General features: G+C 38.1%; 1 protein-coding gene across 1 annotated transcript; it reads left to right on the top strand.

Annotated features, from left to right (window-relative positions):
* Positions 1-13,933: 13,933 nt before the first annotated feature.
* Positions 13,934-47,120, top strand: LOC112721154 (uncharacterized). Its single transcript, XM_029289910.1, has 7 exons — positions 13,934-14,380; positions 14,628-14,772; positions 14,854-15,434; positions 15,630-16,126; positions 46,076-46,155; positions 46,841-46,966; positions 47,080-47,120. Exons 1-7 carry the CDS (start codon positions 13,934-13,936, stop codon positions 47,118-47,120), a joined length of 1,917 nt encoding a protein of 638 aa, XP_029145743.1.
* The last annotated feature ends 24,969 nt before the right edge of the window (positions 47,121-72,089 follow it).

Raw genomic sequence — 72,089 nt, 5'->3', positions numbered from 1 at the left:
GACTGTGGGGGCTTTGGTTGACTCTGCAGTGAGAGAAGCTTTTTATGCTTCCTCTCCATGGTTACAGGAGGAGAACCTTGTGTCTTATAGTTTGTAATGTCTGCAAACCACAGAGCTTCCTGAATATCAAATAATTGCTCATCCGGAAAGGTTTCAGAGATCTCAGTAGGAGGGAGGGATGCTCCTGCTACTGGTTCTATTCGGGACAGGTGATCAGCTACTTGATTCTCTGTCCCTTTTCTGTCTCTTATTTCTATATCAAACTCTTGCAGAAGCAACACCCATCTTATGAGCCTGGGCTTTGAATCCTGCTTTATGAGTAGATATTTAAGAGCAGCATGGTCAGTGTACACAATCACTTTTGATCCTACTAAGTAGGATCTAAACTTGTCAATGGCATAAACCACTGCAAGTAATTCTTTTTCTGTGGTTGTGTAATTTTTCTGGGCATCATTTAAAACACTGCTAGCATAATAAATGACATGCAGAAGCTTGTTATGCCTCTGTCCCAATACTGCACCAATGGTATGGTCACTGGCATCACACATTAGTTCGAATGGTAATGTCCAGTCTGGTGCAGAAATAACTGGTGCTGTGACCAGCTTAGCTTTCAGGGTCTCAAACGCCTGCAGACACTTTATGTCAAACACAAATGGCGTGTCAGCAGCTAGCAGATTGCTTAGAGGTTTTGCAATTTTTGAAAAATCCTTTATAAACCTCCTATAGAATCCTGCATGCCTCAGAAAGCTTCTGATTGCCTTAACATTGGCAGGTGGTGATAATTTTTCAATTACTTCAACTTTAGCTTGATCCACCTCTATTCCCTTGTTTGAAAATTTATGCCCAAGGACAATCCCTTCAGTCACCATAAAGTGACATTTTTTCCAGTTTAAAACTAGGTTGGTCTCTTGGCATCTTTTCAGAACAAGTGCTAAATGGTTAAGGCAGGAGCTGAATGAGTCTCCAAATACTGAAAAGTCATCCATGAAGACTTCCAGAAACATCTCTACCATATCAGAGAAGATAGAGAGCATGCACCTCTGAAAGGTTGCAGGTGCATTACACAGACCAAAAGGCATCCTTCTGTAGGCAAACACTCCAGAAGGACATGTGAATGCTGTTTTCTCTTGGTTCTGAGGATCTACTGCAATTTGGTTGTAACCTGAATAGCCATCCAAAAAGCAGTAATATTCATGACCTGCTAGTCTCTCTAGCATCTGGTCTATAAATGGTAAAGGAAAATGATCCTTCCTGGTGGCTGTATTGAGCCTTCTGTAGTCAATACACATACGCCACCCTGTAACTGTTCTTGTAGGAACCAGTTCATTCTTTTCATTATGAACCACTGTCATTCCTCCCTTCTTAGGGACAATATGGACAGGGCTCACCCAGGGGCTATCAGAAATAGGATAGATAATCCCAGCCTCTAGTAACTTAGTGACCTCTTTCTGCACCACCTCCTTCATGGCGGGATTTAGCCGCCTCTGTCGTTGAACCACTAGCTTAGCATCATCCTCCAATAGGATCTTGTGCATGCATCTGGCTGGGCTAATGCCCTTAAGATCACTTATGGACCACCCAAGAGCTATCTTGTGTGTCCTTAGCACCTGAATTAGTGCTTTCTCTTCCTGTGGCCCTAAAGCAGAGCTTATTATTACAGGAAAAGTGTCACCTTCTCCTAGAAATGCATATTTCAGGGATGGTGGTAGTGGTTTGAGCTCGGGTTTAGGAGGTTTCTCCTCTTCCTGAGGAGTTTTCAGAGGTTCTTTTATTTCCTCTGGTTCCTCCAGATCAGGCTGAACATCTTTAAAAATGTCCTCTAGCTCTGATTCGAGACTCTCAGTCATATGGACCTCTTCCACCAGGGAGTCAATAATATTAACGCCCAGGCAGTCGTCTGATGTGTCTGGATGTTGCATAGCTTGGACAACATTCAACTTAAACTCATCCTCATTGACTCTCAGGGTTATCTCCCCTTTTTGGACGTCAATGAGGGTTCGTCCAGTTGCTAGGAATGGTCTTCCTAGAATGAGAGTTGCACTCTTGTGCTCCTCCATTTCCAGCACTACAAAGTTAGTAGGGAAGGCAAATGGCCCAACCTTGACAATCATGTCCTCAATTATGCCTGATGGGTATTTAATGGAGCCATCAGCAAGTTGAAGACAGATCCAGGTTGGTTTGACCTCTTCAGTCAAGCCAAGCTTTCTGATAGTGGATGCAGGGATTAGGTTGATGCTTGCCCCAAGATCACATAGAGCTGTCTTGGTGCAGTTACCCTCTAATATGCATGGTATCATAAAGCTCCCGGGATCTTTAAGCTTTTCTGGGAAGCTTTTCAGAATGACTGCACTGCATTCTTCAGTGAGGAGAACTCTTTCAGTTTCTCTCCAATCCTTCTTATGACTCAAGATATCTTTCATGAACTTGGCATAAGAGGGTATTTGCTCAAGTGCCTCTGCAAACGAAATCTTTATTTTAAGAGTTCTGAGATAGTCTGCAAAGCGGGCAAACTGCTTATCCTGCTCCTCTTTGCGGAGTTTTTGAGGATAAGGCGTCTTGGCTTTGTATTCCTCAACCTTAGTTGCTGCAGGTTTATTTCCTACAGAGGTAGGTTGAGAAGCCTTCTTGAGGGATTTATTATCAGCACTTGCAGGTGTCTGATCCCTCACTGGCATTTGAAAGCCAAGGTTGGAAGCTGGAGTGGCGTTAGACGCCAACTCCTCATCTGTTCCTGGCGTCTGAACGCCAGAACTGTGCTTCCTTTGGGCGTTCAACGCCAGTTCCTTGCTTGTTTCTGGCGTTGAACGCCAGTCCTGAGCATGGTTTGGGCGTTCAGCGCCAGCCTTCCACCCAATTTCCGGCGTTTTAGCGCCAGAATTATTTTTCCCCGGGCTCTTACTGTCTTCAGATGGAATTTGGGTAATTTGCTCATTTCTTGGCTTCCTGCTGCCTTGAGGTGGGGTATTTAATATTTTCCCACTTCTTAATTGAACTGCTTGGCATTCTTCTGTTATTTGTTTTGACAGCTGCTGCTTTGTTTGCTTTAATTGTTCTTCCATATTTATATTAGCCATCCTTGTCTCTTGTAGTCTCTCCTTGAATTCGGCTAACTGTTTTGTTAGAAAATCCAATTGCTGATTGAATTCAGTAGCTTGTTCAGCAGGACTGAGTTCAGTAGTCACTATTTTAGCCTCTTCTTTCATGGAAGGTTCGCTGCTTAAGTACAGATGCTGATTTCTGGCAACTATATCAATGAGCTCTTGAGCTTCTTCAATTGTCTTCCTCATGTGGATAGATCCACCAGCTGAGTAGTCTAGAGACATCTGAGCTCCTTCTGTAAGCCCATAATAGAAGATGTCTAGCTGAACCCACTCTGAAAATATCTCAGAGGGACATTTTCTTAGCATCTCTCTATATCTCTCCCAGGCATCATAAAGAGGTTCATTATCTCCTTGTTAAAAGCCTTGGATGTCCAGCCTTAGCTGTGTCATCCGTTTTGGAGGAAAGTATTGATTCAGGAATTTCTCTGTCAGCTGTTTCCATGTCTTTATGCTAGCCTTAGATTGGTTATTTAACCACCTCTTGGCTTGGTCTTTTACAGCAAATGAAAATAGTAATAATCTGTAGACATCCTGATCTACTTCTTTATCATGTACTGTGTCAGCAATTTGTAAAAAATGTGTCAGAAACTCTGTAGGTTCTTCTTGTGGAAGACCGGAATACTGGCAATTTTGTTGCACCATGATAATGAGCTGAGGATTCAACTCAAAGCTACTGACTCCAATGGGGGGCATACTGATACTACTCCCATATGAAGCAGTAGAGGGGTTAACATATGACCCCAGAGTCCTTCTGGACTGTTCATTTCCACTTAGATCCATGATGGAGACAGGGAGATGATGTAAAATAGAGAAGAAATATTTTTATTTATTTAATTATTTATTTATTTCGAAAATAAAATAAATTAAAATAAAATAAATAAAAATGGGTGAAGATTTTCGAAAAAATGAGGAGAGAGAAAGTGGTTAGGAAGTTTTGAAAAAGATATGATTTTTTTTTAAAAAAAATTTTAAATTTTGAAATAAATAAATAAAAAAATCTGAATTTTAAAATTGATTTTCGAAAAATTGCTTTAAAATAGAGGGAAAAGATATTTTTTGAATTTAATGAGGAAAGAGAAAAACAATAAAATAACACAAGATCTAAAATTTTTAGATTTAATGCTCCTTGTTTTCGAAAATTTTGGAGGGAAAACACCAAGGAACACCAAACTTAAAAATTTTAAGATCAAGACACAAGAAAAACTCAAGAACGCCTTGAAGACTCACAAGAACAACAAGAACATGAAGAAGGAACACCAAACTTAAAATTTTTAGAAAACCAAACTAAAATTTTCGAAAAATAAAGAAAAATCAACAAGAAAACACCAAACTTAAAGTTTGGTACAAGATTTAATAGAAAAAAATTATTTTTGAAAAAGAAAATTTTGAAAAGGATATAAAAGATTCTGACCCAATTACCAAGAACACAGACTAACGCTCTAGCCAACTGAGTTATGAATGTAACACTTGTTTTGAAAAAGTATTTTTAAATAACTAAGAATGAGAATATATATATATATATATATATATATATATATATATATATATATATATATATATATATATATATTTTTTTTTTTGAAAACTAGTGTTTTGAAAAGGCACAAGAAAAACAAGAAAAATCACAAAACAAGAAAAACTAAAGATCAAACAAGAAAAATAAACAAGAACAACTTGAAGATGGAGAAGAAACAAAGAACACAATTTTCGAAAATTTTTAAAAGACAAAGAAAGGCATGTAATTGACATCAAACTTAGAATATGACACTAAACTCACAGAAAAACTAAAAACTAATAAAGAAAAATAATATTTTTGAAAATTTTTTGCAAGGAATATAAAAGACTCTGACCCAAAAGACAAAATTTTCCTAATCTAAGCAACAAGATAAACCGTCAGTTGTCCAAACTCGAACAATCCCCGGCAACGGCGCCAAAAACTTGGTGCACGAATTGTGAATCACACGTTTCACAACTCGTACCACTAACCAGCAAGTGCACTGGGTCGTCCAAGTAATACCTTACGTGAGTAAGGGTCGAATCCCACGGAGATTGTTGGTTTGAAGCAAGCTATGGTTATCTTGTAACTCTTAGTCAGGATATAATATCAATAATAATTCTTATTTTTAATTGTAAAAAGTCAAAGGGCATAAAACAAATACTTGTTACTCAATAATGGAGAATATGTTGGGGTTTTGGAGATGCTTTGTCTTCTTTATTTCAGTTTTTCTCTTGTACTCCTCTTCACACACGCAAGGCTCCTTCCATGGCAAGCTGTATGTAAGGTGTCACCGTTGTCAATGGCTACTTCCCGTCCTCTCAGTGAAAATGGTCCAAATGCTCTGTCACAGCACGGCTAATCATCTGTTGGTTCTCGATCATGTCAGAATAGAATCCCTTGATTCTTTTGCGTCTGTCACTATGCCCAACAATCGCGAGTTTGAATCTTTTCACAGCCATTCAATCCTTGAATCCTACTCGGAATACCACAGACAAGGTTTAGACTTTCCGGATTCTCATGAATGCCGCCATCAATTCTAGCTTATACCACGAAGATTCTGATTAAGAAATCTAAGAGATACTCATTCAATCTGATGTAGAACGGAGGTGGTTATCAGGCACACGTTCATGGATTGAGGAGGGTGATGAGTGTCACGGATCATCACCTTCTTCATAGTGAAGCGCGAATGAACATCTTAGATAGGAACAAGCGTGTTTGAATGGAAAACAGAGATAATTGCATTAATTCATCAAGACGCTGCAGAGCTCCTCACCCCCAACAATGGAGTTTAGAGACTCATGCCGTCAAAGAGTACAAAGTTTAGATCTAAAAATGTCATGAGGTACAAAATAAATCTCTAAAAGTCGTTTAAATACTAAACTAGTAACCTAGGTTTACAGAAAATGAGTAAACTATGATAGATAGCGTAGAAATCCACTTCTGGGGCCCACTTGGTGTGTGCTGGGGCTGAGATTTAAGCTTCTCACGTGCCTGGGCTGTTTTGGGCGTTCAACGCCAGGTTGTAACCTGTTTCTGGCATTGAACTCTAACTTGTAACTTGTTTCTGGCGCTGGACGCCAGACTGCAACATGGAACTGGCGTTGAACGCCAGTTTACGTCATCTATCCTTGATCAAAGTATGGACTATTATATATTGCTGGAAAGCCCTGGATGTCTACTTTCTAACGCAATTGAGAGCGCACCATTTGGAGTTCTATAGCTCTAGAAAATCCACTTTGCGTGTAGGGAGGTCAGAATCCAACAGCATCAGCAGTTCTTTTTCAGCCTGAATCAGATTTTTGCTCAGCTCCCTCAATTTCAGCCAGAAAATACCTGAAATTACCGAAAAATACACAAACTCATAGTAAAGTCCAGAAATGTGATTTTTAATTAAAAACTAATAAAAATATACTAAAAACCAACTAAATCATACTAAAAACTAAGTAAAAACAATGCCAAAAAGCGTATAAATTATCCGTTCATCAACAACATATATTTAAGAACATCAAACTTAGAAATTACATAAATATTCCTAGGAATTAAATAGTACTTAAGTTTTAAACAAGAAAAATATAAAGCTAAATAAAGTTTCTCAATTGGAGAATAACGGCTCTCAACATCATTTAGCACACGACTTATGTAATAAATCACTCTTTCGTTGCCATTCTCATCTTCTTGAGCCAGCATTCCACCAATTATTACTTCAGAAGCTGACACGTAAAGTTTTAGAGGTGCTTCGTACCTTGGAGGTGTCATAATAGGAGAATTAGTCAAATACTGCTTGATGTTGTCAAAAGCTTCTTGGTGCTCTGTTTTCCATTGGAACTCTTTCTCTTTTTTAGCATTTGATTTGACAACCACATCGTCAACATAAATTTTCATAAAATTTCTAATAAAGTCATGAAAAATTTTATTCATCGCCCTTTGATAAGTTGTACCAGCATTTTTGAGCACAAATGGCATCAAACCCATTCAAAAGTTCCTAAAGCACCTGGACACCTAAATGCAGTTTTTGACACATCTTCTTCAGCTATGTATATTTGATTATAACCTAAATATCCATCCATAAAAATTAACATTTCATGACCAGCAATAGAATCTATCAACATATCAACTATAGGCATTGGATATTCATCTTTTGGTGTTGCAGAATTTAAATCTCTAAAATCAATGCAAACTCTTAATTTTCCATTCTTTTTCATGACAGGAACAATATTAGAAATCCAGTTGACATACCTTACTGTTCTTATAAACTTAGCCTTAAGAAGTTTTTCAATCTCTTCTTTAATCTTCTGCACGACTTCAGGAGCAAATCTCCTTGGTGGCTGCTTGACAGGTTCGACATTGGCTTTTAATGGCAATTGATTTTCTACTAATTCACGACTCAAGCCTGGCATCTCTACATAATCCCATGCAAAATAGTTGCAATATTCCTTCAAAATCTCCACCATTTCTTTTTTGAAATCATCAGTCAATATTTTGCTCACATATGTTAGTCTAGGATAATCACCGTTACCAATATCTACTTCCTCCAAAGAATCCTGCACCTCAACCTTTTTTACAGTGTCAGTGTTATTTTTTTTAAAACCTAAAGGGCCATCATCATGTATACAATCATAAGGTACACTGTCAATGCACCCTTCTCTGTCTGCCATATAAGCTAATAGCCAAGCCAGTTGGCTCGTTAAACTCATCATCTAAGTTTCTCCTGAGGCCGTATCCGTCCCGCCTTAGGGACCACAATAAAACCATGCATATCTATTTTGCACATCTCAATACTTTCAGGATTAAATGCCTTGGTGTCATCCGTCAGTGGCTTGACTCCAGGATTATACATCATGAACTCCACAGGCATCTCATCATAGTAACATGTACTATTATCAGCAGGAACTTCTTCCACTCCTCCATCTTTATTCCAGAAATCAACTTTTGATGTAGAGTGGATGGAATAGCACCCATTCCATGAATCCAATCACGACCCAAAAGCAAGTTAAAACTAGCCTTAGAAGGAACAACAACAAATAGAGTTGGCCTATTGACAGAACCAACCTCAATTGATAGCAGAACCACACCTCTAACAGAAGAAGTCCTTCCATTAAAATCTGTTACCCCAATGCTACTTTTAATTAGATCTTTTTTAGTCTCTCCAAGCCTTCCCATCATTCTTTCAGGAATGAGATTGATAGCAGCTCCCTCGTCGACCAAAATCTTATTGACTATCCTTCCATCAACACGAGCCTTGATATGCAGTGGACGCAAGTGTTCCTTGTCATTTTTAGTAGGCTTCTCAAACAATCCTCCACCACACATATTGTTATCTAGCAATAAGCATTTGCTTCTAGGAAAGACATCATAACAATCATCTTCTAATGACTCTATTTCCCGGACTTGACTATACTCCCCAGGCAGTATTGACACCACAGCTATAGGTTGCTTAACACCAATTATTGCTTCTAAGCTGTCATCAAAACCCGTGTCAAAATTATCAGTAATTAAATCTTCATTCTTTTCTCCCTTGTTTTCAACCATTACCTTCTTTCCAGCAAGATTCTTCTTTATATTTTTATTGCATTTAGGGTGATTAGAAGAATTGCCTGTTTCTGCAGACTTGGCCATGGTTGGCAAAGGAGAAAAATCTACACCGTGTCCCTTGTATGGATCTAAAGGAACATACTCAGGTATATACTCTTTAGCTCGTTAGTTTTATTTTCTTTTTCAGCAATCTTCTTTCTCAACTCCGCCTTTTCCTTCTCTTTAACTTTGTACTTTTCAAATTCTTTTGCAGCTTCCTTGTCAAAAACAGCACTGCACTTTGGGCACTTAGCGATGGTGCTGTCAGATTCTTTAATTATCAACAAAAAATCTAAAAGATCCTCACCAGGACGAGGATAAACTGGCTTCTTGTCTCGCTAAAAATTCTCAGGTCTTTATTTTCATCTTGAGCACTAACCATTGTGGCGTCAATTTCTACCATGTTGACTGACAAATTGAATGGCTCAATATAATTTGAATCAACAGCAAATGGTTCATTGTCTATCTTCATAGTAGTTTTATCCTCAAACTTCAACCTTCCTTCTTCAATGGCTTTTTTTTTTTATCAAATCCCTAAAATGGATGCAATTATTAGTGCTGTGTGAAAATACCTTATGAAACTTACAAAATTTCTTATTCTTTATTTCATCAGCTGAAGGCATCTTTTTTCCTTCTGGTAAAATAAGCTGCTTATCTTTTAATAAAACCTCAAATATTTGATCTGCCTTGGAAATATCAAAAGAATAAGTCTTATTTTTAATTTTGGAATGAAAAAACTTTTTCTTTTCCTTTAACAGGCTTTAAAGATTTGCATACATAAGGAGGACCTCCACGTAATTCAGCAATATGAACTTCCTTCTCATCTGAATCACTACTATCAAAAAACCAATCAACATATGCAACCTTTTTAGAACCTTTTTAAAAATTTTCTTTTTCTTTCTTAATTTTCTCTATCTGTCTTACTCTCTCAGCTAATTGGAAAAGATCTAAAGTATGTTGATTAACAAGTTTCTTCCTAACTCCAAATTTTAACCCATTAGTAGCCATTTTTACAACTTCAAATTCTGAAATCGGAGTAAAACATTTATTTCTCATGTTTCTAAACTGTGCCAAATAAGTGTCAATAGATTCTCCCTCTGCACATCTGATAGAGAATAAATTCGTAAGACTAACTTTCAATTCACCTTGAAAAAACTGATCATGAAAATTTATTTCAAACTGCGCTCAAGAATGAACAGAATTTTGTAAGAACAACAACTAATCAACCGATTAATTAAGTAATTAATTTCCCAAGTTAGATTCCAAAAATTTAGAGTGAGAATTAGAGGATTTAAAGGTGATTTTTGGACTCAGTGGGTTTTTCTGAGTCAGAAAATGTGCTTTCTGTGAAAAACCGCAAAAAAACCGCGAACCTGCAGTTGAACCAGTTGAACCAGTTCAAGTCTACCTAGTACCGCACGAGAAAAAGAGAAAACCATCAAAAACCTTAGAAAAATATTAGAAATAGAAAATTGGGCGTTAATTTTAAAGGTTTGGCCCGAAGTTGGGCCAAACGGGCTAAAACCGCTAACGGGTTGGACCGGGCCCAAGTTGGGCCCAAGCCCAACATATAAAAGGTTCATTAATGAACCCATTTCCAGTACACACACACATAAACACCACACACCATGCTGAAATAGAAAGGGGAGAAGAGGAAGAAGAAGAAGATGATACTATTCACTTCAATATTCTTTTTGCGATATCTTGAGCTACAGAGCTCTGATCGCCGCACCGTTTGTGGATACGCGTTCCTTGTGAAGAGCTCTACAAAATCATATAAGAAACTGGAGAGATAAACACAAAATCCTTTCTATCTTCTCTCCAAAATTTCGGTTCTTAAGATTTGTGATTAAGTGAGTTTTTGTGATTTTGGATGTTTAGGTTTGCTCTAATCCTTGCTTAGCCTTGGATTTTTGCTATCAAATCTATTGGAAAAGGTAAGAGCCATTAAACCCTTGTGAAATTTCAAGTTTGATAAACCCTAGGTTGAATTATGGTGAATTATGTGTGTTATAGCTTGAAGTGGTGAGTAATTGAACTTGTTGGAGCTTATTGGTGATTGTTGGTGGCTTGGATTGTGATGGAAAAGCGTAGCTTGTACTCAACTTTGGTTTAAAGGCATATTGAGAATCAGCCAAGGTATGGTTTCGATTTTTTCTATGTAGTATATAATATTCATGGACACATAGGCTAGTGACCCATAGGATAGGTTTGAATTATAATGGTTGATGAATTGTTTGAATGTTGATGTATGATGATTTATGGTGGGGTGATGATTATTGAGACTAATTATGATGATTGATAATGTTAAGATATATGTGAAATTGATGTTAATGATATGGTTATGTGGTTTGAAAAGTTGAATGGGGATTCATTGTAGTATTGCATGATTGGTATTGATGGTTGGAGAATGGTGAAATGTGATGGAAAGATTTGGTAAATGGTGAATTTTGACCCAAGAGGGTAGTTTGTGTTGTAAATGAGAGGTTGGTGTTGTTTTGATTGGAGGTAGATTGAGGATTTTGGAATAGTTGGTAAATTGTGACTTTTGATAAAAGTTGGTTTTTGATGAACTTTGTTCGATCATAACTTATGCCTAGGTTTTCAAAATTTGATGAAATTTATTTAAAATTAAAAATCTTTGAAAACCCTTTAAATTGATATAAACTTTGAAAAATTTAGAATTTTGTAGAGGAAGTTATGATCATTCAAAGTTGGTGTTGAAAATCTGAAATTCTGCTAAGTTGCAGAATTTTATGATTTCTTAGGTGTGCGCACGCACAGCCTTGTGCGTACGCACAACCTTGCGAAAACCTTATTCTGTTCAGACACACACACCTGTGCGCACACACATCAATGGAGAATTGTGACTTGTGCGGACGCACCCACCCCTGTGCGCACGCACAAGTTGGGAAGAGAAGTCTGTTGGGGCGCTAGCACACCCTGTGCGAGTGAACAGACTTTATAAATTTTAGAATCTGTGCGTACGCACATCCCTGTGCGCACGTACACTTTTAAAATCTCCCTGGGCGTGCGCACGCACATACCCCTGTGTGGTTGCACACGCCTGGTTTCTCAAAATTTTATTTGTTTTTAGCTATTCTACCTTCCCAACAAGGTTGTAAGCTTCCTTAACATGATTTTGAGATTGTTGGGCTTGGTTTTGAGTATTAGAACATGGGATATAGCCTAAGGGTTTTAGTGGATGAATTTAAGACAAATTAGAAAACAGAGGTCTAGGTTTCTGGCATGCTGAGGATGATTCGGCGTTATGTGATGAATGGTTGAGGTATGCGATAAGAATTGAGGAACCATTGAGTTCGGAACTAAGATGTGAATTTACTGTGGTTGAGATGAGTCGGGGACTCTGGAATGAGATGATGGATCCATGTATATTAAAAATGTTTTTTCTGAAAAACACTGAAATAATGTTTTTATTGAGATTATGAGACGCTATGCGCGCGGCAGGGACGGTGGTTGGATCCCGCCTGTCGAGGTAGTGGAGGCAGCGTAAGGGCGGTGGTTCATCCCGCTTGCGTTGAGATGTGAGGTATGTAGCAAGAGTATCCCGCTCGCATCCCTTCGGATCTATAGAGCGTGCAGGCGCTGGTACCTGAACAGTGATCCGAGCACTATATCTCGGGGGTTCCCATATGAGAATTTCGAAGGGCGACGTCTCCATGGAGATGTGTCGGGTTGGCAGTTGAACCGACACTGTGATATCACAGCCAGTAGGGCAGGCATTCATCATATGCATTTTCTATCTTTTTGTATGCTTTGATTACTTGTAATGGCTTGCCTAATTGAATAACATGCCTAATTACTATTTGAATTATTTGCCTTATATGCTTCTACTTGTGTTTTACTTGCATTGTATATTATCTGTGCTTTCTACTAGGATTGAGGAGGTTCAGAAGGCGGTGGCGATGGGATCGCATGGAGGATCGGTTGGTAAAGGCTGTGGGACAGCGGTGTTTAGTTAAAGTAGAAATCCCTAAGATAGATTTCCCGGTTTATTTAAGTTAAGGTTGATAGAATTATGCTTATTTGTTTTAGAATGCTTTAAGTTTGAATCTTGTGAGGGATATGGAGCTTAGGATTGCCTTTGGCATCCCGGGGTCTTATATCCTACATCACTGGGTACTGTTACCATACTGAGAACCTTCGGTTCTCATACCATATTTCTGTTGCATTTTTCAGATGCAGGTCGCAACCTACCTCGGTGAGTTGCTTTGGATGGTGACAGAAGCGGAGGATCTTGGATTCTTTTGGAGTCTTTTTGGTTTAATTTGTTTATACATCTCTCCTTTTGTATTTTGTTTTGCCTTGAGGCTTACATTTGAGAGAACAAAGCTTGTATAAGCTGTTTTCACTGGATGGTTCTGTATACCTGTATATGGCTAACCGGCTTAAACTCCGTGAGCTGTGGCTAGTTTCCGATGATATTATATACTTATCTTTTGTTATATCTTATCTGTTTCTTGTGCCTTAAGCTAGTGGCTTTGTTATTACGTTTTGCGCTTTTCAAATCCAAAATTTGAGCTATATCTTTCATCAGACTTGTAGATTATACTAATCTTTCTAATATATATATATATATATATATATATATATATATATATATATATATATATATATATTATGTATGAGCTTAGAACTATCGTAATCTCTGATTAACCTTTGCTTTACGACACGAGGTAAAGCTTAGGCTAATTAGGGTGTTACATTTAGTGGTATCAGAGCAGTTCGTCCTCGTGCTTCATTGCATACTTTATGTGTCTTTTTCTTTGATGCTATTAGGCTATCTATTTGATATTGCATAGCATGCTTGTTTATGAGTGCCTGTTTGGGATAATTGAAGCACTAGACTTTTGATATTGAGACTGATCACCTTAATATCGATTGTTTGGTGTAGACAGGAACCCTAATGGCCACTCACGGACGAGGTCGAGCACATTCACGCGAGAGTAGGAATGAGCAACCAGCTGATAACCATGCCGAGTTCATGGTGGCTATGGCAAACCTTGCGAACACTATGGAAGCTAATGCTGCCGAGACTCTGTAAGCTGTGCAGAGATTAGGCCAACCGGCCGGGAACGGAAATGGCAATGGGAACGGAGGAGGGAATGCCAATGATAATGTTGAGGGAAACGGAGGTAACACGGGTGGTGTTCCGATGACCTTGGCGACGTTTCTCAAGGTTCATCCATCAATTTTCATAGGATCCACTAATCCTACTGAAGCGGACCACTGGTTCTAGGCTATGGAGCGTGCTTTACAGGCACAACATGTTCCCATCAATCAATACGTCGAGTTCGCCGCTTATCAGTTAGCGGGAGAGGCCCAGCCCTGGTGGCAAGCAGAGTGTCGCTTGCTACAGCTTCAGAACGCCGACATTCCGTGGGAGGTATTCCAAACAGCCTTTTATAAGAAATATTTCCCTGGGTCTGTAAGGGAAGCAAAGGAGATGGAACTAATGCAGCTGAAGCAAGGTTCTCTATCTGTGGCAGATTACACCAACAAGTTTGAGGAGCTCTGTAGGTTTTCTAGGGTATGTCAAGGTGCCCCGGAGACTTACCAGAGCTGGAAGTGTATTAAGTACCAGAGGGGTTTAAAGGATAGCATTATGACTGCTGTGGTGCCTATGGAGATCCGTGTCTTCTCTGACTTGGTGAACAAGGCGAGAGTGGTGGAAGAGTATGCCAAGACGGTAGCTTTGTCCAAGGAAACTCATGGAGGGAGCTCTAGTCGGGGACGTAGCAAGTATTTTCATCCTAGAGGGTAAAGCTTCAAGAGAGGAGGATATGCGCCTCAAGGTCAAGGAGGCTTTAGAAAGAACACCCATGATCAGATTCAGTGTGGCAAAGGGAGAGGAAATCAGAGTAAGAGTTCTTCGGATTTAGCTTGTGATCGTTGTAGACGTTTTCATCCATATGACTCTTGCAAGATTGGTATAGGTGGGTGCTTCAACTGTGGCTTGCCTGGTCATTTTGCGAGGGATTGCACACCTTAAGAACCAAAGTGCGGGTCAAGGTCAGCACCAGGGGCGAGTCTTTGCTGTGAATGCCAAGGATGCTTCCAAGGCAGATCCGTTGATGAGAAGTATATGTCTAATTGGTGATAAGTCCTTAGTTGCATTATATGATACTGGAGCTTCACATTCGTTTATTTCATTTGCTAAAGTTGAGGAATTAGGCTTGAAAGTGTCAGAGTTACCATTTGATCTGCATGTACATACTCCACATCAGATAGTTATGACTAGGTCAGGTTGTAGACAAGTAGGTTTCAAGCTGGAGGGTAGAGACTTTGTGCATGATTTGATCTGTTTACCAATGGTGGGGCTAGAGATGATTTTGGGATTTGATTGGTTGACGAAGAATCGGGTTTTGTTGGATTACTTTGAACGGACAATTCGATTTATGTCGGAGGGAGAAAATAGAGCAGTGGTAGCTGCGGGGTATTACCTGAACTCTGTAATGGTGCATTGTAGTGGGAAAGAGTGTCAGGGTTATATTCTGTTGGCTGCTAATGCGTTGGGTGATGCCCAGAACCTGGATCAAATTCCGGTAGCTAGAGACTTTCCGGAGGTATTCCCAGAGGATATTCCTGAATTCCCACCTCAAAAGGAGATTGAATTTGTGATTGAATTGGTGTCGGGAGCCAGACCAGTGTCGATTGCGTCGTATAGAATGGCTCTGATAGAGTTGGCAGAGTTAAAGACTCATTTGGAGGAGCTTCTGAATAAGAGGTTCATTCGACCGAGTGTATCACCGTGGGGAGCGCCAGTTTTATTGGTGAAGAAGAAGGATGGAGGAATGCGGCTGTGTGTGGACTATCGACAGTTGAACAAAGTGACTGTGAAGAACAAGTACCCGCTGCCAAGGATAGATGATTTGATGGATCAACTGCAAGGAGCTGGGGTGTTTTCAAAAATTGATTTGAGATTTGGTTACCTTCAGATAAGGGTGAAAGAGGATGATATCCCTAAGACTGCGTTTAGGACACGCTATGGACACTATGAATTTGCGGTGATGTCCTTTGGGTTAACAAATGCACCTGCTGTTTTCATGAACTACATGAACAGAGTGTTTCGTCCCTTTTTGGACAAATTCGTGGTGGTTTTCATAGACGACATCTTAGTTTATTCTAAGACGGCAAAGGAGCATGAGAAACACTTGAGGATTGTGTTGCAAATCCTAAAGAAGCGAAAGTTGTACGCTAAGTTGTCCAAGTGCGAGTTCTGGAAGGAGGAAGTGAAGTTCTTGGGTCACGTAGTGAGCAAAGGAGGAATAGCCATAGATCCTTCTAATGTAGAAGCGGTGATGGAATGGGAAAGACCGACGACGGTGACGGAAGTCAGAAGCTTCTTGGGTTTAGTCGGATATTACTGGAGATTTATTGAAGGATTTTCCCGGATTGCACTACCGATGACTAAGTTGACAAGGAAGGAGGAACCGTTTGTGTGGACATCAGAGTATGAAGAAAGCTTTCAGAATTTGAAGCAGCGATTAACTTCAGCACCTGTTCTAATCCTACCGAAACCGCATGAACCTTTTGAAGTATATTGTGATGCATCGCTGATGAGAGAACTTTTGCGTGGTCTAGAAATTCGCAAATAAATCCTCGTTGCAGGTATAGCTTCTAAACCAACAAAAGCCCTTTCATACAAACGTTTGGTTGTCACAAGTAACAAACCCCTTAAAAATTGATAACCGAAGTATTTAAACCTCGGGTCGTCTTCTCAAGGAATTGCAGGGAGGTATGTTCTTATTATTGGTTATGAGTCTTGTAAATTAGGGGTTTTAGAAAGTAAGGGAGCAGTATGTTGCATAAGAAGAATAAAATAAATGAATAACTATAAAATAAACTCTTGGCAAGGTATGAAAACTGGAAGTCCTATCCTGGTTATCCTTATCAATTGTAATGAGAATTGGATTTTTCTCCCACTTTGTAAACCTCTAATTATGAAGGTAAGTTAAGTGGATGAATTAATTTTTATTCCTCAGATCCTAGTCTTTCCTTGGGAAAGGCTAGAGTTATTGGAACTCGAATTCATTCTTGAAGAATTCCAAATTTCAATCAACAATGAGTTTGATAACTCAAGTGTCTCCAATGACTCAACCAAAGCCAAAAGGGAAGAAAGTCTATTTGAATAAAAATAATTTGGATAAACTGAGAGCATTAATAAATTAAAGAGAGAAATCATAAGTCTGAAATACCTCAAATTATATTAAATAAAGAAATCAATTCTAACATGGAGTTCATAAACCAACATTAACAAACTAAAATAAAATAATAGAATAAATAAAAGTAGAAGAACATTGAACCTGGGATTGAGAGTCACTCCTAAAACTAAGAGAAATCCTAAATCCTAATCCTAAGAGAGAGGAGAGAACCTCTCTCTCTAAAAACTACATCTACTCCTATGTAAAGTGAATTATGAAAGCCTTTTTTTTAATGGATGCAATCCCTCTACTTTATAGCTTCTAATTTGTATTTTCTGGGCCGAGAACTGGGTCAGAAATAGCACAGAATTCGCTGGTTGCGAATTTAAACACGCTGATTTTTGTCACTGCAACGCGTCCGCATGGAGTACGCGGTCGCGTCGCCTAGCGTCAGGGTAACTATGACATATTATATATCAAATCGAAGCTCTGGACGTTAGCTTTCGAACGCTACTAGAATCGTGTCTTTTGGACCTCTGTAGATCAAGTTATGACTGTTTGAATGCGAAGAGGTCAGGCTGACAGCTTTGCAGTTCCTTCAACTTCTTGTATTCCTTCCACTTTTGCATGCTTCTTTTCCATCCTCCAAGCCATTCCTGCCCTATAATCTCTGAAAGCACTTAACACACATATTAAGACATCTAATGGTAATAAGAGAGGATTAATAATAAGCAAATATAAGATCAAAGAAGCATGTTTTCAATCATAGCACAAAATCAGGAAGGAGAATGTAAACTCATGCAATTAGTATGAATAAGTGGGTAAAGAGTTGATAAAATCCATTCAATTGAGCACAAGATAAACCATAAAATAGTGGTTTATCAACGTCCCCATACTTAAACATTAGCATGTCCTCATGCTAAGCTCAAGAGAAGCTATAAAAGTGAAGAGGAGTGGTAGAATGTATGAAATGCAACCTATCTATATGAATGCAACTACATGCAAAATGATTCTACCTACTTGGTTAAAAATAAATAAGTTCTCCAAGACAAACATGAATCAAATTTCACTAATTCAAATTATACAATAAAAGACAAGTAAACTTGTAAGAAGATAGCTCATGAAAGCAGGGAACATAGAATCAAGCATTGAACCCTCACTGGTAGTGTATATCACTCTAGTCTCTCAAGTGTATAGGGTAATTCACTCTACTCTTCTCTAATCATGCTTTCTAAACCTTGTTCTTCATCTAACCAATCAACAAATATTTAATGTACCAATGCAAACATCATGAAATCTTTTTAAGGTTGTAATGGGGCTGAGGTAAAGGTAAGGATATATGTATGGCCAAGTGAGCTTTATAAAGTGAATCCTTGATTAGTCTAAGATCTCACCTAACAGATACATGCTTTATATAATTTTAAAATACTTTACCTAGCTACCCAAATTTTTCCACTTTTGTATTACATGCTCATGTATCAAACTTATTTTTGAATTTTGTCCCATGTGCATTGATTCTTTTTATTTTGTATTTGGGGTAATATTATTTTTCTTCTCTTTTCTTTTCTTCTCTTTTTTTTATATCCCCTTATTTAATTACTTAATATTTTTTTCTTTTTTCAATGCACATGGTAATTTAATTATTTTGATTTCATATGAGCATGCTTCCCAAATTTTCAAATAACTTATTCAATTTAATTCCCTTCTTTTTTTTTTTATACATTTTATCATCCCATGTTCCCATAAAATTCCCCATACTTAAATTATACACAATGTCTATCTTAAGCTAACCAAGGATTCAACTTGGGATTTTTAATTTGTTTTTCTGCTTAAGACTAGTAATGTGGTTATAAAACAGAATAAATGGGAATTAAAAGGCTCAAAGTGGCTGACAAGGGTGATTTAAATGGTAGGCTTATTTGGGATAAGTGAGCTAAAATCAAACAATGGCCTCAATTATATGCAAGCAGGTAACACATTAAACATTGGACATTTAGAATGGAACAAAGCAAAGATTGCAATTATAGAGAAGAAAACACACAAGAATAAAAATTTATGGTTAAATAATGTAACCATGTAAATAAGCTCAAAATCTCACAGGTTGTGTGTTCTTTGCCTCAAAAATCATGTTTCAAATACAACTTCAAACAAGTTTTAACATAATTTTTTTTTTCAATTTAAATTAGTGAAAATTTTCAAAAATAGAGTCTTAAAAAGAAATTTATTACTTTAACCAAGTAGTAACTAAATGCACAAAATCAAATAAATATGCAATCAAACATGCAAATGCAACAACTAACAAGAAAAATAAACCATTGGTGTTGAGATAGAAGAGTAACTAACCCATGGAGATCGGTATCGACCTCCCCACACTTAAAGATTGCACCGTCCTCGGTGCATGCTGAGATGTGCAGGTGGACAGGTTGTTCCAACTGATGCTTTTCTTCAAAGAATTTGCAGATGGACTTGTCTGTCTCCCCTTTTAGAAGTTTCTCCCTTTTTTCGTCTTTGGTGGCCAGCCTGAAAGAAGAGAAAAAGAAGAAAAGTAACCCAAAAGATAGAAAATAAATAAAATATGGGTATTAATGCCAGATGATAAGGGTCTCATTTACATGGAAGCTTCAACATGTTCGTGAGAAAACAATAGAAGCACATGGCATATCAGTGGTGCAGAAATTGCAACAAAAGGGAGGAGTGTGGGTAATGAAAATATCAATATAAGTTCATATCAATGCAAATGAAGTGCAAGTATCATAAAAGATTGGCATTGGCAGATAATTAATATCATCCCACAGTGTAAAACAAGTCACTAAAAATAATTCAAGAAAAGAAGCAACAGTTGACTAAGAACATTTAACACCAATGGTAAAATAATAAATTTAGAAAAGAAAATAAAAATATACAAAATTAAAATGCAATGAATGAAAGTATGCAAATAAATAAAAGATAAGAAGAATGAGAAGGGAAAGAAATAAAGTAAGAAAGAAAGAGGAAAAGATTGAAGAAATTAGGATTAGAAAAGAAAAGATAAGATAATTGGCGCTGATCTGGATAAGTTGTGCGACGCAGGCGACGCGGACGCGTGAGTGACGCGGTCGCGTGGTGCGCGATAAGGTCAGGTGACGCGGACGCGTGGGGCACGCGGACGCGTGGCCTGATTTGTGCGATTGGCGCTAGTCCAGCCTCGCGTTCGCGCAACTCTCTGTTTGAAATACATTTTGCCAAATCTTAGGGTGACGCGGTCGCGTGGTTGACGCGATCGCGTGGATGGCCTTTTATTGAAAACGATGCGGACGCGTGGGCACGCGTTTGCGTGGTAGGGCTGGTGCCTCTAGCACGAGTCCAGCCCAATTTCAACTCAACTTTTGGTCATACACCCTTGTTACGTCGATTTACAGGGCCACGCGGTCGCGTGGGTGACGCGGACGCGTGGGGAAGTTGCAAATGACGCGGCCACGTCGGCGACGCGGTCGCGTGGGCATATTTATGCCTAAGGCACGCCTCCAGCCACGCTCTCGCGTGACTCTCTGTTCAATTCTTTTCTTCCAAAACGCACTGGTGACGCAGACGCGTCAGCGACGCTGCCGCGTCGCGTGCGTGTTTTTTTTTTAATAATGCAGTATGCAGAATGCAATGCTAATATGAATGTTATGCAAAACTCCAGGTTCAATACAATAAAATAAAACTTAAAAACAAACAAAACAGACTAGAATTAAAACTGAAAAAGGAACGATCATACCATGGTGGGTTGTCTCCCACCTAGCACTTTTAGTTAAAGTCCTTAAGTTGGACATTTGGTGAGCTCCCTGTTATGGTGGCTTGTGCTTGAACTCATCCAGGAATCTCCACCAATGTTTGTATCTCCAGTAACCTCCGGGGTCCCAAACTAGGCATGTAAAGCCCTTAAGAAGCTTCAAACAGATTCTTAGGCTCCCGGAGTGACCAATGTCAGAGCAGATTCCAGGATCCCAAATCTTGCTTTTACACCCATTTTTGTCGGGATCTGTATTTTTCCAGCCGGGTGATAAGTAATTTGAATTCTCACTGCAGCTACCAAACAGCTTCCTAGACCCATTCAATTGAGCTTTACACCAACCTTGGCGTTTAAACTTAAAGCTTCCAACCATAATGAACCTTGCAGGACAATTCTTACCACTGGCCATCTTCCTCTTACTCTTAATGCCACAAAGAGCTCTAAGTTGACCATCCGTCTCCAGTAGCCCATATTCAAGTGGAATTAGAAAGCTAAGGGATATGAATTTTACCCACTTGAATGTTGTGAAGGATGATGGCAACTTAGGGGGAGGGGTCTCTAATGAACTTGCAAGCTCCACTCCTTTGTGTTCTTCTTTGACAACTACCACCTCTTTGCAAGCTTCTTAAATATCAACCTCTTCCTCTTGGTAGCTTTCTTCCAATTCAATCTCTTTTTCATTGCTCACCAAGGGCATGGGAGGCTGTGCTTCTTCTTCTTTAGTCTCCATCTCTTGATCAACCTCTACAAAGTCTTCAACCATGATCTGCCTTGGAGGTTGTACGCTCTCTTCAACATCAACATCAACATCAAACACCGTGGAAGGAGGCTCTATGACTGGACTTTCCAATGGAAGTACATCATCTCTTAAGTCTGCAACCACTTCTTCCTTTTTAATAATTGTTGCTTTGTCCAGTTTTTTAAGTATAAGATCGTACTCATCCTCGATGATTTTCTTTCCATGACAACTCCTTTCAACTACTCCTTCATCTCCAAGGGCCTCTCCTACCTTTACCCGTAGGGCCTCCTCTAGCTCTTTATGAAGTATGGATTCGCGAAGATGATTCCTTCTCTCCTGTTCCATATCAATAGCATAATTGGGATCATCTTGCTCTTGGATTGATGGATGTGGGTGCTCTTCCATGGAGGGTGGTGATGGGATGAAAAGATCATTATGTGGTTGAAAAGGAATTGCACAAAAGAGCTTAAGGGTTGAATATTGGAGGTAGAGGGTTAGTTCATGCGGGATATAAGATTTTGGAATGTAGAGGTGAGACCAATGATGTTAGGGATGAGTGTATTGTTATCCAATAGAGGTTGGGGTGGATCTATGTATGGCTCATTTGGTTCATAGGGTGGTTGGTATGGTAGATGTGGGTTAGGGTCATATGAAGGTGTTTGGTGGTAAGGGACTTGTGAGTATGGTGGTCCAGAGTTATTTTGAGGAGAGGGTTCATAGGCATATGGTGGTGGTTGTTGATAGTCCATTGGAGGTGGTTGTTGCCATGAGGGTTGATCAGATCTTTGTGGCTCCTCCCATCTTTGATTGTTCCAACCTTGATGCCTGTTCTCCTTGTAATTTCCTCTTCCTACAACATAATTGTAACCAGACTCATAGCCAAAGGGGTGAGAGTTCATAGTAGCAAATAAAAATTAAAAACAAAAATATAAACAATTTTAAATTAAAAGGTTATTTGAAATTTAAATTTTTGAATTTGAAAATTAGAATTTTTAAATTTGAGATTTGAATTTTTAAATTTTGAATTTTGAATTTTGAATTTTGAAAATTAAATATTGAAATTTGAAATTTGATTTTTGAAATAAGATAAGATAAGATTTTGAAAAAGATATGATTTTTGAAAAATATTTGAATTTTGAAATTTAAAACTAAGATAAGATAAGATAAAAAAATTTTAAAATCAAAAATCCTTTTTTATGGAAAATTCGAAAATTCAATAAAAATAAAGAGAAAAGATATTTTTGAATTAAATGAGGAAAGAGAAAAACAATAAAATGACACCAAACTTAAAATTTTTAGATCAAAACGAAGAAAATAACTAAGAACAACTTGAAGGTCAAGATGAACACGAAGAACAAATTTTTGAAATTTTTAATAACTAAATAAAAACCGATAACCTCTTAATTTATGAAAAAGTAAAAATAAAAACAAAAATAAAAACAAATAAACAAGCAAAAGAAAATATTTACAATAACCAATAATATGGCACACGTTTGCAATTCCCCGGCAACGGCGCCATTTTGATGAGAGAACTTTTGCGTGGTCTAGAAATTCGCAAATAAATCCTCGTTGCAGGTATAGCTTCTAAACCAACAAAAGCCCTTTCATACAAACGTTTGGTTGTCACAAGTAACAAACCCCTTAAAAATTGATAACCGAAGTATTTAAACCTCGGGTCGTCTTCTCAAGGAATTGCAGGGAGGTATGTTCTTATTATTGGTTATGAGTCTTGTAAATTAGGGGTTTTAGAAAGTAAGGGAGCAGTATGTTGCATAAGAAGAATAAAATAAATGAATAACTATAAAATAAACTCTTGGCAAGGTATGAAAACTGGAAGTCCTATCCTGGTTATCCTTATCAATTGTAATGAGAATTGGATTTTTCTCCCACTTTGTTAACCTCTAATTATGAAGGTAAGTTAAGTGGATGAATTAATTTTTATTCCTCAGATCCTAGTCTTTCCTTGGGAAAGGCTAGAGTTATTGGAACTCGAATTAATTCTTGAAGAATTCCAATTTTCAATCAACAATGAGTTTGATAACTCAAGTGTCTCCAATGACTCAACCAAAGCCAAAAGGGAAGAAAGTCTATTTGAATGAAAATAATTTGGATAAATCGAGAGCATTAATAAATTAAAGAGAGCAATCATAAGTCTGAAATATCTCAAATCATATTAAATAAAGAAATCAATTCTAACATGGAGTTCATAAACCAATATTAACAAACTAAAATAAAATAATAGAATAAATAAAAGTAGAAGAACATTGAACTTGGGATTGAGAGTCACTCCTAAAACTAAGAGAAATCCTAAATTCTAATCCTAAGAGAGAGGAGAGAACCTCTCTCTCTAAAAACTACATCTACTCTTATGTAAAGTGAATTATGAAAGCCTTTTTTTTTGAATGGATGCAATCCCTCTACTTTATAGCCTCTAATCTGTGTTTTCTGGGCCGAGAACTGGGTCAGAAATAGCCCAGAATTCGCTGGTTGCGAATTCAAACACGCTGATTTTTGTCACTGCGACGCGTCCACATGGAGCACGCGGTTTCGTCACCTAGCTTCAGGGTAACTATAGCATATTATATATCAAATCGAAGCCCCGGACGTTAGCTTTCCAACGCAACTAGAACCGGGTCGTTTGGACCTCTATAGCTCAAGTTATGACTATTTGAATGCGAAGAGGTCAGGTTGACAGCTTTGCAGTTCCTTCAACTTCTTGTATTCCTTCCACTTTTGCATGCTTCTTTTCCATCCTCCAAGCCATTCCTGCCCTATAATCTCTTAAAGCACTTAACACACATATTAAGACATCTAATGGTAATAAGAGAGGATTAATAATAAGCAAATATAAGATCAAAGAAGCAAGTTTTCAATCATAGCACAAAATCAGGAAGGAGAATGTAAACTCATGCAAATAGTATGAATAAGTGGGTAAAGAGTTGATAAAATCCATTCAATTGAGCACAAGATAAACCATAAAATAGTGTTTTATCAATCGCTGAAGGGTTTGGGTTGTGTGTTGATGCAACACCGGAATGTGGTGGCTTACGCATCGCGTCAGCTGAGACCGCATGAGGTGAATTAACCCACTCATGACTTGGAGCTAGCGGCGATTGTGTTTGCATTGATGATTTGGAAGCACCACTTGTACGGAGTAAGGTTTTGCATCTTTTTTTATCATAAGAGTCTCAAGTACATCTTCGATCAGAAAGAGCTTCACGTGCGTCAGAGGAGATGGATGGATGATGAGCGGATAATTTATATGCTTTTTGGCAGTATTTTTAGTATGTTTTTAGTATATTTTAGTTAGTTTTTATTATATTTTTATTAGTTTTTATTTAAAATTCACTTTTCTGGACTTTACTATGAGTTTGTGTGTTTCTCTGTGATTTCAGGTATTTTCTGGCTGAAATTGAGGGACCTGAGCAAAAATCTGATTCAGAGGCTGAAAAAGGACTGCAGATGCTGTTAGATTCTGACCTCCCTATACTCGAAGTGGATTTTCTGGAGTTACAGAAGCCCAATTGGTGCGCTCTCAATTGCGTTGGAAAGTAGACATCTTGGGCTTTCCAGAAATATATAATAGTCTATACTTTGCCCGAGAATTGATGGCTCAAATCGGCGTTCCAAGTCATCTTAAGAATTCTGGCGTTTAACGCCAGAACTGGCACAAAAGCTGGAGTTAAACGCCCAAACTGGCACAAAAGTTGGCGTTTAACTCCAAAAAAAGTCTCTACATGTGAAAGCTTCAATGCTCAGCCCAAGCACACACCAAGTGGGCCCCGGAAGTGGATTTCTACACTAATTATTCTAGCTTACTCATCTTTCTGTAACCCTAGGTCACTAGTTTGTTATAAAAACTACTTTTAGTGATTCATTTTGGACCTCATGACATTTTAGACATTTCATATTGTATTTCTGACGGCATGAGTCTCTAAACCCCATGGTTGGAAGTGAGGAGCTCTGTTGTGTCTCGATGAATTAATGCAATTACTTCTGTTTTCTATTCAATCACGCTTGTTTCTATTCTAAGATACTCGATTGTACTTAACCGTGATGAATGTGATGATCCGTGACACTGATCATCATTCTCAACCTATGAACGCATGCCTGACAACCACTTCCGTTCTACCTTAGATTGAGTGTGTATCTCTTAGTCTCTTGGTTCATGATAAGAGTCTTCGTGGTATAGGCTAGGATTATTGGCAGCCATTCCTGAGATCTAGAAAGTCTAAACCTTGTCTGTGGTATTCCGAGTAGGATCTGGGATGGGATGACTGTGACGAGCTTCAAACTCACAAGTGTTGGGCGTAGTGACAGACGCAAAAGGATCAATGGATCCTATTCCAACATGAGTGAGAACTGACAGATGATTAGCCGTGCGGTGACAGCGCATTTGGACCATTTTCACTGAGAGGACAGATGGTAGCCATTGACAACGGTGATCCACCAACATACAGTTTGCCATGGAGGAGACTTGCGTGCATGAAGAAGAAGACATTAGGAAAGCAGAGATTCAGAAGACAAAGCATCTCCAAAACCTCAACCTGTTCTTCATTACTGCATAACAAGTATTTATTTCATGTTCTTTTACTTTTTACAATTAAATCTGAGAATTATTGATATCCTGACTAAGATTTACAAGATAACCATAGCTTGCTTCAAGCCGACAATCTCCATGGGATCGACCCTTACTCACGTAAGGTATTACTTGGACGACCCAGTGCACTTGCTGGTTAGTTGTGCAGAGTTGCAAAAGTGTGATTGTAATTTCGTGCACCAAGTTTTTGGCGCCATTGCCGGGGATTGTTCGAGTTTGGACAATTGACGGTTTATTTTGTTGCTTAAATTAGGAATATTTTATTTTTGTTGGTTTAGAGTCTTTTATTTGAGTCTAGTTTCATATTTTAAGTTTGGTGTCAGTTGCATGCTTTTATTTTCTTTTAATTTTTCGAATTTGCATGTTCTTAGTTCTTTCTTGATCTTTAAAAATTCTAAGTTTGGTGTCTTCTTTGTGTTTTCCTTTAAATTTTCGAAAAGTTGTGTTTGATTTTCTAAAAATTTTAATTTTGGTGTGTTTTTGCGCTTTTATTTACTTAAAAATTTTTCAAAAATTTGTTCTTGGTGTTCATCTTGATCTTCAAAGTGTTCTTGGTGTTCATCTTGACATTCAAAGTTTTCTTGTTTGTTCTCTTTGTTTTGATCTAAAATTTCTAAGTTTAGTGTCATTTTGTTATTTTTCTCTTTCCTCATTAAAATTCAAAAATTAAAAAAATATCTTTCCCTTATTTTACTCATAAATTTCGAAATTTTGCATTAAATTAGTCAAAGATTTTCAAAATCATATCTTTTTTTTTAGTCAAGTCAAAATTCTAATTTCAAAAAAATTGATCTTTTCAAATCTTTTTCAAAAATCAAATCTTCTTAATTTCTTCAATCATATCTTTTTAAAATAATTATCAATCATATCTTTTGATTGCTAATTTCCAAAATCTTTTTAATCAATTAATTAATTTAGTTTTCAATTTACTTTTATTGCATTTTCTTCTAATTTTCAAAAACCATATCCAAAATTTTTCAAATCTTTTTAATTAATTAGCCATTTTAGCATTCGAATTATTTATTTATCTTTTTACTTTTTCTTAATTTTTCGAAACTTTTATTTTATTTTTCATTTATTTTGTTTTATTTCATTCGGTTAATTTTAATTAAAATAAAATAATATATATATATATATATATATATATATATATATTATTTGCAATCCACATCATCTCCCTTTCTCCATCATGGACCTAAGTGGAAGTGAACAGTCCAGAAGGACTCTGGGGTCATATGCCAACCCCATTACAGCTGCATATGGGAGTAGCATCTGTATGCCTCCCATCAAAGCAAGCAGTTTTGAGCTAAACCCTCAGCTTATTATCATGGTGCAGCAAAATTGCCAGTATTCTGGTCTTCCACAGGAAGAACCTACTGAGTTTCTTGCACAGTTCTTACAAATTGCTGACACAGTACGTGATAAAGAAGTGGATCAGGATGTCTACAGATTATTATTGTTTCCATTTGCTGTAAAAGATCAAGCTAAGAGGTGGTTAAATAACCAACCCACAGCAAGCATAAAAACATGGACACAGTTAACAGACAAATTCCTGAATTAATTTTACTCTCCAAAAAGGATGGCACAGCTAAGGCTGGACATCCAAGGCTTTAAACAAGAGGATCATGAATCCCTTTATAATGCCTGGGAGAGGTACAGAGGGATGCTAAGGAAATGCCCCTCTGAAATGTTTTCAGAGTGGGTACAGTTAGACATCTTCTACTATGGGCTTACAGAAAAAGCTCAAATGTCTCTAGATCACTCGGCTGGTAGATCTATACACATGAGGAAGACAATTGAAGAGGTTCAAGAGCTCATTGATACAGTTGCTAGAAATCAACATCTGTACTCAAGCAATGAGTCCTCCATAAAAGAAGAGGCTAGGGCAGTAACTACTAAACCTGATCCTCAAGAACATATTATTGAACTTAATCAGCAATTACTCCTTATGACAAAACAATTAGCAGAATTTAAAGAGATACTCCAAGACACTAAAAAAGCTAACAAGAATATGGAAGCACAATTAAATCAGACAAGATAGCAGCTATCTAAACAGATAACAGAAGAATGCCAAGCTGTTCAACTAAGGAGCCGGAAGACATTGAATAGTTCAGCTCAAAATAGTAAAAAGCCAAGAAAGGAACAACTGACAGAGGATGACCAAACCACAGCCCAAAATCCCTCTGAGGACAGCAAGAGCCCAGAGAGGAATAACTCTAGCGTTCAAACGCCAAAAAAGGGAGAAAAGTTGGCGTTAAACGCCCATTCCTTGCCCAGTTCTGGTGTTCAAACGCCAGAAAAGGGTGGGAAACTAGCGTTAAACGCCCATTCCTTACCCAGTTCTGGCGTTCAAACGCCAATGAGGGATCAGACACCTGCAAGTGCTGATAGTAACCCCTCTAAGAAGGCTTCTCTAACCACCTCTGTATGGAATAAACCTGCAGCAACTAAGGTTGAAGAATATAAAGCCAAGATGCCTTATCCTCAGAAACTCTGCCAAACGGAACCGGATAAACAATTTGCCCGCTTTGCAGACTATCTCAGGACTCTTGAAATAAAGATCCCGTTTGCAGAGGCACTTGAGCAAATACCCTCTTATGCTAAGTTCGTGAAAGAGATCTTAAGTCATAAGAAGGATTGGAGAGAAACTGAAAAAGTTTTTCTCACTGAAGAATGCAGTGCAGTCATTCTGAAAAGCCTACCAGAGACGCTTCAAGATCCAGGAAGCTTTATGATACCATGCACATTAGAGGGTGTTTGCACCAAGACAGCTCTATGTGACCTTGGAGCAAGTATCAACCTAATACCTGCATCCACTATCAGAAAGCTTGGCTTGACTGAAGAAGTCAAACCAACCCGAATATGTCTTCAACTTGCTGATGGATCCATTAAATATCCATCAGGCATAATTGAGGACATGATTGTCAAGGTTGGGCCATTTGCCTTTCCCACTGACTTTGTAGTGCTGGAAATGGAGGAGCACAAGAGTGCAACTCTCATTTTAGGAAGACCTTTCATAGCAACTGGACGAACTCTTATTGATGTACAAAAGGGGGAAGTGACCCTGAGAGTCAATGAGGATGAGTTCAAGTTAAATGCTGTAAAAGCTATGCAGCATCCAAACACATCAAATGACTGCATAAGCACTGATATTATTGACTCTTTGGTGGAAGAGATCAATATGGCTGAAAGTCTTGAATCAGAGCTAGAGGACATCTTTAAAGATGTTCAGCCTGGTCTGGAGGAATCAGAGGAATGAAAAGAACCTCTGAAAATTCCTCAGGAAGAGGATAAGCCTCCTAAACCCGAGCTCAAACCACTACCACCATCCCTGAAATATGCATTTCTGGGAGAAGGTGACACTTTTCCAGTGATCATAAGCTCTGCTTTAAATCCACAGGAAGAGAAAACACTAATTCAAGTGCTAAGGACACACAAGACAGCTCTTGGGTGGTCCATAAGTGATCTTAAGGGCATTAGCCTAGCAAGATGCATGCACAAGATCCTATTGGAGGATGATGCTAAACCAGTGGTCCAACCACAGAGGCGGCTAAATCCAGCCATGAAGGAGGTGGTGCAGAAAGAGGTCACTAAGCTACTAGAGGCTGGGATCATTTATCCTATCTCTGATAGCCCCTGGGTGAGCCCTGTCCAAGTTGTCCCCAAGAAGGGGAGGCATGACAGTGGTCCATAATGAAAAGAATGAACTGGTTCCTACAAGAACAGTTACAGGGTGACGCATGTGTATTGATTACAGAAGGCTCAATACAGCCACCAGAAATGATCATTTTCCTTTACCATTCATAGACCAAATGCTAGAGAGACTAGCAGGTCATGAATATTACTGCTTTTTGGATGGCTATTCAGACTACAACCAAATTGCAGTGGATCCTCAAGACCAAGAGAAAATAGCATTCACATGTCCATCTGGAGTATTTGCTTACAGAAGAATGCCTTTTGGTCTGTGCAATGCACCTGCAACCTTTCAGAGGTGCATGCTCTCTATCTTCTCTGATATGGTAGAGAAATTCCTGGAAGTCTTCATGGATGACTTTTCAGTATTTGGAGACTCATTCAGCTCCTGTCTTGACCATTTAGCACTTGTTCTGAAAAGATGCCAAGAGACTAACTTAGTTTTAAACTGGAAAAAATGTCACTTTATGGTGACTGAGGGAATTGTCCTTGGGCATAAAATTTCAAACAAAGGAATAGAAGTGGATCAAGCTAAGGAGGAGGTAATTGAAAAATTACCACCACCTGCTAATGTTAAGGCAATCAGAAGCTTTCTGGGGCATGCAGGATTCTATAGGAGGTTTATAAAGGATTTCTCAAAAATTGCAAAACCTCTGAGCAATCTGCTAGCTGCTGACACGCCATTTGTATTTAACACAGAGTGTCTGCAGGCGTTTGAAACCCTGAAGGCTAAGCTGGTCATAGCACCAGTCATCTCTGCACCTGACTGGACATTACCATTCGAACTAATGTGTGATGCCAGTGACCATGCCATTGGTGCAGTGTTGGGACAAAGGCATAACAAGCTTCTGCATGTCATTTACTATGCCAGTCGTGTTCTAAATGACGCACAGAAGAACTACGCAACTACAGAAAAAGAATTGCTTGCAGTGGTTTATGCCATTGACAAGTTTAGATCCTATCTAGTAGGATCAAAAGTGATTGTGTACACTAACCATGCTACTCTTAAATATCTACTCACAAAGCAGGATTCAAAACCCAGGCTCATAAGATGGGTGTTGCTTCTGCAAGAGTTTGATATAGAAATAAGAGACAGAAAAGGGACAGAGAACCAGGTAGCTGATCACCTGTCCCGGATAGAACCAGTAGCAGGGGCGTCCCCCCTCCTACTGAGATCTCTGAGACCTTTCTGGATGAGCAACTCTTTGCTAATCAGGAAGCACCATGGTTTGCAGACATTACAAATTATAAAGCTGTGAGGTTCATACCCCAGGAGTACAGCAGGGTGCAAAAGAAAAAACTAATTTCTGATGCAAAGTACTACTTATGGGATGAACCATATCTCTTTAAGAGATGTGCAGACGAAATGATCCGTAGGTGCGTACCAACAGAGGAGGCACAGAAGATCCTATGGCATTGCCATGGATCACAGTATGGAGGACATTTCGGAGGTGAGCGGACAGCCACTAAGGTCCTCCAATGTGGCTTCTACTGGCCTACTATCTATAAAGATGCCCGAGAGTTTGTGCGTAACTGTGACAGTTGCGAAAGAACTGGTAACTTGCCCTATGGTTATGCCATGCCTCAACAAGGGATCTTAGAGATTGAGTTGTTTGATGTATGGGGCATTGACTTCATGGGTCCCTTCCCACCATCATACTCAAACACTTACATTCTGGTGGCAGTAGACTACGTATCTAAATAGGTAGAAGCAATTGCCACACCCACTAATGATACTAAGACTGTGCTGAAGTTCCTCCAGAATCATATTTTCAGCAGATTTGGTGTTCCCAGAGTACTAATTAGTGATGGGGCACTCATTTCTGCAATAAATAGCTATACTCTGCTATGGTACGATATGGAATTAGCCACAAAGTAGCAACTCCATATCACCCACAGACAAATGAGCAGGCTGAAGTCTCTAATAGAGAACTAAAAAGAATCCTGGAACGGACTGTAATTGTCCGTAAAAAGGATTGGGCAAAAAGCTTGGATGATGCTCTGTGGGTATATAGAATAGCATTCAAGACTCCTATAGGAACCTCTCCATACCAGCTTGTGTATGGCAAGGCCTGTTATTTGCCCGTGAAACTGGAACATAAGGTCTACTGTACAACCAGATTCCTATACCTAGATGCTAAGTTAGCTGGAGAGAAAAGATTGCTCCAGCTGAATGAGCTAGAAGAATTCAGACTCAATGCTTTTGAAAATGCTAAAATTTATAAGGAGAAAGCAAAAAAGTGGCATGACAAGAAACTATCATCTAGAGTCTTTGAACCAGGACAGAAGGTTCTGCTATTTAACTCTAGGCTCAGACTATTCCCCGGGAAATTGAAATCCCAGTGGAAAGGACCATATGTGATTACAAGTGTGTCACCATATGGATATGTTGAGCTTCAGGATATTGATTCTGACAAAAAGTTCATTGTTAATGGACAGAGGATCAAACACTATCTTGAAAGCAATTTTGAGCAAGAATGCTCAAAACTGAGGCTTGAATAAAGCTCAGTCAAGGTCCAGCTAAAGACAATAAAGAAGCGCTTATTGGGAGGCAACCCAATTTTTATTTATCTGTGTTAATTTTCCATTTTTCATTGTTATTTTATGTCTTCTTTAGGTTGATGATCATGTGGAGTCACAAAAACAACTACAAAAATCAAAGCAAATTAAAAAAACAGAATGAAAAATAGCACACCCTGGAGGAGAAGCCTACTGGCGTTTAAACGCCAGTAAGGGCAGCAGAATGGGCGTTAAACGCCCAATCTGGCACCATTCTGGGCGTTTAACGCCAGAAATAGGCACCAGACTGGTGTTTAACGCCAGAAAAGGGCAAGAAGCTAGCGTTAAACGCCAGAAATGGTCAGCAACCTGACGTTTAACGCCAGGATGGGCAGCAGAGGGCATTTTGCACGCCTAATTGGTGCAGGGACGAGAAATCCTTGACACCTCAGGATCTGTGGACCCCACAGGATCCCCACCTACCTCAACTCAACCTCTCTCCTCTTCACACATTCCAATAACGCCCTTCCCCAAACACCCTTCCCCATATACTTTTCCCCATCACCTCTTCACCACTCACACATCTCCATCTCCTCCATTTTCTTCTTCTTCTCCTTTCTTCTTTCTTCTTTTGCTTGAGGACGAGCAAACCTTCTAAGTTTGGTGTGGAAAAAGCATTGCTTTTTATGTTTCCATAACCATTTATGGCACCTATGGCCGGAGAAATCACTAGAAAGAGGATGGAGCAAACAAGAGAGTCCACTCGTGAACCTCAACAAAAGCAACCCATTATCCTCCATGAAATTAGAGAGGACCAAAAGGCCATGAGAGAGAAGCAACAAAGGCAAGGAAGAGACATTGAGGAGTTCAAGCACTCCATAGGATCTTCAAGAAAGAGAACTAGCCGTCATCACTAAGGTGGACCCGTTCTTTAATTTCCTTGTTCTTATTTTTCTGCTTTTCGTTTTCTATGCTTGATGTTCTATCTATGTTTGTGTCTTTATTACATGATCATTAGTGTCTTAGTGTCTATGCCTTGAAGCTATGCATATGAATCCATCACCTTTCTTAAATAAAAAGTGTTTTTAATTGAAAAAGAAAAAGAAGTGCATGAATTCCGAATTTTAAAACAATTTAATTATTTTGATATGGTGGCAATACTTTATGTTTTTCTGAATGAATGCTTAAACAGTGCATATTTTTGAATTTGTTGTCCATGAATGTTAAAATTGTTGGCTCTTGAAAGAATGATGGAAAAGGAGAAATGTTATTGATGATCTGAAAAATCATAAAAATGATTCTTAAAGCAAGAAAAAGCAGTGAAAAGCTTGCAATATATATATATATATATATATATGTGAAAAAAAAGAGGCAAAAAAAAAGAAAGAGAAAAAAAAGAAAAAGCAAGCAGAAAAAGCCAATAGCCCTTTGAACCAAAAGGCAAGGGTAAAATAAAAAAGGATCCAAGGCTTTGAGCATCAGTGGATAGGAGGGCCCACAAGAATAAAATCCTGGCCTAAGCGGCTAAACCAAGCTGTCCCTAACCATGTGCTTGTGGCGTGAAGGTGTCAAGTGAAAACTTGAGACTGAGCGGTTAAAGTCGTGGTCCAAAGCAAAAAGAGTGTGCTTAAGAGCTCTGGACACCTCTAATTGGGGACTTTAGCAAAGCTGAGTCACAATCTGAAAAGGTTCACCCAGTTATGTGTCTGTGGCATTTATGTATCCGGTGGTAATACTGGAAAACAAAATGCTTAGGGTCACGGCCAAGACTCATAAAGTAGCTGTGTTCAAGAATCAACATACTGAACTAGGAGAATCAATAACACTATCTGAATTCTGAGTTACTATAGATGCCAATCATTCTGAACTTCAAAGGATAAAGTGAGATGCCAAAACTGTTCAGAAGCAAAAAGCTAATAAGCCCCGCTCATCTAATTAAAACTGATCTTCATGGATGTTTTTGGAATTCATTGTATATTCTCTTCTTTTTATCCTATTTGATTTTTAGTTGCTTGGGGACAAGCAACAATTTAAGTTTGGTGTTGTGATGAGCGGATAATTTATACGCTTTTTGGAAGTGTTTTTAGTATGTTTTTAGTATATTTTAGTTAGTTTTTATTATATTTTTATTAGTTTTTATTTAAAATTTACTTTTCTGGACTTTACTATGAGTTTGTGTGCTTTTCTGTGATTTCAGATATTTTCTGGCTGAAATTGAGGGACCTGAGCAAAAATCTGATTCAGAGGCTGAAAAAGGACTGCAGATGCTGTTGGATTCTGACCTCCCTGCACTCGAAGTGGATTTTCTGGAGCTACAGAAGCCCAATTGGCGCGCTCTCAATTGCGTTGGAAAGTAGACATCCTGGAATTTCTAGCAATATATAATAGTCCATACTTTGCCCGAGAATTGATGGCCCAAATCGGCGTTCCAAGTCAGCTTAAGAATTCTGGTGTTTAACGCCAGAACTGGCACAAAAGCTGGAGTTAAACGCCCAAACTGGCACAAAAGCTGGCGTTTAACTCCAAGAAAAGTCTCTACATGTGAAAGCTTCAATGCTCATCCCAAACACACACTAAGTAGGCCCTGGAAGTGGATTTCTACACTAATTATTCTAGCTTACTCATTTTTCTGTAACCCTAGGTCACTAGTTTGTTATAAAAACTACTTTTAGTGATTCATTTTGGACCTCATGACATTTTACACATTTCATAGTGTATTTCTGACGGCATGAGTCTCTAAACCCCATGGTTGGAAGTGAGGAGCTCTGCTGTGTCTCGATGAATTAATGCAATTACTTCTGTTTTCTATTCAATCACGCTTGTTTCTATTCTAAGATACTCGCTTGTACTTAACCGTGATGAATGTGATAATCCGTGACACTCATCATCATTCTGAACCTATGAACGCGTGCCTAACAACCACTTCCGTTCTACCTTAGATTGAGTGTGTATCTCTTAGTCTCTTGGTTCATGATCAGAGTCTTCGTGGTATAGGCTAGGATTACTGGCAGCCATTCCTGAGATCTAGAAAGTCTAAACCTTGTCTGTGGTATTCCGAGTAGGATCTGGGATGGGATGACTGTGATGAGCTTCAAACTCACAAGTGCTGGGCGTAGTGACAGACGCAAAAGGATCAATGGATCCTATTCCAACATGAGTGAGAACCGACAGATGATTAGCCGTGCGGTGACAGCACATTTGGACCATTTTTACTGAGAGGACGGATGGCAGTCATTGACAACGGTGATCCACCAACATACAGCTTGCGATGGAAGGAGACTTGCGTGCATGAAGAAGAAGACATTAGGAAAGCAGAGATTCAGAAGACAAAGCATCTCCAAAACCTCAACCTGTTCTTCATTACTGCATAACAAGTATTTATTTGATGTTCTTTTACTTTTTACAATTAAATCTGAGAATTATTGATATCCTGACTAAGAGTTACAAGATAACCATAGGTTGCTTCAAGTCGACAATCTCCGTAGGATCGACCCTTACTCACATAAGGTATTACTTGGACGACCCAGTGCACTTGCTGGTTAGTTGTGCGGAGTTGCAAAAGTGTGATTGTAATTTCGTGCACCAATGGAGTTGCTTAAGGACTATGATTTTGAACTTAGTTATCATCCCAGAAAGGCGAATGTGGTAGCAGAGGCATTGAGTCGGAAATCTTTAACAATAGCTTGGATGAGAATCAAGGAAGAGGAGCTAGTAGATAAGTTTGTGGATTTTAAGTTGGATATTGGTGAAGTTTCCAGAAGAGCTTGTTTGAACCAGTTACAGGTCTCAAGCACATTTAAATCAGAAATATAAAGGACTCAGCAAGATGAGCAGAAGCTTCAACAATTATTTCAACCAGTTGGCGAGAAGAGGCTTGGAGAATTCACCAAAGATGATGAAGGATTATGGAAATACAAGGGAAGGATTTGCATACCGGATGTTGGGAGTTTGAGGCGAGACTTGTTGTTGGAAGCTCACAACAGTGGGTTTTCTATTCATCCCGGAAGCACGAAGATGTATTATGACTTAAAGAAGATGTTCTGGTGGCCTGGGATGAAGGGTGATATAGCTACAGTGGTATCCAAGTGTTTGACTTGCCAGAAAGTAAAGATAGAGCACCAGAAACCATCAAGAATGCTACAACCACTTGAGATTCTTCAGTGGAAGTGGGAAGGAATCGTGATGGATTTTGTGACCGGTTTACCGAGGACTAGGTCGGAATTTGATGTAATTTGGGTGATCGTGGATCGCTTAACCAAATCTGCTTATTTTCTGCCTATCCGAGTAAACTGTTCTATGGAGGAGTTGGCAAGATTGTACATCAAGGAGATAGTAAGGTTGCATGGTGTGCCATCAAGCATAGTGTCGGACCGTGATCCCCGATTCACTTCAAGGTTTTGGGGAGCTTTCCAAAGAGCTTTTGATACGAAGCTATGTCTCAGTACCGCATCATCCGCAAATCGATGGACAGTCGGAAAGGACTATTCAGACGTTGGAAGATATGCTTAGAGCATGTGTTTTGGATCAACCCGGGAGTTGGGATCATTACATGCCATTGGTGGAGTTTGCGTATAACAACAGCTTTCATGCGAGCATAGGGATGGCTCCGTATGAGGCATTGTATGGACGGAAGTGCCAATCTCTACTTTGTTAGTATGAATCTGGTGAAGCAAGTGTTTTGGGTCCTGAGGTAATAGCAGAGACTACTTAAAATATTAAGAAGATTCATGCAAGGATTCTAACTGCTCAGAGTCGACAGAAGAGCTACACGGACCAGAGAAGAAAACCATTAGAGTTTGAAGTGGGAGAACATGTATTTCTTCGGGTGACACCGACAACTGGGATTGGAAGAGAAATTAAGAACAAGAAGTTGAACCCAAGGTATATAAGACCGTTTGAGGTTTTAAGGCGATTCGGGCCGGTGGCGTATCAAGTTGCTTTGCCACCTCATCTGTCTAACCTGCATGACGTATTCCACGTGTCACAACTTCGCAAGTACACGCCGGATGCAGCTCATGTGTTGGAGCCTGAATCGGTTGAGTTGAGGGAAAACTTAACCTTCCAAGTAACGCCAGTGAGGATTGACGAAGTACGAAGAAGCTACGAGGAAAAGAAGTTCAGTTGGTTAAGGTTGCTTGGGAGTGAGCAGGAGTTGAAGAGCATACTTGGGAGTTGGAGTCTGAGATGCGAAAGGATTAGTTCGAGATGCGAAAGGATTATCCTGAGCTGTTCTCAGGTAATTCAAATTTTAACGGCAAAATTTCTTATTTGGTGGGGAGAATGTAAGAACCGCAACTAATCAACCGGTTAATTAAGTAATCAGTTGCCTAAGTTAGACTCCGAAAAGTTAGAGTGAGAATTAGAGGATTTAAAGGTGATTTTTGGACTCAGTGGGTTTTTCTAAGTCAGAAATGTGTTTCCTGCAAAAAATCACAAAAAAACCGCGAACCTGTTCAAGTCTGCCCGGTACCACACGAGAAAAAGTGAAAATCGTCAAAAACCTTAGAAAAATATTAGAAATGGAAAATCGGGTGTTAATTTTAAAGGTTTGGCCTGAAGTTGGGCCAAACGGGCTAAAAACGCTAACGGGTTGGATTGGACCCAAGTTGGGCCCAAGCCCAACATATAAAAGGTTCATTAATGAACCCATTTTCAGCACACACACACACACATAAACACCACACACCATGCTGAAATAGAAAGGGGAGAAGAGGAAGAAGAAGATACTATTCACTTCAATCTTCTTTTTGCGATATCTTGAGCTACAGTGCTCCGATCGCTGCACCGTTTGCGGCTACGCGTTTCTTGTGAAGAGCTTTACAAAACTCATACAAGAAAATGGAGAGGTAACTACGAAATCCTTTCTATTCTTCTCTCCAAAATTTCGATTCTTAGGGTTTGTGATTAAGTGAGTTTTTGTGATTTTGGATGTTTAGGTTTGCTCTAATCCTTGCTTAGCCTTGGATTTTTGCTATCAAATCTGGTTGAAAAAAAGGTAAGAACCATTAAACCCTTGTGAAATTTCAAGTTTGATAAACCATAGGTTGAATTATGGTGAATTATGTGTGTTATAGCTTGAAGTGGTGAGTAATTGAACTTGTTAGAGCTTATTGGTAATTGTTGGTGGCTTGGATTGTGATGGAAAAGCCTAGCTTGTACTCAACTTTGGTTTAAAGGCATATTGAGAATCAACCAAGGTATGGTTTCGATTTTTTCTATGTAGTATATAATATTCATGGTCACATAGGCTAGTGACCCATATGATAGGTTAGAATTATAATGGTTGATGAGTTGTTTGAATGTTGATGTATGATGATTTATGGTGGGGTGATGATTATTAAGACTAATTATGATGATTGATAATGTTAAGATATATGTAAAATTGATGTTAATGATATGGTTATGTGGTTTTAAAAGTTGAATGAGGATTTATTGTAGTATCGCATGATTGGTATTGATGGTTAGAGAATGGTGAAATGTGATGGAAAGATTTGGTAAGTGGTGAATTTTGACCCAAGAGGGTAGTTTGTGTTGTAAATGGGAGGTTGGTGTTGTTTTGATTGGAGGTAGATTGAGGATTTTGGAATAGTTGGTAAATTATGACTTTTGGTAAAAGTTGGTTTTTGATGAACTTTGTTCGATCATAACTTATGCCTCGGTTTTCAAAATTTGATGAGGTTTGTTTAAAATTAAAGATCTTTGAAAATCCTTTAAATTGATATAAACTTTGAAAAATTTAAAATTTTGTAGAGGAGGTTATGATCATTCAAAGTTAGTGTTAAAAATCTAAAATTCTGCTAAGTTGCAGAATTTTATGATTTTTGATGTGTGCGCACGCACATCCTTGTGCGCGCGCACAACCCTGCAAAAACCTTATCTGTGCAGACGCACACACCTTTGTGCACGCACAGGCAGGGAAGTGCCTACAGGTTGTAACGCTAGCACAGCTGGTGCGCGCACACATCAATGGAGAATTGCGACCTGTGCGGACGTACCCACGTCTGTGCACACGCACAAGTCGGGAAGAGGAGTCTGTTGGGGGCGCTAGCGCACCCTGTGCAAGTGAACAGACTTTATAAATTTCAGAATCTGTGCGTATGCACACCCCTGTGCACACGCACACTTTTAAAATCTTCTTGGGCGTGCGCAGCACACACCCCTGTGCGGCCGCACACGCCCTGTTTCTCAAAATTTTATTTGTTTTCAACTATTCTACCTTCCCAACAAGGTTGTAAGCTTCCTTAACATGATTTATAGACTTTTGGGCTTGGTTTTGTGTATTAGAATATGGGATATAACCTAAGGGTTTTAGTGGATGAATTTAAGACAAATTAGAAAACGGAGGCCTAGGTTTCTGGCGTACTGAGGATGATTCGGCATTATGTGATGAATGGTTGAGGAATGAGATAAGAATTGAGGAACCATTGAGTTCGAAACTAAGATGTGAATTTACTGTGGTTGAGATGAGTTGGGGACTCTGGAATGAGATGATGGATCCATGTATGTTAAAAATGTTTTTCTGAAAACCACTGAAATAATGTTTTTATTGAGATTATGAGACGCTATGCGCCCGGCAGGGACGGTGGTTGGATCTCGCCTGTCGAGGTAGCGGCAGCGGCGTAAGGGCGGTGGTTCATCCCGCTTACGTTAAGATGTGAGGTCTGTGGCAAGAGTATCCCGCTTGCATCCCTTCGGATCTATAGAGCGTGCTGGCGCCGGTACCTGGACAGTGATCCGAGCACTATATCTCGGGGGTTCCCATATGAGAATTTCGAAGGGCGACGTCTCCATGGAGATGTGTCGGGTTGGCAGTTGAACTGACTATGTGATATCACAGCCAGTAGGGCAGGCATTCATCATATGCATTTTCTATATGTTTGTATGCTTTGATTACTTGTAATGGCTTGCCTAATTGAATAACATGCCTAATTGCTATCTGAATTATTTGCCTTATATGCTTCTACTTGTGTTTTACTTGCACTGTATATTATCTGTGCTTTTTACTAGGATTGAGGAGGTTCGGAAGGCGGTGGCGATGGCATCGCATGGAGGATCGGTTGGTGAAGGCTGTGGGACAGCGGTGTTTGGTTAAAGTAGAAATCCCTAAGATAGATTACCTGGTTTATTTAAGTTAAGGTTGATATAATTATGCTTATTTGTTTTAGAATGCTTTAAGTTTGAATCTTGTGAGGGTATAGAGTTTAGGATTGCCTTTGGTGTCCCGGGGTCTTATATCCTACATCACTGGGCACTGTTACCATACTGAGAACCTCTGATTCTCATACCATATTTCTATTGTATTTTTCAGATGCAGGTCGCAACCCACCTCGGTGGGTTGCTTTGGATGGTGACAGAAGCGGAGGATCTTGGATTCTTTTGGAGTCTTTTTGGTTTAATTTGTTTATACATCTCTCCTTTTGTAATTTGTTTTGCCTAGAGGCTTACATTTGAGAGAACAAAACTTGTATAAGTTGTTTTCACTGTATGGTTCTGTATACCTGTATATGGCTAACCGGCTTAAACTTTTCGAGCCGTGGCTAGTTTCCAATGATATTATATACTTATCTTTTGCTATATCTTATCTGTTTCTTGTGCCTCAAGCTAGTGGCTTCGTTATTACGTTTTGCGCTTTTCAAATCCAAAATTTGAGCTATATCTTTCATCGGGCTTCTAGATTATACTAATCTTTCTATATATATATATATATATATATATTATGTATGAGCTTAGAACTGTCGTAATCTCTGATTAACCTTTGCTTTACGACGAGAGGTAAAGTTTAGGCTAATTAGGGTGTTACAAATTTGGTCTCAAGTTGGAGAACCATGTAAATGCATTTTTTGTTAAAGAAGAAGGGAAATATCTCATCTTGAGATATTCATTAGAAGCTGCTTCCCTAATTTCAACAGTAGATCGTGTAATATGCTCTACTGTAGACTCATTTTCTTCTCCAGAAAATTTTGTAAGGGATTTTGGAATTTTCCAACCTCTTGGAAGCTCTGCTTGTTGAACACATTCAGGAAAAGTAGACACAAAATATGGTCTATTTAAACAACCCACACTAAATTCCAAACGGTTTAAAACTTGTTCGACATTTCTTGCTAGATTATTATGCCCCTAAGTTGTTTTGCCTAAGTCTTTACAACATATCATCAGCATTTTGACCATGTCTAGGCATATGAACATCATAATTAGGAATTGTTCCACCGTTCTGATTGACATTATCAAATCTTAAACCCTGGTTATCATTTTCTTCTAAATTCACCACAGTAGCAATCCTATTAACTTGCCTATTTAATTGTTCAATTCTAGTGTTTGTGTTTTTAAAAGAGGATTTAAAACTGTCACCGTTTGATGAGTTAACATGTTTACTAGATTATGGTGGATTTCATCCATCTGTTGCCTAATATTTGCTAAAGATCCAACGGTTTGACTAGGTTGATTAACAGGCATTGCTCTTGACATGTCAGGAAACACAGACCTAGAGTTTTCTACCCTAGTAACAGTGGGTGTAGTAGGATTAGATGCGTGGTTATTTCCTGTGTTAATGGCATGTGAAAAATTTTGTTGCGACATATGTGAACCTGACACCCCAGAAATAGGTACATTTGACATGCCATATGCATTCTGGTAAAGAGGATTTTGAAAAGTTGAGTAGAGAGGCACAGGCAATCCTTGTGTCACCATGGGGGGGGGACATACCCCGGTGGCAAGCCATATGGCGGCCACTGATAAACCACTATTTTATGATTTATCTTATGCTCAATTGAGTGGTTTTTATCAATTCTTTACCCACTTATTCATATGATTTGCATGATTTTACGTTTTCCTTCCTGATTTTGTGCTATGATTGAAAACATGCTTCTTTGGACTTAAATTTTCTATGTTTAAATCTTCTCTTATTACCATTCGATACCTTGATATGTGTGTTAAGTGTTTTTAGAGATTACAGGACAGGAATGGCTTAGAGGATGGAAAGGAAGCATGCAAAAGTGGAAGGAATACAAGAAACTGAAGGAACTGCTAAAGTTGTCCAGCCTGACCTCTTGGTACTAAATTGATGATAACTTGAGCTACAAAGGTCCAAATGAGGCGGTTGTAGTTGCATTGGAAAGCTAACATCCGGGGCTTTGTAACGATATATAATTTGTCATAGCTGCCCCGAAGATAGGTGACACACACGCGTGGATCACGCATACGAGTGACCTGGCAAAAATCCAATCCACGCCCATGCGTGGACAACGCTCACGCGTGACTTTGCCGTATGCTGGACGTATCAGAAATCGCTGGGGGCAATTTCTGAGCTATTTTTGACCCAGTTTTTAACCCAGAAAATACATATTAGAGGATATAAAGTGGGGGAATCAATCAATTCATTAAGACAACATTCATAATTCACAATTTTAGGTTTTAGATGTAGTTTCTAGAGAGAGAGGTTCTCTCCTCTCTCTTAGGTTTTAGGATTTAGGATTTCTCTTAGGTTAGGTTTACTTCTTCTTCATTCCAGGTTCAATGTTCCTTTAATTTAATTTCTCTTCTACTTTTATTTATTCTATTACTTTAGTTTGTTTATTTTCCCAAATTGATTTATGAACCTTCCAATGTTAGATTTGATTTTATATTTAATGCAATTCGAGGTATTTCAAATTTATGGTTGTTTTTTCTATTTATGATATAAATAATTTGGATTTTTTCCCTTTTGGCTTTGGTTGAGTAATTGGTGACACTTGAGTTGTCAAACTCAGCTGTTGATTAAAAATTGGAAATTGTTGATTGATTTGGATCCCTCTAAAGCTAGTCTTTCCATAGGAGTTGACTAGGACTTGAGGAATCAAATTAATTAGTCCACTTGACTTTCATTTATTTAGTAAGGGTTAACTAAGTGGGAGCAATAAACAATTCTCATCACACCTGATAAGGATAACTAGGATAGGATTTCCAATTCTCATACCTTGCCAAGAGTTTTTATAGTTAGTTTGTTTCCATTGCCATTTACTGTTGTTGCTTCTTATCTTAAAAAAATCCAAAAAGATACTTTTTCCATAACCAATAATAAACACACCTCCCTGCAATTTCTTGAGAGACGACCCAAGGTTTCAATACTTCGGTTATCAATTTTATTGGGTTTGCTTAAGTGACAACCAAAACTTTTGTACGAAAGGATTCTCTGTTGGTTTAGAAACTATACTTACAACAGGAATTTATTTGTGAAAATTCTTTACTAGCAGAAAATCAGTTCATCAAAATGGCGCCGTTGCTGGGAAATTGCAAGCGTGTGCCTTATTATTGGTTATTGTAAATATTTGCTTTTTCGTTTCTTTGTTAGTATTTTTAGTTTTAGGAGTTTATTTTCATTAATTTTTATTAATTTTATTTTCTTTAGCTACTATGAATTCTCACCCCTCTGGTTTCAAGTTTGGTTCCAATGTTATTGTAAGGAATAGAAACTATAATGAAAACAGGCATCAAGGTTGGAAAAATCAAAGATGGGAGGAGTCACAAGGATTTGATCAACCCTCTTGGCAACAAACCCATATGGTTTCCAATGAGGACATGTTAGCTTTCTGACGTTCGGACACTCAAAGAACCCCCATGGCTTCATGTAGAGAATCTAATGAAGAACGTAGCATGAAGGAGACACTAGAAACTTCGGTGGACAGTGAGCAGCATGACTTTGTATTGGAACAATTGGAGGAAGTCGTAATCGTTAAAGAGGAAGAAGTGGTCAAAGACTTAGGAGATGCGGAACGTCCATGGGAAAGCCCAGTCATAGAACCCCCTTCTAAGGAGTTTGAATTTAATGTTGAGGAGGGTGTACAACCTCCAAGGCATATCATGATTGAAGACTTTGAAGGGGATGATCAAGAGATGGATTCAATCATTGATGAATTCTTATCTACATTTGAATCATCTCCCATATGACTTGACATAGAGATTAAAGAAGAAGAAGCACAACCTCCCATGCCCTTGGTGAACAATGAAGAAGAGATCGAATTGGAAGAAAACTACCAAGAGGAAGAGGTTGAAATAGAAGAATCTTGCAAGGAGGTGGAAGTTGTCAAGAAAGAGCTCAAGGGAATTGAGTTGGAAATCACCTTGCCAAAGTTGTTGGAGACCTCTCCCCCAAAGCCATCACCGTCCATTCCTTCATTCAAGTGGGTAAATCTTTCATCTCTAAGCTTAATTAGCCCACTTGAATATACTTTGCTTCAGACGGATGGGCAACTTAGAGCTCTTTGTGGCTATAAGAGTAAGAGGGAGATGGTCAGTGGTTGGCAACACAATCCTAGGTTCATTGTGGTAGGAAGCTCACGGCTGAATTATCATGGTTGGAAGAATACTAAATTGTATGGGTCTAGGAAGCTGTTTGGATGCCTCAGTGAGAATTTGGATTGCTTACCACCCGGTTGGAACAAAGATGGTCAACAAGAATACGGGTGCAAAAGCAAGGTTTGGGACCCCGGAATTCATTCCAACAACCAACACTCCCGGAGCCTTGTCACTTGCTTTAACTTGCTTGAAGGCTTTATACAACTGGTTTGGGATCCCGGAGGATATTGGAATTACAAACACTGGTGGAGATTCCTGGATGAGTTCAAGCACAAGCCTCCATGACAAGGAGCTCGCCAAATGTCCAACTTAAGGACTCTAACTAAAAGTGCTAGGTGGGAGACAACCCACCATAGTATGATCATTCTTTTTCAGTCTTAGTTTTATTTTATTTTATTTTATTCTTAGTTTTATTTTATTCTATTTTTCTTAGTGTTCATGCATATAGTCTGCATTTGCATCTGCATTCTGCATAAAAAAATGCACGCGACGCGCGAGCGTCGTTGACGCGTTCGCGTCATATGAGCATTTGAAACAAGAAGAAAAGAAGCAGAGAGTCACGCTGGAGCATGGCTGGAGGCGTGCCTTAGGCACAAACACGCCCACGCGAACGCGTCCCTGACGCGTCCGCGTCGCTTGCGAAATCAGCCATCCACGCGTGTGCGTCACCCCCGCATACGCGTGACCCTACAAATTGGCGTAAAAATGTGTTTAGAAAGAAAGTTGTGATTGTGTGGTGCTGGAATGGTGCTGGAAGCACAAGCCCTATCACGCGTACGCGTCCCTCGTGCGTACGCGTCATTTTTTAAAAGTAAGGCCATTCACGCGTGCGCGTCCCTCACGCGCACGCATCACCCTAAATTTTGGCAATGTGCGTATGAAACAGAGAGTTGTGCGTGCGCGAGGCTGTTCTCGCGCCAATACCACAATTCAGGTCACGCGTACGCATCACTTGAAAATATCACAAACCACGCGAACGCGTGCCCCACGCGTTCACGTCGCATGCGACGCACAGTTTATCCAGATCAGCGCCAGAATTCCTATCTTTTCTTCTCCAATCCTATTTATCTTTCTATTATCATTCTTTCTTCTTTCTTCTATCTTTTCTTATTCTTTCTTCTTCCTTTCTTACTTTCTTCTTCTTCATCTCTTTAACTTCTCATCCTTCTTTTCTTTCATTCTATTTTACTCAATTTATTTGAATACTTTCATTCATTGCATTTTAATTTTTTGCATATTTTTATCTCCTTTTCTAAATCTATTATTTTTTCATTGGTGTTAAATTTTCTTATTCAACTATTACATCTTTTCTTGAATTATTCTGGTGCTTCATGACTTGTTTTATTCTGATTGGGTATTATTCATAAGTCAATGCTAATATTTTATGATACTTGTATTCCATTTGCATTACTATGCACTTACACTATCTTTCATTACCAAATCTCTCTCCCCATTGTTGCGATTCTTGCACAATTGATATGCCATTTGCTTCTATTGTTTCTCACGTATATGTTGTAGCTACCATGTAATTGAGACCCTTATTATTTGCATTAACCCAACCATATTTTAATTTGTTTTCTATCTTTGTTTTTGGGTTACTTTTCCTCCTGTTCCTCTTCTTTCAGGGTGGCCATCGAGAAGGGAAATGAGAAGTTTCTAAATGGGGCGAACAACAAGACCATCTGCATAATCTATGGAGAAAAGCGTCAGTTGGAGCAACCCATCCACTTGTACATCTCTGCATGCACCGAGGATGGTGCAATCTTTAAGTGTGGGGAGGTCGATACCGACTTCTGCAGGTTAGTACTTCCTGACTCAACACCAATGTTTAACTTTTTTTTTCTAGGATAGTGATTTCATTACTAGAAAAAGGTCCATTAAGGACTTACATGCACTAAGGGGGTACATAAGGAAAAGTTCCACCAAATGAATTTAATTAAAGTTTATTACATTAAAGAAGTATGAAGAATTGGTAAAGTCAGTTCATCCCCATTCGTTCTTGTTGCATAGTACGGGCTTCTTCAACACAAAGGGATGGAGGCTTCCTGTACCCATCGAATATGAAGCGATTTTTGGCCTTCCAAAGCTGCCATAGAAGGTTAGCCGCTAGCTCCATTCGATCTGATTTGTCACTGAAGGCTTCCATTTTCTCTGTAACTTCTTTCCAACATCGCTAAGGGTGTTCATCTGGGTTTGGGATGGGGAAATAAGCTTCCAACGAATCAGTGCAGAACCACAGACAATGGTGGACTGACTCTTCTGCCGAACACCTAGGACAGGTCGAGTTCACTGTTTCAATTCTGGCACTAATTTTGAGCTTTACCGGTAAGGTATTATGTAGTAATTTCCAAAGAAAGCTTCTAATTTTTGGTTGGCTTTTCAAATTCCAGATGCTAGACCAAAGGGATTTCGAGTGGCATTGTTCCGGAAGAAACTCAAGCGGCGGATGATTGAATTGGAAAGCAATGTTGTACCCAGACGCAACCGTGTATGCACCAGTTTGGTTCATCATCCAGGTAACCTTATCTTCTCCTTCCTGGATATTTGTTTGTAAAATAGCTGTTGCTACTGTTGGGCTGAATGTCTCTGTTATTTTTTGTTGATTCCACTGGCCATTTGATTGAATTAGTTCAGACACCCATTTTAGAGCATGATCTGAGGTTGGGGTAGGATTAGGAGTAATAGCCACAAAGTTTATGACCCAAGAATCTTTCTTAATTCTGATTGATCTGCCATTTTCAACTCTCTAGAGAATTCCTTTTTCCAACACCTTTCTGCTTTCTATGATGCTACGCCATCTCCAAGAGGGGTTTGTTCCTGTCTCAACACTCAAAAATGTGGAAAATCTAAAGTATTTGCTTTTTAGGACCTTGTAGATTAACGAATGAGGTCTTGTTAAAAGCCTCTATCCTTGCTTTGCAAGCATTGCAAGGTTAAAAGCTTTTATGTCTTTAAAATTGAGTCCACCTTGTGATTTTGGTCTACACGTTATCTTCCACCCCACCCAATGTATCCTCCGTTCATTACCTTTTTGTCCCCACCAAAACTGCATAATAGCTTTTTGAATCTCTTCTAGTAGAGTGTCTGGTAGCTTGAAATAGCTTAAGGTGTAAATCGGAATCGCCGTTGCGACAGCTTTAATTAGGATTTCCCTACCAGAAGAAGACAAGAGAGACCTTTTCCATAACTGGAGTTTCTGGTTTACCTTGTCTTTGATATAGTTAAAAGTAGCTCTTTTTTACCTCTGAATTACCGCTGGGAGTCCGAGATACTTGTTCTGGTTTCCCACATGAGGCACTCGAAGGATATTAGCTAGGTGATCTCGAGTAGGTCCCGGGGTATTCCGACTAAAAAACACAGATGATTTATTCAGGTTCACCACTTGACCGCTCACTTCCTCATATGTCTTCAGTATTCTGATAAGACTATCATAATCTTCCTCAGAGGCTCGGTAGAAAAGGATAGAATCATCTGCAAAAAATAGATGACTGAGTTTTGGACAGCTGTGATTTAGTCTCAATCCAGAAAATTTGTGTCTCTGTTCTCCTCTGTGGAGCAGATGGGATAGTCCCTCTGCACAAAAAAGGAATAGATATGGGGAGAGGGGGTCGCCTTGTCGTAATCCCCTACATGGTTTGAAAAAACCATGAGGTTGTCCATCCACAGTAACAGAGTAAGAAACCATCATCACACATTCCTTGATCAAGTTAATCCATTTGTTGCAAAATTCAAATTTTTTCATTATCTCCCAGAGAAAAGACCATTCAACCCTGTCATACGCTTTGCTCATATCCAGTTTCAAAGCCAAATCATACTGACCAAATCTCTTATTCTTTAGAAAGTGCATAAATTCATGTGCTATCAAAATATTATCACTGATCAAACGACCCTTGATAAAAGCACTCTGGGAATCATTAATAACTCTGTTCATGACCAAATGAAGTCTGTGCACCAGAATTTTAGAAATAATTTTGTAGAAAACACTAATAAGGCTTATGGGCCTAATATGTGTCATAGAGGTAGCATTTTCAATCTTTGGAATAAGGCAGATATTTGTATGATTAAAAGCTTTTAAAAGTTTACCTCCAGCAAAAAAGCTCTTGACCGTTTGTACCACATCCTCCTTAATTGTTTCCCAGAAGAAGTGAAAAAACTTGGCCATGAAACCATCATCACCAGGGGCTGAGAATGGGTTTATAGAAAAAGCAGCAGCTTTAACCTCTTGTTCTGTGACTGGCCTGGTTAACATACGGTTGGTGGAAGCATTGATCTTAGGTGAAATATCACGAATCTCTTCTACGGGGTCCCTCGGTTCACTGGTTGGGAATAGTTTTGTGAAGTAATTCTGAGCAATAGAAGCTATTCCCTCTGTATCCGTTGCTATATGCCCTTCTTCATCCTCTAATATATGGATCTTATTCTTACAATTCCTTGTCTTGAACTTAGAATGAAAGAATTTAGTGTTACGGTCCCCCCAGTTAATCCATTGAACTCTTGATTTCTCTTTCCAGTATCTCTCTTCCATTTCTAATTCATCTTCTATTTCTGCCTCTAAACACTGGATTGTCACTGGATTGGCTTGGTCAGCTTTTTCTTTCTCGTTTTCTAATTGTCCCTTTAACTCAGAGATTTTACTTTGGGAATTGGAATTAGAATGTTGCTGCCACACCACCAACTTGTGTCTGCATAACTTGAGTTTTTCAGCTAGTCTAAACATGGAAGACCCTATTATTGTATGTTTCCAATAGCTCTTTATCAAATTCACCACTTCAGATTTTTCGCACCACCTTTTCCTGAAACCGGAATCTCCTCTTTGATCTTCTTTCGAGTTTCTCTGTGCTAAGGAGTAAAGGCCTATGATCAGACCCAATATCGTTCAAATGAGAGACATAAGCATTGGAAAATTCTTCTCTCCAATCTTTAGACACCAACACTCTGTCAAGTCTTTCTCTAATCAAGTTACTGCCAAATTGTCTATTACACAAAGTGAAATTCTCCCTCTCATAACCCAGATCCAATAGTCTACCCTCATTAATAAAATCATTAAAATCTTGGATAGATGTATTCGATTTAGGTCTACCTCCTTCCTTTTCATGGCTAGCTAGTATGGCATTATAATCACCAAGAACTGCAATATTATCCCTGTTGTTTTCCATGACTTCCATTAGTTGACAAAATTGTTCCTCCTTTTTTTGCTCTTCTGTGCTCAAGTATACCCCTATAGCCTCCCATTGTTGTCCACCTTGTTGACTCTTATAAGAGAATTGAATAAAGAAGCTTTCTTAACGTAAAATCTACACCTCCACCTCTGCTTTCCATGCCACCACCAGTCCACCCGAGAGGCCATTAGGATCTACTGTTTTCCAAAACTGAAAACCAACTTTCTTCATCACACCCTCCACTAACGAGGCATTGTTCTTAGTTTCGCAAAGGAACATTACCTCGGGGGAATGTGATTTAATAATTCCTTGGATGTTGTGAACTGTCAGGGGTTTTCCCAAACCCTGACAATTCCACATCAACATCTTCATATCTCCTTCGGTGCCTCTTTTTGGGTGGCACCATCTCCCTTTACAGTTGATGTTTTGTCTTCTTGGAAAAATTTCTTGTTGTTACTTGGGTTTCCTGAATCCTCCGAAACTCTTTTTACTCCTGAGACTGATTTTGATTTAAACCCCCTCCTCGCCAACTGCTTCAAGCTTTGCCTTTTGCCTTCTTTTTTGCTAATCACCTCCGCTGAACTCCCAATAGAAAATTGAAGGACATGTTCTTCTCCACCATCTTTCCTTCGTTTTCCTATAGTACCTCCACTATCAGCCACTTCCTCGCCTACCTCCTCTCCTCCATACCTCAGATTTTCCTTTTTTCCTTTCACGTCAGTCCCCCTGGTTTGAGAATTATTGTCTTGGACCGAAAGACTCGCAAAACTTCTTATTAAGCTGACTAGCGTAGGCTTTTTCTGCTTCTGTCTCCTATTCTCTTCCCTCTCAACATTGTTAGGGTTTTTATTCTCTTTCACGCTTGCAATTCTCCAAACAGTTTGTTCAGCCCTTAGCCACGGTCCCCATTGTTCTTCCCTGACATTGCCTCCCGCCGAATCCTCCAAATGCAAATTACAAGCTCGAATTTCATGTCCTATATGACCACAATAATAACAAAAATTACCAATGCGCTCATATTTGAGTTTGAGTTCTATCACTTTTCCATTGCTGCCCGCAATTTTAAGTGATCGACGCAGCGGTTTGGTAATGTCCATCATAATTTGGATCTTCAGCACCTTTTTCTCCTGTCCTCTCATTTTAAACAGGTCTGAATCTAGAACATCCCCCAATAATTCTCCTATTCTTCTTCCCAAACTGCTTGTTTTATAGTGTTCGGGAAGCCCCCATAGTTGCAGCCATATGGGAACGTGGGTAAATTCTTCCTCTCTAATTGCAGTCTCATCGTTCCACCTCTTTAAATTAAGAATGTAGTTCTTGAATAGCCACGGAGCGCCTTTCTCAATTCTTAGAAGATAAATTTCACTACCAAAGAAAAATTAAAAAGGTTTCCTCCGTGATCAATTACCTTGAATCCCTCTGGTTGTCTCCATATTGCAAATAAGGCAGCTTCTAAAGTCCCTGCACTGAAACCTCTGTCAGCAAGAAGTCTCCCAAACAAGCTCCTTGAACATCTCTCGATACCTTCTTTTATGTCTTCATCAATAAATTGCATTATATGATCCTCCTCAGATCCTGGTGCATGGCTGTTGTCCAGTCTGGGAGCAGCGATTGCTGCCATTTAATTGATCACACAGGGTGAAAATTTCACAATTAGGATTTCTCAGAAACCCTAACAGAGCACTCAAAAAACCCTAGGATTTCACAATTTAAGATTTCACAATTTAACTTTTTTTTGTTAAATTAGTTGTTGCATTTGCATGTTTGTTTGATTTTGTGCATATTTTACCACTTGGTTGAAGTAATATTTTCTTTTTCAAGAAATTTTTTATAGCATTTCACTAATTTGAATTAAACTTTTTGAAAAACTTGTTTGAAGAAATTTTAATTTGGAACATGGTTTTAGAGCTCGAACACACAAAACCAGTGAGATTTTGAGCCTATTTGATTGGTTGCATTTTACCAACCAATATTTTATTTTTAGTGTGTGTTGTTCTCTCTAAAATTGTGATCTTTGTCTTGGTTAATTCTATATTTCTATTATTTGATGTATGTATGCACTTATATGATTGAGGCCTTCGTTTCACTAAGCTTACATACCCATATGGCCTTACCCTTTCATTATCCTTTGCAAACCAATGTTGAGTCTATTATACCCCTTTGTTCTTTACTTTAGCTCATCACTAACTCTAAGAGGAAAATAATAATGTCCTTAATTTGAATCCTTGGTTAGCTTAGACTAGTGAGAGTGTTCATAATTTAAGTGTGGGAAAAAGTGGGTTTGGAAATATTTGGTTTAATAATTGGGTGTTATATATCTTTATGAAAATATGAAAGAAATGTTTAGGACATGTTCATGCATTCAATAATTTAATCATATGCATAGAGAAAAAAAGGAAAATATATATATATATATATATATATATATAATAAAGGAGAAAAAGAAAAGAAAAAGAGAAAATAATAAAAAGGGGACAAAATGCCCCAAAGTAAATGGTGATCGCAATGCATATGTACTGTACTCGAATCAAGATGCATGAATATGTGAAAAAATGATTAATGGACAGTTAGGTTTTGTATTTTGATTACATGGATTGTCTTAAGTTAGGTGAGAAGTTTAAGTTAATTAAGGATTCAGATTTTAGTCCACTTGGCCAAATACAATCCTACCTTGACCCTAATCCCATTACAACCCTTAAAAGACCTCTTGATATGTGTATTTGTGTATTAGTTCTTTGTTGATTGGTAGAAGAAAAGCAAGCCTTAGAAATTAAGGTTAGTAGAGAATTAAGAGAGTCGAACCTTAAACACTTGAGTGATTAGAGTGTATACACTTCCGGTGAGGGTTCGATGCTCGATTCTTTGTTCCCGGCTTTCATGAGCTATCTTCTTCTTGAAAGTCTATTTGTACTTCATTTTTATGATTTGAATTAGTGAAATCCAGTTCATATTTGTTCTTGAAAGATTTATTTACTTTTCACCAAGTAGGTAGAAGTATTTTTGCATTTAGTTGCATTCATATAAGATAGGTTGCATTTCATAAGTTTTACCATTCCTCTTCACTCTTATAGTTTCTCTTGAGCTTAGCATGAGGACATGCTAATGTTTAAGTGTGGGGAGGTTGATAAACCACTATTTTATGGTTTATCTTGTGCTCAATTGAGTGGTTTTTATCAATTGTTTACCCACTTATTCATATGATTTGCATGATTTTACGTTTTCCTTCCTGATTTTGTGCTATGATCGAAAACAAGCATCTTTGGCCTTAAATTTGCTATGTTTAAATCCTCTATTATTACCATTCGATGCCTTGATATGTGTGTTAAGTGTTTTCAGAGATTACAGGGCAGGAATGGCTTAGAGGATGGAAAGGAAGCACGCAAAAGTGGAAGGAATACAAGAAACTGAAGGAACTGCTAAAACTGTTCAGCCTGACCTCTTGGTACTAAATCGACGATAACTTGAGTCACAGATGTTCAAATGAGGCGGTTCTAGTTGCGTTGGGAATCTAACATCCAGAGCTTCACAACGATATATAATTTGCCATAGCTGCCTTAGAGATAGTTGACGCGCATGCATGGATCACGAGCACGCGTGACTTGGCAAAAATCCAATCCACGCTCACGCGTGGACGACGCTCACGCGTGACTTTGCCGCATGCTGGACGTATCAGAAATTGCTGGGACGATTTTTGGGCTATTTTTGACCCAGTTTTCGGTCCAGAAAACATAAATTAGAGGCTATAAAGTGGGGGAATCAATCAATTCATTAAGACAACATTCATAATTCACAATTTTAGGTTTTAGATGTAGTTTCTAGAGAGAGAGAGAGACTCTCTCCTCTCTCTTAGGTTTTAGGATTTAGGATTTCTCTTAGGTTAGGTTTACTTCTTCTTCATTCCAGGTTCAATGTTCCTTTAATTTAATTTCTCTTCTACTTTTATTTATTCTATTACTTTAGTTTGTTTATTTTCCCAAATTGATTTATGAACCTTCCAATGTTAGATTTGATTTTATATTTAATGCAATTCGAGGTATTTCAGATTTATGGTTGCTTTCTTCTATTTATGATATAAATAATTTGGATTTTTCCCCTTTTAGCTTTGGTTGAGTAATTGGTGACACTTGAGTTGTCAAACTCAGCTGTTGATTGAAAATTGGAAATTGCTGATTGATTTGGATCTCTCTAAAGCTAGTCTTTTCATAGGAATTGACTAGGACTTGAGGAATCAAATTAATTAGTCCACTTGACTTTTCTTTATTTAGTAAGGGTTAACTAAGTGGGAGCAATAAACAATTCTCATCACACCTGATAAGGATAACTAGGATGGAATTTCCAGTTCTCATACCTTGCCAAGGGTTTTTATAGTTAGTTTGTTTCCATTGCCATTTACTATTGTTGCTTCTTATCTTAAAAAAACTCAAAAAGATACTTTTTCCATAACCAATAATAAACACACCTTCCTGCAATTTCTTGAGAGGCGACCCGAGGTTTCAATACTTCGGTTATCAATTTTATTGGGTTTGCTTAAGTGACAACCAAAACTTTTGTACGAAAAGATTTTCTGTTGGTTTAAAAACTATACTTACAACGGAAATTTATTTGTGAAATTTTTTTACTAGCAGAAAATCAGTTCGTCAGCCACCCCATGGTATTTATGTGAGTTGCATTTAACCATGTATGGGCATAGCCAACGCCATCATGCCTCACTGACAGCAAGGTAGGCTCTGCGTTTGAAATCACAGGAGAATTTTCGGATTCATTTCCTCTAGTCTCATGACTGGAAGTAGAAGAAGATGCTGTAGAGGTATTTGACATGTCAACTGACGCTGATTTCTTTGCCTCTGGACGCACGAACTTACCACTGCGCAACCACATGCAAATTCAAAACTCCTGGTTTTCCTTTTGACAATTATAATCTATTGACAGTGTCCCACCGGGCGTGCCAATTTGTTTTACTCAAATTTTGTTTATGTTTAAAAGAAAACATGGGTATCTCAATGTCGTAATTGTAACGTCAAATAAAATTAAATGGAATAAAAGTAACAAATAAACATATAAATGCAGGTGCTGATGGCGAAGTAAATTGCAGAAATTGAAACAAACAGGAAATTAAAAAGAAGATGAAGGAAGAAACACGAACATAAAAGAGAAGAAGACGTAAAAGTAGAGGAATTTTATTAATAAAAACTGGGAAAAAGTAAAGTACAAGTGTTTGAGTTCAGAGGAATTACTTAAGATTCCCAATTTTACTCTGTGATGTCAAGGGGCAGAGAGCATTTTGGATTTCTAAGTGTTTTTTAAGAAGAACTGAACTTCTTACAATGTGTTCCTAAAAGTTTATTTATAGACTAGCCTAATGTCAGCTGACAGTTAGCATTTGTACACCTTTTGCGAAAAATTTAGATTAGCCCGTAACCGTTCCGGCACCTTTTGTGAATTTCAAAAATCAAATAGATAACCGACTGTCAAATGATCTAATTTAATTTAAAATAGATATAAATATTATATATAGAAACATCACCATGTAACTAACTATTTCTTTTTATAATTTTCTTATAAAAATAATATTTTGTCTAACACTTTCATAACTTCATTTTGATTTAGTTGATTTACATCTATATTCCTTTGATCAAGTTTATTTATACCTGTACACTTAAAAGTAAAATCAGTCAATTAAAAGGTGTAATCTAAAACTAATTAATTAGCATGAAAATGAAGTTGTAAATTGTTTATTAGATGTAGTAATGATGTTTATAGTTCAATTCTCATTTGGCTAACTCGTAATTGTCTCTCGTTCAATGCTGTTTGCATCTCTAATATAAAATCCAAAATGAAGTTACAAATATGATTGAATAATAGTCAGCAAAAAATATGATTGAATAATACTAATTAGAAAAAAAGATTTTCACAAGCTACTTGGACAAAATTATTTTACATTATCATCTAATTATATTGTAATTATATATAAAATTTTTGAATTAATGAATATGAGAACGAAGCATTTTACATCATAGAATTTTGGCATCATTAATCCTTAGATGAATACGAAAGTATCCTTTCCCTTTCATGTTGATTAAAATTTTCTTCTACTCAATGATCTTTCAAAAATATCTGAAATGATTTCCAGTGTAATATTTTACAGCCCTATTCTACCCTGAATTTATATTTATATATTTAGTTGTATCTTGAGTGGCCGCTTGACATCGGACTAGGTTCTATTATACCTAATAAAGGTAATATATATACCCACTAATTAATTGATCAATTTTGTTAGGAAGACAATAAAAAATTTAAACAATGTGAACAATAGACTATAAATTTAGTTTAATACATATAAAAACTAAAAAATATTTTATAAATTATCTAAATAAAAAAATTTATTTTGTTAGCAGTTTTAACTTGTCTTTTCGCCTGTGAGTACTCAACCGAGACAAATACCTGCCAAATTTCTAACCCATTTAGCAATTTCCAAAATTTAGAGTCCATGAATTAAGTTCACCATTATCCATGATTATGACTTTTGAGATCCCAAATCTTGTTATAGCCTCTACAAACAAACTTTTGATACTAAGTTGAACTAATACTTGACAGTGACATAATTTCAATCTATTTTGTGAAATAATCTATAGTCACTATGATATATTTTATTTGACCTAGTCCTTGTAGGAAGGGTCCTAACAAACCCAAACCCCACTTGGCAAATGGCCTCGTTGGAATAATGGACACAAGTTTGTGAGGTGGTGCCTGATGGAGGTTTTTGTGAACCTGGCGTTTGTCACATTTTTTCACATACTCCATGGCATCCTTGAGCCAGTAATATTCTACTCGAATGACCTTCTGAGTTAGTGATTTACCCTCAGGTGATGTCCACAGCAACCCTCATGAACTTCCTACAATACGTACATTATTTTGTTGAGGACCTAAACACTTTAACAATGGTTGGGATATTCCTCTCTTGTATAACTACCCATTTATCATGGTATATTTAACTGCTTTGAGTCGCAACTTTCTTGCCTCTTTGCCATTACTAGGCAAAGTCCCATGTTCTAAGTACAAATGTATTAGGTCCATCCAAGTACTAATATCGGAAGAATGTGAAATTGTGACATGAATTTTGCTACAGTAGGCTTTGTGAATACCTCTTGTATTAGAATACGATTTTTAAATTGGGGCTTAGTGCTTGCTAATTTGGATAACACATCAGCTCGTGTTTTGTTCACTAGGTACGTGTTAAATTAAAAAGGAATCGAAGGATTGTATCTCTTATTGTACTTTTTTCAAATACTACTACAGCAACGGGTCCCGTGCCTGATATTTCCCATTAACTTAGGATATCATGATCTGTGAATAACTAAATACAATTACCTCTGTAGCTTCAACATCCTGAGATAATGTTAAACCTGCAAGTAAAGCTTCATACTCAACCTGATTATTTGATATGGAAAAATCAAACTTGATGGAGGCCTCAATCACCATGTCCTTTTCCCTCGTGAAGATGCGACCAACACCTCCATACCTAACATTGGAAGCTCCATCTACATGAAGCTCCCACATCGATATATCGGTGGTCGGGTGAGTCATCTTGGCCAAAAAATCTACAATCGCCTAAGCCTTAATGGTGGAGCGTGGTTTATATCGTATATCAAATTGGGATAGTTCTATGGACCAATCTATCATCCGCCCTGCTAGGTCAAGTTTCTGCAACACTTTCTTAATTGGTTGGTCAGATCGCACTATAACTGAATAACTTTGAAAATACTAGCATAACCGACAAGGCGATGTAAGTAAGGCGAACGCTAATTTTTCAATTTTTGAATATCGGAGTTTAGGTCCTTGAAGAACCTTACTAACAAAAAACACAGAGTGTTGATGTTTATTCTTAGCCCTATCCTCTAAAACTAAAGCCGAAGCCAAAGTTTCTTCGGTCACAGATAAGTATAGGTATAAGGGTTTCCCATGTTTCGGTTTTGTTAAGACAGGAGGAAATGAGAGCAAATTTTCAAAATGTTGGAAAGCTGCATTACACTCCTCTGTCCATGCAAATTCCACATCTTTCCTCGTTAATTTAAAAAATGGTTTGGCTTTTACCGCGGAAGCTCCTAGGAATCTTGATAATGCTGCCAACCGACTTGTGAGTCTTTGAACCTCTTTGAGGTTCTGAGGACTCGACATGTCTAGAACAACTTGGCATTTCTCTGGGTTAGCTTCTATTGTAAGACCCCAGATTTTTAGAAATTAAATAATAAATTAATTATGATTTATTTTATTTATTTAGGATATTAATTTCAGAAATTTTTATATTGATCGGATATTTTTTTATTATTGATTTGAAAACTTGAGTAATTGAAAAATAATGAGAGTTTTAGATATATGATTTAATTTGAATAATTAGATTTTGAACTTTATTTTATGATTTTACAAAAAGTTAATTTGATTATCTCTAATTATTGAATTAGAGTATTTATTTAAAAAAAATTAAGTTGATAATTAAATAAGTATTTTTATAGATATTATTAATATTAAATTAAGATTGGTTTTTAATTACTCTATTATCTTTAATTCTATTAAAATTACTTAAACTACCCAAAAATTTTCAAATTGAACCCACTAACTCTAATCTAATCTAGCCACGCCATTCACCACCACACTTCCCTTTTTTTAACCCCCCTTCCCCTTTTCCTTCACGTAGCACACACACAAAACGGCAAGAGAGAGAGAGAAGCAAAGGAGAAGATGAGCACGCCGGCAAAGGAAGGCACCGCCGCATTCCTGCGGCGTCACTGTCGTGTCGCGAGCAGAAAGAAAGAGAGGAGATCCGAGAGGAGAGGAAGAGAAGCCGCGCCGCGTCATCATCGAATCTTGAGGGATTGCGTTCGTGGAAGGAACCAGAGGAGGGAGTTGAGCGCGAGCCAAGAGCAGGAGGAAAAAGGCACCGCCATGCCTCCCATCGTCGTCGTCATTTGTGCTCTGTCGCCGCGCTCCATGCCACTACATGTCGCCGCCGCCGCCGCTTCCAACCGTTTCCGTTCAAGCCCAGTCGCAATTACCTTGCTTCGTTGTCACCAAAGGAGAGGGAGCCGTGTTGAGCGTTGCTGTCATGGACGAGCAGAATGCGAATAGTGAGGAGAGAAACCCGCCGCTGCACCGCTGCGCCTAGCTATCGGAGAACGGTGCCGTGGTCACCGGAAAGCACGCCAGAGGTGCTGTTGTCCCTGTCCTTCCTTCCTAGTGGTCCAGTAAGCCATTTTTGCTCAAAAAACCTCTCATTGTCGCTGTTCTGTTATAAATTATTGAGTTTTGCGCGATGATTTTATGTCAGGGTTGAGTTACTGTTGTTAGCTGGTGCTCCTGTGGTTGTTATTGCTACAGAACATAGTTGGAGTTGACGTCCTTGTTTCTGGGCCGAGGGTAAAAGGTTTTCTTTAACACGTTGGTTCAACTTTTTGAGGTAGGGGATATTTTATTAAATTAAATATTTTAAGTTTGAATGCCTAACGAGTTTACTGGATTATTGCAAATATAGGAATGCTTGATATGTGATGGATTTTGGATGTGGATTAAGGGCTTGTTTGGGTGAGCTTCTAAGAAAAGATCTTTTTTCGAGTTATCTTTTTTTAAAAGATTTTATAGAAAAGTAAAAGTAATTTTATGTTTGGGTATCTCATACAAAAAGATCTTTTTATCTATCAATTATGTTTGAATATAACAATATAAAAGTACTTTTTGTTTATTTATTACATGAAAAATATCTCTTTTTTTTAAGGAAAAAAGATCTTTTAAAAAAAGATGTAAATTACAGCTTTTAAAAAAAGATGTTTTCCTGATTTTTCTAGTACTTTTACTTTTACTACTCGAAATTTGCCAAATACGCTAAAAAATAAAAAAAGATCTCTTTTCATTGAAAAAAAGATCTTTTTTTATCAAAATAATGGTGCCCAAACAAACACTAAAATATGTGACTGGTTGTATCTCTTGTTAGAATATGTTTGAATGATAGCTTAAGGATGCTTGGCAATGCTGATTTTGGTTTTTAAGATTAATTTTGAGTAAAGATCATGCTTGTGATTGAATTGTTTATTTGACGAGGTTGTGATTATTGTTAATGTTGATTTATGATTAATTAAAATTGATTTCGAGGATTGTTAAAAGATTGAAGTTTGGTTATTGAATGGTTTTCTTGAACTTTGATTGTTATTAAAATAAAATTGTAACTTTGCTAATGAGTAATTAACTCTAAAATAGTTGAAATTATGTGAAGTTGATTTTTGAATAGCAAATATGAAATTCTTGAAGTTGGACAGGTTTACTTTTAAAAGAATGATAGTTGTCAAATTGGTTTATGATAAGTTGTTTATCGAGAATCTATTGTTATGATAATTGTTGATGAAAAGAGCTGGTGATTCGTTGAGAAAGAGGGAACCCATAAGGGTGGCTAAGTCCGAATTTTAGACGAAGTGCTGTCGAAATTTTTATAAAATTTGGGACTTTATTTGAAATGCTATTTTAAAAGATTTGGTTTTGGAAAGTTAGATTATTTGAGACTTATTTAGTTGGAAAAAGATTTATTCTATTTTGAATTCGATTTATTAAGAAAAGTATAATGTTTTAAATTCAATCTTTTGAAAAGGGATTTTGCTTTAAGTTATGTTTTGAGTTCGGTTTGATAAGAAAGAAAAGAAGAGAACAAAGACTAAAGGAAGATATTAATTAAAGGAATGTCTGCCACAGGAGAGCAGATGCGACTTTGTTTAGGACTTAGTGCCAAATGTATAGTGGGGACGCCCACACACTGAAAACTATTTTCCAGATGTAAGCTCATTGATTTGAAAGTCACACTGTATGTGGTGCGAAATTTATAACCCACAAACTTACCGGCAAGTGCACCGGGTCGTACCAAGTAATACCTTACGTGAGTAAGGGTCGATCCCACGAGAATTGATGGATTAAACAACAATAGCGTTTGATAGGATTAGTTAGACAAACAAAAAATAGTGTTGGAAGTTCAAAAGCATTGAAAAATAAATTCAAGAATTTCAAAAAACAAGCAGCAAATGAGTTGTGAAATATATATATGGAAAAACAGTTAAGGCTTCAGAGTTATCTATTTTCTGGATTGACTTTTCTTATTAACTAATTTTAATCATGTAAGATTTAATTCATGGCAAACTATTTGTGACTAGACCCTAATTCCTTAGACCTTCCTAGTCTCCTCTAAAATTCATCAACTGCCAATTCCTTGGTCAATTAATTCCAATTAGAGGGTGATGATCAAATTCTAGTTTATATGCCACACAAATCCTAATTATCCAAAAATAAATGGATTATATGTCACGTATCCCGTTAAATACAAACAATTAGAAATTCAAGATAATATGTTTTCAAGCTATTGTTCAAGTAAAGAGCTTTTCCAAGTTATACGAGAACTCAATTAGAACATGGGTCATACTTCCGTTCCACCCAAATTCATAAAGTGAAGAACGAAAATAATTATTGAAATATAAATCAAAACATGAATTAAAATAGAAAAATAATAATATCAATCTATACAATAGACAGAGCTCCTAACCTTAACAATGGAGGTTTAGTTGCTCATGGTTCAGAGAAAATACGGATTGTAAATTGGGATGGAATAGGATCCTCCCCTGGACCTCCCCAAAGGAAGGAAAGCTTCTTCCTTTTATAACTAATCATAATAAATTTAAAATCTAATATCTAAAACTAAAAATTAAAATAATATCTTTTCCTAATTTAAGATTTGAATTTAAATTTGAATTAATTAACAGATCTTCAGTTGATGGGTGGGGACCACTTGTTCTGTCTATTCTACAGCTTCTAATATGTGTTTTCTGAGTTAAAAATTGAGTTAAAACAGCCCAGAAATTGCCTCCAGCGTTTTTCTGCGTTTTCTGCACGTGGCACATATGACGCGTCTGTGTCGTCCACGCGTTCGCGTCATTTGTGCAGATTCCAGTCCACGCGTTCGCGTCAGGCACGCGATCGCGTCATTGCGATCTCCTCCATTCCGCGCGGTCGCGTGAGCCATGCGTCCGCGTCGGTATTCGCTGGTCATCTCCTTGGTTTCTTCTCTTTCTCTGCAGAAACTTCATCAAATCCATCCGAATGCTACCTAAAATAAATAAAATTGCACAAAACTCAAAATAGCTTCCATAGTAACTAAAATATAATTAATTCTTAATTAAACTCAACAAATTAGATGCAAATTCACTAGGAAAAGATAGACAAGATGCTCACGCATCACAACACCAAACTTAAACTGTTGCTTGTCCTCAAGCAATCAAAACTAATATAAGCTTAGGATATGAATTTGCATGAGAATGAGAGTTCGATTAAGCCCATGTCTCTTCTTATAGTGGGGTTTACAACTGCAATCCTGAACAGTTTTGGCATCTCACTTTATCTTTTGAAGTTCAGAATGACTGGCCTCCATAGGAACTCAGAAATCAGATAGTGTTATTGATTCTCCTAGTTCAGTATGTTAATTCTTGAACACAGCTACTTTATGAGTCTTGGCCGTGACCCTAAGCATTTTGTTTTCCAGTATTACCATCAGATACATAAATGCCACAGACACATAACTGGGTGAACCTTTTCAGATTGTGACTCAGCTTTGCTAGATGTAAGACCCAGAACTTTTGAAAAGTCTTATTATGATCAAGTCTCAAATCATATAGTTATTTATAGCCTTAATTTCGGAAATCATTTTATTAAAGATGATTAAGGCAAGTTTTGATTTATTGAATTTGAGATAAGTTATGGTTATTATCCAATTTTACAATTATTGGATTATTTTCTATATTTAAATCATATAGTTGGTAGTTGTGAAATAATAAGGATTTTTATATGATTCGGATTAAATAATTAATATTTTAAATATTAATACTGTTACTTTGGAAAATAAAGGGTTTAATTATATTACTTCTAATTATTTTGATTTGGGCATTTTATGGAAAATAATTTGTAAGATTGATGAGCAAATAGTATTTTCTATATACAGTAGTGTTGGATTTAAATTGGGTTTCAATTACTATATTTTTCCCAATTTTATTTGAAATTACCAAATTACCCTTAACCCTAATTTTCAAAATAGTGAAACCCTAATTCCCCAAACCCAGCAGCCATCACCCCAACCCCCATCAGTAACAAACACACGCACACAGTGAGACAAAAGGGGAGAAAGGAAACAGACAGAGGGAGGAGGAAAGAGTTTGCCGGCGTGGAGGAAGGGAGGGAGCTCGCCGTCGCTGTTGCCCTCACGAGCCCGCCGAACCCACCACGCCTTGCCGCCAGCTGCGAGCCACCGCCGTTCCGTTAACGCTGCATCCCGTCGCGCTCATCGCCGCCACTTCCAGGCGTCGTCGTCAAATCGCCAAGGGAGGGAGAGGGACGCGATGGAAGTGAGGATGGAGGAGCTAGCGTCGCTGTCGAACTGTTGTGGAGCCACCAGAGCCGTCGCGTCGCCGCCGTCGTCCTCACTGCGCCGCCGTCGTCCTCACTTCGCCGCCGTCGCCCTTGCCGCATGGTCAGTCGCCGATCTGGTCTGAGAGAGAGGGAACGCGAACAGAAGGCAAGACCGGGAGCCACCATCACTGCTCGCTAAACCCCAGTGCTTCCTATCGCCTCTGCCGCCTGGAGCCGCGTCGCCGCACCTGGTGGCCGGAAACCGCCACTGAAGCCGGTGTCGTTTGGTAAGCGCTAAACCGTCTTCAGCTTCGTTATTCGTTAAAATTCATCTCTGCCATGAGAGTTGTACTGAGGTTGTTTGTGCTAGGAGTTGTCGCGAGTTGCCACCGCCAGACCCACGCCGGAGCTTCTGGCCGAGCCTCAACCGTTGGGAACGCCGCTGTCGCCACCGAGCTCCACTGCCGGTAAGGCGTTTAAGTTGAGTTTCCCTTCAGTTGAGTTTCCTGGAACTTCATTGTCGCTGCGTGTGGTTCAGATCGTCGCTGCTGCTTGGGGCTGACTGCCGGGCTGCCGCCAAGCCGGTTCGGAGACCGCCGCTGTGTCGGTTCAGCCGTTCCTCCTTCGGTTCGGTAAGCGTTTTCGATTTGAAAGCCCTTTAGTTACTGTTCTGTTATCATACGCTGAGGTTTGTGGCATTAATTGCTATACGATTAAGTTTCGGTTATTGTATGTTGCGATTAGAGTTGTTGAGACTGTTGCGAAAGTGGCTTGGAACCGAGGTTTTGGCTACCGGGATTTTGACTGTTGATCTCTGGTTGAGGCGGAAAGGATTCTATGACGCGTTTGGATTATGGAATTGCGTTTCGAGGTAGGGGCGCTTTCCAAAAACTATATTTTTATATGTTGGAATTATTATATATGGATACTGATGTGAGAAAATGTGTATTTGGTGATTGTGTCGGCCTTATGTATTATTTGATTGACTCGAATGTTTATGGATGTTGGTTTGGCTGAGTTGTTGTGCGGCTTTGTGAAATGTAATGTTTTGAAGCTGATTCTTTAAATATTTGAAATTTGAGTTTAATCCGTTGAGGATTGGTTTGAATTGAGTCAATTGTTTTGATGATGTGAAAGATAGAATACTCTTTGGAATTCAGCCTGGTTTGCTTTCACTGATTTGGTTTTGATAAATGATTTGTTGCTGAACCGATTCTTTAAAGCTTTGGAAATGAGTTAAATTGATTGATATTGAGTTGATTTCCGAAATGGTTTCCTTGAGATATGCCACTGAGGCGACTGTTGGATTTAGTTTGCTTTTGAATTGATTTCTGGTTTTGGGCTGTCAAAAAGGAATGAGAATCGGTTTAGTTGGGACCCGAACCGGGTGGCAAAAGTCCAAGTTTTAGGGGAGGTGCTGCCGAAATTTCTACAAAATCCTACTCTTGTTTGTAAAGTTATTTAAAAAGGGTTGGATTTGAGAAATTGTATTAATTGATTTATTAAGAGAATATTTATGTTTTCAAGCTTAATTTATTTAATGAACTTTATGCGTTGAGTTCGGCTTATTTAGAAACGAACTATTTGTACAGTTTGAATCACTGAAGGAAAGAATGATGCTCTAATATTGATTTCAATATAAAAAGGAGCTTTTAGTGATTTTAAAGGAATTTAGACTTTTGATTGAGTAATCAAGTTTGAGGCATTTTGGAAGAGCTAGAAAAATGGGTTCCAAAAAGAAACCTGAAAGTGGTTTGATTCAAATGAACCGGTTCCGTTTCAAATGAGTTGATTTTTTGGACCGGGTTGGAACTTGTGATTTTGTATGATCGGTTTCATAATAAATTCAGTTTTGTTTACTTGAACCGGGAATCTATGATTTTAAAAGTTTCAATGAATTTTAAGGAATTTATATAAGTTGACCTTCCCTAAAGACTTGGGACTCTGGCAAGAAACTTTTGTTATAAAATCCCATTGTTGGATGGGTGATTTTGAATGTTCCCAAAAAGAATCTTTAACTTTCCATGGTTTTGGAAGTTTTGGAAAGGGAATGCCGAGAGTGGCTTTGTTTTAAAAAGGGAACTCACTTTGAGTAAAATTGGCTTATGAGCCTGAGATGATTTGAGAAATGAGATCTTTAAAGCCAAGGCTAAAAAGAGTTGAAATTTGATTTCAAAGTGAAATGGCTTGAGAAAAGTGATTTATGGCTTAAATGCCGGTTTTATGAATTTGATGATGTTGAATGGTGGAAGTGTTGTTTTGTTGTGAGCCGGAATGGCCGTGTATGCTATTGAACTATGGCTGATTGCCGAATGAGTTGTGAGCCGTATGACTGATTATGAATTATGAACTTAAGCCGAAGGGCTGTATTTATTGATAAATTGGCTGGTTCTGAATTGAACCGTGAGCCGGATGGCTGAGATGAATGTTGTATGCGAGTATGCTTGTGTTTTCTCTCTGGTTGTAAGGGTGACAGGGCACCGATACCCTCTAATGGCGACAGGGCGCAGATACCCTCTAATGATAATAAAGCGCAACAGAGAGACTGTGTCCGGGTTAGCTACCGGACACGTCGGGTTGGCTTGGTAACCGACAGATGATATCATCAGCCACTAGGGACAGGCATGCATCATATGCATTTGTGTGACATTGGTTGGGTGTGCATATTATACTTGGTTTGCCTATGTGATTAATTGCTAACTGTTCTACTTGTAATAACTGTTTGTTTGTGCTTGAACTCTCTATTTGTGTTTGCTACTGGGATTCTGTTGGACTGTGGTGATTGGTTGATTGTTGGATCGTTTGGGCCTAGGGCCGTGGTTGGAATGAGATGGACCGATGGTTGATTTCGGTTTTATGTTTCTGATTTGGAGTAAAATATGAAAGCCTATTTTGTTTCAGTATAGATAAACCGTTTTGAAAGGCTTTTGAGTTTTTGAGAATTGAATGGTTCCTCTTTCAGAAAAGATTTCCGACTTTACTTCTATTGTAAACCGTTGTTTTTGAAAAGAGGCATAAGACGGTTATGAATCACTGGTGCGGTTTATCTTCATGTATCCTATTACAGTAATTCCCAAAAACCCTCTACTGAGAACCCTTTCGAGGATGATGTTCTCACCCCCCTACATTTTTCCCCTTTCAGGATATGGGCGCAGAAGTTACGAAGAGCTTATTTAATTGTTGTGATGCTCTGTATTGTTTTAGCTATGGTTTATTGTACCCTCGCCTTTATCTTGATATAATCTGTAAGAGGGATAGGAATTGTATTGGATTATGGTTGTAATATTACTTATATATATATGTATGTATATATATGGATGTACTCTTTATGAGTTTTGTAAGTTGTATGGTATTTATGGATGTATGATATCGGATGAAAGTATTTTTGGATCGGTATTGCGATTTAAATTTTTAAACAGGCTCATATTTTAGTATTAAATAGTATAAGTGTCGTCGTAATGCCCGAGTTATCAGAGTTGCGCAGCCGGAAGCGTGAGCTTTGGTAGTTAGGGTGTTACACTAGAGTCCCCGGTTAGAGGTGCCCAGAGTTCTTAGGCACACTCTTTTTGCTTTAGATCACGACTTTAACTGCTCAGTCTCAAGCTTTTCACTTGACACCTTTACGCCACAAACACATGGTTAGGGACAGCTTGATTTAGCCGCTTAGGCCAGGATTTTATTCCTTTGGGCCCTCCTCTCCATTAATGCTCAAAGCCTTGGATCCTTTTTACCCCTTGCATTTTAGTTTAAAGGGTTATTGGCTTTTTCTGCTTGCTCTTTTTCTTTTTCTCTTTTTTTTTTATTATTATTTTTTTTCGCAAGCTTTGTGTTTTTCACTGCTTTTTCTTGCTTCAAGAATCAATTTTATGATTTTTCATATTATCAATAACATTTCTCTTTTTTCATCATTCTTTCAGGAGCCAATAATTTTAATATTCATAAGCTTCACTATCAAAAATATGTACTGTTCAAGTATGCATTCAGAATCACAGAAAAATACCACCACATCTAAGTAAATGAGACTATTCTAAAAATTAAATTCAAATTCTCATGCACTACATCTGTTCTTCTTTCTTTTTGATTTCAAGCTTAGTGGGCAATACATGCGACATCTTTTAGAATTAAACCACTTAACAGAAAAATTAAACTATAACCTATGAATCTACTAATAAAGGATCATGCAGCAAACAAAGCAAGCTAGCAGAAAACCAGAACATACATAATAAAAGCGGGAAGGAAAAAAATGAAAGGAACTCAACCACCTTAGTTATCTGAGCGGTCATTTTATTCTTCAGGTTGTGCTCCTTTATGAAGATGATTCGCCTCCCTTTTGGTGCCATAGGAATAAACAAAAAACCCTTAAGCGAAGCGTCAACACCAAACTTAAAGGTTTGCTTGTCCTCAAGAAAAGAAGAACTGAAAATAGAAAGAGACAAATATTATTATGAAAGAAAAAGGAAAGGATAAAAGAACAAGAGAGAATAGGGATTGGGAGAGAGAGAGAAAGAAAAATGGGCGGCGCAAATGACGCGTTCGCGTACAGCACGCGATCGCGTAAGTCACGCATTCTTCATAATGACGCGTTAGCGTCAGGCACGTGTCCGCGTGCCCTGGATTTTGTGCGATTCGCGCAAAGCCAGCCGCGCGCCCGCGTGACTTTCTGTTCGCATGGCTTGGGAGCCAAATTTTCATACGACGCGTTTGCGTCATGTATGCGCACGCGTGGATGGCCATTTATGCAAATGACGCGGACGCGTCGGTCACGCGTTCACGTGGGCAATTTTGTGCTTTTAGCATACTTCCAGCCCCAAGCCAGCATAACTCTCTGTCCAGACACCTTTTACGTTGATTTTTTGGGTCACGTGTCTGCGTGGGTGAGTGCCAAAATCATGAGTGACGCGCATGCGTGGGGTACGCGTCCGCGTCGGCTTGTTCGTGCGAAAGGCTTCATGTCGGCGCCACTCCCGCGCAACTCTCTATAACTTTTTATTTTTCTCACACCCCTAGATGACGCGTACGCGTCAGCGACGCTTGCGCGTCGTGTGCCATATTTTTTTATTTTTTATTTTTTAATATTCGGTTCCTGTTCTAAGATAACTGCATGATCAGAAAATTAGTGAAAACTCAAGAAAAATCAACTAAGTAAGAAAACTACTACTACAAAAAATAACTAAGAATGAAAAAGAACGATCATACCACGGTGGGTTGTCTCCCACCAAGCACTTTTAGTTAAAGTCCTTAAGTTGGACATGTTGTGAGCTTTTTGTCATGGTGGCTTGTGCTTGTACTAATGCAGGAATCTCCACCAATGTTTGTAATTCCAATGGCTACCGGGATCCCAAACTAGGTGCATTACGCCTTTGATCAAGTTGAAGCAAGTGACAAGGCCCCAAGAGTGTTGATTGTGAGAATGAATTCCAGGGTCCCAAACCTTGCTTTTATACCCGTCTTCTTGTGTATCACCATTGTTCCCATCGGGTGGCAAGCAATCTGAATTCTCACAGAGACATCCAAACAACCTTCTAAACACATTCAATTGAGCTCTACACCAATCCTTGCACTTCAATTTGGAGCATGCAACCATATTGAACCTTGCTTGACAACTCTTACCACTAACCATCTTCCTCTTACTCTTAATGCCACAAAGAGCTCTAAGTTGACCATCCGTCTCCAGTAGCCCATATTCAAGTGGGAATGTAAAAGTTAAAGATAGAAATTTTACCCACTTGAATGTTGTATTGGATGGTGATGGCTTTGGGAGAGGTCTTGCAAGCTCCACTCCCTTGTGTTCTTCTTTGAATTCTTCCACTTCTTTGCAGGCTTCCTCAATTTCAGCCTCTTCCTCTTGGTAGCTGTCGTCTAATTCAATCTCTTCTTCATTGCTTACCAAGGGTATGGGAGGTTGTGCATCTTCCTCCTTTGTGGGTGCATCTTCCTCCTTTGTTTTTACATCTTCCTCTTCTTCCATGTGTGAGGGTGGAAAGTTCTCTAATTCATTAGAGTATGAACTCCTTTGATTGATTTCCTCACTTTCTTCCATAGGATCTTGCATTATATCTCTTGGGAAGAAATTTGCTTGCTCCTCTTCCTGTGACTTGATAATCGACTGCACATGCTTCTCTATATTTTTGACACTTGTTTTTATATCATGTAAGAATTCTTTCATGAGAAGCTCAAGATCTTATGGTATTTGAAATGAATAAGGAGGAGGTGATGGTTCTTGATAAGTGTAAAAAGAGGATGGTTCTTGATATGGATAGAGAGGTGGTGGTTCTTGGTATGGATATGAAGATGGTGGTTCTTGATATGAATATGGAGATGATGGTTCTTGATAGTTGGAACATGGAACATTGAAGTTTCTTTGGTTTTGACCTTGCCAACCAAAATTCGGGTAGTTCCTCTATCCACAATCATATGAATTACTACTTGGGTGTGAGTAGTAACCCATATGATCTCTCTCCATTATTTTTTTCTTAGCACAAAACACCAAACAGAATTAAACGCACCATGTGGTAAACATGAAATCAAAGAAGAAAGAACAGAATTCTAAAAATTAAAATAAGAAAAAGTAAAATAAAACTAACTAAGAGACACCAAACTTAATTTCAGAAATTAAAAAAAAAAATATTAATACTAATTTAGTTATATATATATAATTTTTAATTTTTTTTTATTATTTTATTTTATTTTTATTATATTTTTTTAAAAAAACTAAATAATAAAAGAAAAGAAAAAAAGAAAACGAAAGGAGTTAACAAAAAAGAAAGAAACGTAAAGGAAAAAAATGACGTAAAGAAAGAAAAAGAAAAAAAAAAGAAAAAAAACAAAAACAAACAACGACAGAATAAACGGGGAAGGGGTTATGAACGAACAGGAAAATTATTTTTTTTAATTTTATTTTATTTTTTTCGAAAAATAAAGCAATATTTAACTAAAATTAAAATTAAAATGCCTAATCTAAACAATCAAGCAACTAATAGTTGTTAATCACAATCAATTCTCGGCAACGTCGCCAAAAATTTGGTGCGGAATTTATAACTCACAAACTTACCGGCAAGTGCACCGGGTCATACCAAGTAATACCTTATGTGAGTAAGGGTCGATCCCACGAGAATTGATGGATTAAACAACAATAGCGTTTGATAGGATTAGTTAGACAAACAGAAAATAGTGTTGGAAGTTCAAAAGCATTGAAAAGTAAATTCAAGAATTTCAGAAAACAAGCAGCAAATGAGTTGTGAAATATATATGAAAAAACAGTTAAGACTTTAGAGTTATCTATTTTCTGGATTGACTTTTCTTATTAACTAATTTTAATCATGTAAGATTTAATTCATGGCAAACTATTTGTGACTAGACCCTAATTCCTTAGACCTTCCTAGTCTCCTCTAAAATTCATCAACTGCCAATTCCTTGGTCAATTAATTCCAATTAGAGGGTGATGATCAAATTCTAGTTTATACGCCACACGAATCCTAATTATCCAAAAATAAAGGGATTATATGTCACGTATCCCGTTAAATACAAACAATTAGAAATTCAGGATAATGTTTTCAAGCTATTGTTCAAGTAAAGAGCTTTTTCAAGTTATACGAGAACTCAATTAGAACATGGGTCATACTTCCGTTCCACCCAAATTCATAAAGTGAAGAACGAAAATAATTATTGAAATATAAATCAAAACATGAATTAAAATAGAAAAATAATAATATCAATCCATACAATAGATAGAGCTCCTAACCTTAACCATGGAGGTTTAGTTGCTCATGGTTCAGAGAAAATACGGATTGTAAATTGGGATGGAATAGGATCCTCCCTTGGACCTCCCCAAAGGAAGGAAAGCTTCTTCCTTTTATAACTAATCCTAATAAATTTAAAATCTAATATCTAAAACTAAAAATTAAAATAATATCTTTTCCTAATTTAAGATTTGAATTTAAATTTGAATTAATTTACAGATCTTCAGTTGATGGGTGGGGACCACTTGTTCTGTCCATTCTGCAGCTTCTAATCTGTGTTTTCTGGGTTGAAAATTGAGTTAAAACAGCCCAAAAATCGCCCCCAGCATTTTTCTGCGTTTTCTGCACGTGGCGCATATGACGCGTCTGCATCGTCCACGCGTTCGCGTCATTTATGCAGATTCCAATCCACGCGTTCGCGTCAGGCACGCGATCGCGCCATTGCGATCTCCTCCATTCTGCATGGTCGCGTGAGCCATGCGTCCGCGTCGGTATTTGCTGGTCATCTCCTTGGTTTCTTCTCTTTCTCTGCAGAAACTTCATCAAATCCATCCGAATGCTACCTAAAATAAATAAAATTGCACAAAACTCAAAATTGCATCCATAGTGGCTAAAATATAATTAATTCTTAATTAAACTCAACAAAGTAGATGCAAATTCACTAGGAAAAGATAGACAAGATGCTCACGCATCAGTATGCGGCCTAGCCGTAAGACTTATAAGCACAATGTATGCATTTGGAAAGCCATATCTGGGACTTGTGCCCAGGTAATGTCGGGAGCGGGTAGGCAACCGACACATGAGCTCATGGCCTGCACTAGGACTAGGCATACATCATCCTTATTTGTGCATTTGCATTTGATTGTGTTTGCTTATCTTGTTTCTCTGTAACTGTGCTGTTTGTCTTATTGCGATTTATTTGTGTGTTAATATGTCTCTTATGCTATTAGTTTGTGTATTGAGATGACTGAGAACTGCGGTTGTGATTGAGATTTGCTTTAAGTTCGGAAATTTAAAGAAGGTAATTAATTAATAAAGTAAAAATTCAAAAGTATTTCCAAAGGTTTAACAAAATAGTTTTATTGAGTAAGTTAACTATTTGTATTATATCCATTACTTTTACGGCATTCCCATTTCCTACTGAGAACGTATGGTTTGTTCTCACCCCAAAATCTTTCACCCTTTCAGTGACACAGATTCGAAGACTCAGTATGAAGCCGCGAACGATTAGTCGGAATTGTTTATAAGTTAAGTTGTTTTCATAGAGTTTTCTCGCCTTTATTGATTAGGATTTTATTTTATCCAAACAGATAGGTATT

This window comes from Arachis hypogaea, chromosome 11, assembly GCF_003086295.3.
Source record: "Arachis hypogaea cultivar Tifrunner chromosome 11, arahy.Tifrunner.gnm2.J5K5, whole genome shotgun sequence".
Taxonomy (NCBI): Eukaryota; Viridiplantae; Streptophyta; class Magnoliopsida; order Fabales; family Fabaceae; genus Arachis; species Arachis hypogaea.
Note: the sequence above shows the minus strand (reverse complement) of the source record. Positions and strands in the feature narration are given on the sequence as shown.

Bases quoted from the DNA above. Each gene is read 5' to 3' on its own strand.
- LOC112721154 (XM_029289910.1), top strand. From the start codon at position 13,934: ATGGAGCGTGCTTTACAGGCACAACATGTTCCCATCAATCAATACGTC. The intron at 14,773-14,853 runs GTATATGTCTAA...CATTTGCTAAAG, and splicing joins GGCAGATCCGTTGATGAGAA to TTGAGGAATTAGGCTTGAAA. The intron at 15,435-15,629 runs GTATCACCGTGG...GGTTACCTTCAG, and splicing joins AGAGGTTCATTCGACCGAGT to ATAAGGGTGAAAGAGGATGA.